Below are 72,089 nucleotides of genomic sequence, written 5' to 3' on the forward strand. Positions count from 1 at the left end.
GACTCGGAAGTATTAAACTGTACCAGAGACGTACAGGGCTAAAGATCTGATACTCCTTCGGGGCTTCCCCCAGCCCCATAAACACATCCCACGCCGTCCTCCAATGGTCTGCTGCTCAGCCGGGATCAGTCTGGGTCTTCTGCGCATGCACAGTAGACCTGGACTGACGCAACTGAGCCAGTAACCAGGACTGATCCCGGCTGAACGGCAGACCGCGGGAGGACGGCGTGGGACTCAGACGTGTTTATGCTGCTGGAGGGACGCCGCGGGTGAGTATCAAATCTTTAACCTGTACGCCTCTGGTTTGCTTTAAGCAAATCAGAGAATGCGGAATCGTACCGCGGTTAACAATCGGAAGTGCGGATTACAGATAATAGCGTACATCTGCAAAAAATAGCGGATTCTGCAAAAAAAAAAAAAAAAAAAACATTGCGCAGAAATCAGAAAGTAAGAAATTGGAAATTCAGATTCCCGCCAAATTCCGTGGAGATCGAAAAGAGGACGGAATGCAGAATTCAGTAGGAATCATTAATTGGCATTTCTGATCAGCCGTATTAGGCATTGGTGTGGGAACGCTGTAAAAACAGCCAGGAGATTTGGGCGCAGCTGGCGCTACCATAGGCCATAATAGAAATTACAACTATAGCGGCGCTCTGTGTGTAATTTGGGCGCCGTCAAAAGACAGAGCACAAATTACTACAAAAACACTGTAATTCGACCCTGTCACAATAACAGCCACATTACAAACCATGACCAGGGCCGTTTCTTGGGCAGGGTGACCGCCAGGGGCGTAGCAATAGGGGTTGCAGAGGTAGCGACCGCATCGGGGCCCTTGGGCCAGAGGGGCCCTGAAGGGCCCTCTCTCAACTACAGTAGTAGCTCTCTATTGGTCCTGTGCTCATAAAAATCACTTCTAAAGATACTTTGAATAGTGGTAATCATTAACAAACTGTTCCCCACCCCCTTCTTGCACCTCTGACACTGTAGTTGCCATTGGCAGGTTTTGGTGCGCCTTATTAATTGTTCTGTATAGAGTGCTTGGGGGGCCCCATTGTAAAACTTGCATCAGGGCCCACAGCTCCTTAGCTACGCCCATGGTGACCGCCCTGGGCGCAGACCAGCAAGTAGAAGAGGGGCGCAGGTAGAAGGACATAACCGCTAGGGAGCTGGTGACGCGCAGTGCAGCCCAATGGAAGAAGAGGGTTACACAAACACACACAGAACATGTATAGTGCTCTTTTCTCCTGGCGGACTCAAAGCACCAGAGCTGCAGCCACTGGGACGTGCTCTATAGGCAGTAGCAGCCTGTTAGAGAGACTTGCCTAAGGTCTCCTACTGAATAGGTGCTGGCTTACTGAACAGGAGGAGCCGACATTCAAACCCAGGTCTCCTGTATCAGAGGCAGAGCCCGTAAGCAGTACACTATGCAGCCACTACCAGCTTGATCACCTTACTTGACTCCTCCTGGGCTGCCTGCATCCAACGTCAAGTCATCACGTCACCACCGTGTGATGACACCCGATGTCCTGTAGTGGTACTGCAGGCTGTGCCTTTGGAGGAGTCGGCTTTCCGGGCTCTCTTTGCCTGTGTGTTTTCCTGGTCCCTGGCTGCTTCCTCCTGGATGAGCGGCTGGTCACTAGTAAGTAGGCAAATCTACTTGTGACCTGTGCTGTGTGACTGTCCCTAAAGAGTAAGGTTTCCTGAGTCCATGGTGGTGGGAGTGGGGGAGAAGGGGGCGCAATTTGTAGACCCTCACCATGGGTGCAATTGAGCCTAGAAACTGCCCTGCCCATGACAGACTTGTGTAGCCCTCCGCAGAGGCACTATTAAAGACCTACTGAGTTTGGCTGTAAGTGTCTTCAGTGGATGCCCCCCCCCTCCCCCCCCATCTCCTCTGCTATCAGAGTCCAGGGCCATCCATGTGACCAGCATTGCGCGGTCACGGCTGCTGAAAAAACATTGACTTGCATAATCTGGACTTCCGTTACATATAAGCAGTTTAGCCCAGGAACTGTCCAGCAGCTTATCAGCGATGTCTGGAAATTCCGTGCTCAGAATGTCTGACTTTCCTAATTCCAGACAATTCTCAAACTTTTTCTTCAGCTGCTTGAAGAGGAGGGCGTGCCCACAGCGCAGGCCATAGGAGGAAGCCTGGAGGATTACTGCATTACGTAGATGAGTCATAGAATGGAAACCAGCATTTCTAGAGGGATTGGGAAACCTAAGACATGGGGAGACACAGAGAGAGAAAAAGGTGTGTGGGAGGGGGGGTAGGTGGCTGAGTACAGTGGCATAGCTAAGGAGCTGTGGGCCCCAATGCAAGTTTTTCATTGGTCCCCCCAAGCAATCTATACATAACAATTGATACAGCACACTAAAACCAATCAAGGACAACCACAGTGTCAGTGGTGCAAGAAGGGGATGGGGAACAGCTTGTTAATGATTACTACCATTCAAAGCATCTATAGAAGTGATTATTACCAGCAGGGCCGCCATCAGAAATTTTGGGGCCCCTCACAAATCATCAGTCCGGGCCCCCCCCCCCCCCCCAAACTGAGAAATGTGCGTAGCCATTACATGTTGGCAGAGCTAGTTGGAGGCTTGCTGTCCACAAATTAATCACGAATAACCACGGTGGATACTCGTGATTCAAGTTAGCTCCAATTGCCACAGCTGAGCGGCTAGATGCGGCGGGGTTAATTACCCAGAACGCCACTCTCCGCCCAGCGTTTCAACGAGGTGCAAGTGTCCGAATGGACGCGTTGCAAGCCTCGATATCGAGCACTTCCTCCTTCAAGCCGGAAGGAGGAAGTGCTCCATCATTTTTTTAGAACCTCCCAGTTTTCTTTTCTGTTTAAAAAAGCTAAAAAAAAGTAGGTTTAATGCTATTGTCTCATATGGTAATGATTCAGCTTTTCCCATAGTCTCGCAGTTAGCAATCATGTGACCCCCAACAAGACAAATTCAGCAATCATGAGGCCCCCAACAAACCATGAGGCCCCCAACAAGACAAATTCAGCAATCATGAGGCCCCCAACAAGACAAATTCAGCAATCATGAGGCCCCCAACAAATCATGAGGCCTCCAACAAGACAAATTCAGTAATCTTGAGGCTCCCAACAAATCATGAGGCCCCCAACAAGTAAAAATTCAATCATTAGGCCCCCAGCAAGACAAATTCAGCAGTCATGAGGCACATAAATAGACAGCATTTCACATAAATAGGCAGAATGACCCCTTATGGTAGACACCTCTCACCTGGATTCTGACAGGGACCCCCAGGTTAGGTAGTGAGTGACATGGAGCCCTTTAGGCAGTGAGTGACAGGGAGCCCTTTTAGGTAGTGAGTGAGTGACAGGGAGCCCCTTTAGGTAGTGAGTGAGTGCCAGGGAGCCCCTTTAGGTAGTGAGTGAGTGCCAGGGAGCCCCTTTAGGTAGTGAGTGAGTGCCAGGGAGCCCCTTTAGGTAGTGAGTGAGTGCCAGGGAGCCCCTTTAGGTAGTGAGTGAGTGCCAGGGAGCCCCTTTAGGTAGTGAGTGAGTGCCAGGGAGCCCCTTTAGGTAGTGAGTGAGTGCCAGGGAGCCCCTTTAGGTAGTGAGTGAGTGCCAGGGAGCCCCTTTAGGTAGTGAGTGAGTGCCAGGGAGCCCCTTTAGGTAGTGAGTGAGTGCCAGGGAGCCCCTTTAGGTAGTGAGTGAGTGCCAGGGAGCCCCTTTAGGTAGTGAGTGAGTGCCAGGGAGCCCCTTTAGGTAGTGAGTGAGTGCCAGGGAGGCCCTTTAGGTAGTGAGTGAGTGCCAGGGAGCCCCTTTAGCAAGTGAGTGATGACAGGGAGCCCCTTTAGCAAGTGAGTGATGACAGGGAGCCCCTTTAGCAAGTGAGTGAGTGACAGGGAGCCCCTTTAGCAAGTGAGTGAGTGACAGGGAGCCCCTTTAGCAAGTGAGTGAGTGACAGGGAGCCCCTTTAGCAAGTGAGTGATGACAGGGAGCCCCTTTAGCAAGTGAGTGATGACAGGGAGCCCCTTTAGCAAGTGAGTGAGTGACAGGGAGCCCCTTTAGCAAGTGAGTGAGTGACAGGGAGCCCCTTTAGCAAGTGAGTGAGTGACAGGGAGGCCCTTTAGCAAGTGAGTGAGTGACAGGGAGGCCCTTTAGCAAGTGAGTGAGTGACAGGGAGGCCCTTTAGCAAGTGAGTGAGTGACAGGGAGGCCCTTTAGCTAGTGAGTGAGTGACAGGGAGGCCCTTTAGCAAGTGAGTGAGAGGGAGGCCCTTTAGCAAGTGAGTGAGTGACAGGGAGGCCCTTTAGCAAGTGAGTGAGTGACAGGGAGGCCCTTTAGCAAGTGAGTGAGTGACAGGGAGGCCCTTTAGCAAGTGAGTGAGTGACAGGGAGGCCCTTTAGCAAGTGAGTGAGTGACAGGGAGGCCCTTTAGCAAGTGAGTGAGTGACAGGGAGGCCCTTTAGCAAGTGAGTGAGTGACAGGGAGCCCCTTTAGCAAGTGAGTGAGTGACAGGGAGCCCCTTTAGCAAGTGAGTGAGTGACAGGGAGCCCCTTTAGCAAGTGAGTGAGTGACAGGGAGCCCCTTTAGCAAGTGAGTGAGTGACAGGGAGCCCCTTTAGCAAGTGAGTGAGTGACAGGGAGCCCCTTTAGCAAGTGAGTGAGTGACAGGGAGGCCCTTTAGCAAGTGAGTGAGTGACAGGGAGGCCCTTTAGCAAGTGAGTGAGTGACAGGGAGGCCCTTTAGCTAGTGAGTGAGTGACAGGGAGGACCTTTAGCAAGTGAGTGAGTGACAGGGAGGCCCTTTAGCAAGTGAGTGAGTGACAGGGAGGCCCTTTAGCAAGTGAGTGAGTGACAGGGAGGCCCTTTAGCAAGTGAGTGAGTGACAGGGAGGCCCTTTAGCAAGTGAGTGAGTGACAGGGAGGCCCTTTAGCAAGTGAGTGAGTGACAGGGAGCCCCTTTAGCAAGTGAGTGAGTGACAGGGAGCCCCTTTAGCAAGTGAGTGAGTGACAGGGAGCCCCTTTAGCAAGTGAGTGAGTGACAGGGAGCAACCCCCCCTGCCGCCCGCCGCCGCTTCCCCTACCTTGCAGCCAGCAGCCCAGCGTCAGACCTCAAGATCAGCGGCGACCCGACCAGTAAGAGCGGGCACCGGACGCACCCGCTCTATATGCGGAAGTGATGTCACTTCCGCATATCAGTGCGGGCGCTGGGTCCTAGCGCCCGCACTATTGTCGCCGCCTGATCGAGGTCTGACGCGGCGGAGGCGGCGGCGGCGGCTATAGGGATGGAGGGAGGGAGCAGCGGCCAGAGGGGTTGAGCGGCGGCCGGGCGGCACCCGCAGCGCCGCGGCGGGGATGGGGCCCCCCTGCAGGCCCCGGGCCCGTGACGGGAGTCACGGATGTCCCCCCCTGATGGCGGGCCTGATTACCAGCACAGAGCTAATACTGCAGTTGAAGGAGAGCCATTCGGGGCCCCGATGCGGTGGCTACCTCTGCACCCCCTATTGCTACGCCCCTGGTTGAGTAGAGTGATATAGTGAGCGGAGAGAGGGGGGATGGAGTGTGTGTGTGAGAGTGGGACCATGTCCCACCCCCCATTTGTCCAGCCAACTTCTTCAGGGCTCTCCAGGGCTGAAGGCCCGTACCCACACCATGCGATTTTCCTGATGATATTTTTGACGACCAGCAATTTATTTATTTATTTATTTATTTGAGTGACAAGCAGTCATTTCAGTGATCTCGCCTGTCGTGACGTGGGTACAGGTGCACAAACACGCAAGCAACACGTGCTGATAACGACCGTCATGGCAGATTGGATCTTTGAGACCCCAACAACTCCGCACAAAGTACTGCGATGGCTTGACTTCTTGTTTTCGTCCGTCGTGTGCCGTCATGTAACTGCATGGTGTCGCTGCACACTCGTCGTCAAGGGGACGTCGCTGGACCCATCGTGTGGTGAGTACTGAGCTTTAGGGGACCCACTCCTGTCAGCAAATGCAGAGTTAATTGCAGAGCGGTGCCATGGAGTGTTATACATTACCTGCTTCCAGCATCGGGACAGGTCTTTTTCGCTTCACTGTTCACTGTAGCGCCATGCTGTTCAACCAATCACCATGCGGCTACCGTCATGTGACAGACACCTTGAGCTACATGACCAGGGGCGCAGCTAAGGTTTTGGTGGCCCCAAGCAGCCCATGACTTGGGCCCCTCCCCCTCCTGAAGCGAAAAAGTGGGCGTGGATAAGAAGTGCTGTGGGTGGAGCCAAATACCAGCAAAATGCAGGTAGTCCCTGGTTAACACATGAGATAGCGTACAGGTGGTGCCCTCAGTTTAGCCACTTGAGGACCGCAGTGTTAAACCCTCCTAAAGACCAGGCATTTTTTCTTAAAGGAGTTATCAGTGAAAAAAGGAAAAATTAGCTTTACTCACCTGGGGCTTTCTCCAGCCCCTTGCAGCCGACTGTCCCACACCGACCACTCCGCTCCCCGCCGCTGTCGCAGTCTCCGTGCTCGGTATTCGGCCTTACTGCGGCGATCGCCGCTGGGAGACTGCCTATGCAATAGCCAGCTCCAGGACCTAACGCCAATTGGCGTTAGGTAGTCCTGGGGCTGCCGCCACAGTCACGCCCTAGGCGTGACGCAGTCTTGAGGTACAGTAGTTAGGTAGCGAGCTATAGGTGCGGGAGTATAGGTAGCCAGGTACAGGTGCTGCAGTATTTGTAGCCAGGTACATGTGGTGGCCTCAGTATAGGTAGCCAGCCATAGGTGCTGTAGTATAGGTAGCCAGCCATAGGTGCCGTAGTATAGGTAGCCAGCCATAGGTGCCGTAGTATAGGTAGCCAGCCATAGGTGCCGTAGTATAGGTAGCCAGCCATAGGTGCCGTAGTATAGGTAGCCAAGTACAGGTGGTGCCCCAATATGGGTAGCGAGCTATAGGTGGTGCAGACAGTATAGACAGTGAGCAATAGGTGCTGCAGACAGTACAGGTAATGAGCTATAGGTGCTGCTGCAGTATATCCACCCTAGCGTTAGGAATGAGCTCAGCTCGTCCATGAACGCTGGAGTGGATAGCTCCAACTAGGAGCGGTCTTTTTTAACAATTTTAAAAAAAAAAACATGTAGCTAACACTTTGATAGCTACATGCAGGGGCGTAGCAATAGGGGGTGCAGAGGTAGTGACCGCATCGGGGCCCTTGGGCCAGAGGGGCCCCAAAGGTCCCTCCCTCAACCACAGTATTAGCTCTCTATTGGTCCTGTGCTCATAATAATCACTTCTATAGATACATTGAATAGTGGTAATCATTAGGAAACTGTTCCCCATCCCCCTCTTGCTCCTCTGACACTGTAGTTGCCATTGGCAGGTTTTGGTGCGCAGTATCAATTGTTATGTATAGAGTGCTTGGGGGGCCCCAATGTAAAACTTGCATCGGGGCCCACAGCTCCTTAGCTACGCCACTGGCTACATGTCGTGTCCGATCGCCGCCACTCCCGGCTGATCCGCCGCTAACTACCGCGAATGCCCCCCCCCCCCCCCACCGAGACTCGTGGCGCAGCCTGGCCAATCACCGTTAGGCTGCGCTATGGGGTGGATCGGAAACTCCTCACGACGTCGATGACGTCATGCTGTCATGTCCGATCATCGCCATGGCGATGACAGAAGTCCAAACCGGAAATCACGTTCATCGCTGGATCACGGACGCATAAGTATCGCCGGAAAAAAAAAGTAGACAGTGGAGCCAAGCCAATGGGGGAAGTCATGTAGCTAGCACTAGGCTAGCTACATGACAGAAAAAAAAAATGTTGAAAACAAACCCGCCCACGGCTTCACGGCCGCGGGAATTAGAACACCAAGGTGGATAAAGGTAACCAGGTACAGGTGGTGCCTCAGTATAGGTAGTGAGCTATACATGCAGCAGAATATAGGTACCCAAGTACAGACTGCGCCGTCAGTATAGGTAGTGAGCTATAGGTGCAGCAGGATATAGGTAGCCAGGTACAGATGGTGCTGTCAGTATAGGTAGTGAGCTATAGGTGCAGCAGGATATAGGTAGCCAGGTACAGATGGTGCTGTCAGTATAGGTAGTGAGCTATAGGGGCAGCAGTATATAGGTTGCCAGGTACAGATGGTGCTGTCAGTATAGGTAGTGAGCTATAGGGGCAGCAGTATATAGGTTGCCAGGTACAGATGGTGCTGTCAGTATAGGTAGTGAGCTATAGGGGCAGCAGTATATAGGTTGCCAGGTACAGATGGGGCCTTCAGTATAGGTAGTGAGTGATAGGGGCAGCAGTATATAGGTAGCCAGGTACAGATGGGGCCTTCAGTATAAGTAGTGAGCGATAGGGGCAGCAATATATAAGTAGCCAGGTACAGATGGGGCCTTCAGTATAGGTAGTGAGTGATAGGGGCAGCAGTATATAGGTAGCTAGGTACAGATGGGGCCTTCAGTATAGGTAGTGAGATATATGGGCAGCAGTATATAGGTAGCCAGGTATAGATGTGCCCTTCAGTATAGGTAGTGAGCTATAGGGGCAGCAGTTAGTATATAGGTAGCCAGGTACAGATAGTGCCTTCAGTACAGGTAGTGAGCTATAGGGGCAGCAGGATATAGGTTGCCAGGTACAGATGGGGCCGTCAGTATAGGTAGTGAGCTATAGTGGCAGCAGTATATAGGTTGTCAGGTACAGATATAGGGTCTTCAGTATAGGTAGCAAGCTATAGGGGCAGCAGTTAGTATATAGGTAGCCAGGTACAGATGGTGCCTTCAGTATAGGTAGTAAACTATAGTGGCAGCAGTATATAGGTAGCCAGGTACAGATGGTGCTGTCAGTATATGTAGTGAGCTATAGGGGCAGCAGTATATAGGTTGCCAGGTACAGATGGGGCCGTCAGTATAGGTAGTGAGCTATAGTGGCAGCAGTATATAGGTAGCCAGGTACAGATGGGGCCTTCAGTATAGGTTGTGAGCTATAGGGGCAGCAGTATATAGGTAGCCAGGTACAGATGGGGCCTTCAGTATAGGTTGTGAGCTATAGGGGCAGCAGTATATAGGTATAGGTAGCCAGATACAGATGAGGCCCTTGAGTAAAGGTAGTGAGCTATAGGGGCAGCAGTATATAGGTAGCCAGGTATAGATGTGCCCTTCAGTATAGGTAGTGAGCTATAGGGGCAGCAGTTAGTATATAGGTAGCCAGGTACAGATGGTGCCTTCAGTACAGGTAGTGAGCTATAGGGGCAGCAGTTAGTATATAGGTAGCCAGGTACAGATGGTGCCTTCAGTACAGGTAGTGAGCTATAGGGGCAGCAGGATATAGGTTGCCAGGTACAGATGGGGCCTTCAGTATAGGTAGTAAGCTATAGTGGCAGCAGTATATAGGTAGCCAGGTACAGATGGTGCTGTCAGTATAGGTAGTGAGCTATAGGGGCAGCAGTATATAGGTTGCCAGGTACAGATGGGGCCGTCAGTATAGGTAGTGAGCTATAGTGGCAGCAGTATATAGGTAGCCAGGTACAGATGGTGCCTTCAGTACAGGTAGTTAGCTATAGGGGCAGCAGTATATAGGTAGCCAGGTACAGATGGTGCCTTCAGTACAGGTAGTAAGCTATAGTGGCAGCAGTATATAGGTAGCCAGGTACAGATGGTGCTGTCAGTATAGGTAGTGAGCTATAGGGGCAGCAGCATAAAGGTTGCCAGGTACAGATGGGGCCGTCAGTATAGGTAGTGAGCTATAGGGGCAGCAGTATATAGGTAGCCAGGTACAGATGGTGCCGTCAGTATAGGTAGTGACCTATAGGGGCAGCAGTATATAGGTTGCCAGGTACAGGTGGGGCCTTCAATATAGATAGTGGGCTATAGGGGCAGCAGGATATAGGTAGCCAGGTACCGGTGGGGCCTCCAGTATAGGTAGTGAGCTATAGGGGCAGCAGTATATAGGTAGCCAGGTACAGATGGTGCCATCAGTATAGGTAGTGAGTGATAGGGGCAGCAGTATATAGGTAGCCAGGTACAGATGGGGCCTTCAGTATAGGTAGTGAGCGATAGGGGCAGCAGTATATAGGTAGCCAGGTACAGATGGGGAGATGGGACCTTCAGTATAAGTAGTGAGCTATAGGGGCAGTAGTATATAGGTAGCCAGGTACAGATGGGGCCTTCAGTATAGGTAGTGAGCGATAGAGGCAGCAGTATATAGGTAGCCAGGTACAGATGGGGCCTTCAGTATAGGTTGTGAGCTATAGGGGCAGCAGTATATAGGTAGCCAGGTACAGATGGGGCCTTCAGTATAGGTAGTGAGCGATAGGGGCAGCAGTATATAGGTAGCCAGGTACAGATGGGGCCTTCAGTATAGGTTGTGAGCTATAGGGGCAGCAGTATATAGGTAGCCAGGTACAGATGGGGCCTTCAGTATAGGTTGTGAGCTATAGGGGCAGCAGTATATAGGTATAGGTAGCCAGATACAGATGAGGCCCTTCAGTAAAGGTAGTGAGATATAGGGGCAGCAGTATATAGGTAGCCAGGTACAGATGCTTCAGTATAGCTAGTGAGCTATAGGGGCAGCAGTATATAGGTAGCCAGGTACAGATGAGGCCTTCAGTATAGGTTTTGAGCTATAGGGGCAGCAGTTAGTATATAGGTAGCCAGGTACAGATGCTTCAGTATAGGTAGTGAGCTATAGGGGCAGCAGTATATAGGTAGCCAGGTACAGATGGGGCCCTTCGGTATAGGTAGTGAGCTATAGGGGCAGCAGTTAGTATATAGGTAGCCAGGTACAGATGCTTCAGTATAGGTAGTGAGATATAGGTGCATCAGTATATAGGTAGCCAGGTACAGATGGGGCCTTCAGTATAGGTTGTTAGCTATAGGGGCAGCAGTATATAGGTATAGGTAGCCAGATACAGATGGGGCCCTTCAGTAAAGGTAGAGAGCTATAGGGGCAGCAGTATATAGGTAGCCAGGTATAGATGTGCCCTTCAGTATAGGTAGCAAGCTATAGGGGCAGAAGTTAGTATAGGTAGCCAGGTACAGATGGTGCTTTCAGTATAGGTAGTGAGCTATAGGGGAGCAGTATATAGGTAGCCAGATACAGATGGTGCTGTCAGTATAGGTAGTGAGCTATAGGGGCAGCAGTATATATGTAGCCAAGTACAGATGGGGCCTTCAGTATAGGTAGTGATTTATGGGGGCAGCAGTATATAGGTTGCCAGGTACAGATATAGGGTCTTCAGTATAGGTAGTGAGCTATAGGGGCAGCAGTTTAGCTAGCCAGATAGGTGGTGGTGGGTGCCCAGCAGGCTTACCTCTTCCACGCATGCGTAAAACTGTCTGCGTCTGGCAGAAGCACCTCAAACAATGCCTGCCAAGCTGAGCTGGGAAGATTCCCACTACTGCTTGAGATACAGAAGAGAGTGCTGTCCTACTGGGCCCACCGACAAAACAGCAGCCCTGACTCCCCCCACTACCGAGATACAGAAGAGAGTGCTGTCCTACTGGGCCCACCGACAAAACAGCAGCCCTGACTCCCCCCACTACCGAGATACAGAAGAGAGTGCTGTCCTACTGGGCCTACCCACAGTTTGGCTAAATTAGCTTTCCATGACAGAAATCGTTATGCAATTATTGGAATTCTGGGAAATACCACATTACCAAGACTCAGAAGTATTGGGCCAATCAGAGAATCAGTACTGTACCATGGAAATCGGAAATTTTAGGCGGCCAATCACAAGACTTTGAAGGCTTCCCTTATCCTCTTCCATCAGCTCAATCCAGCGATGAGATTCCCAAAGTGCGGACGCAGTACACCTGCGCCGCAGCATGGACCCGCTCAGACTCCGTTGGAGAAAGCAGAGCCTGAATGGATCCATGCTACTGCGTAGGCAGAGAATGCTCGCATGTGTACAGTAGCGTGAACCCGATCAGGCTTAGCTGTTACCAAAGAAATCTGAGCGGGTTCGTGCTGCGGCGCATGCGCCAGCTGCCTACAAGTGTACCTGGAGAGAAGTGATTCCTTAACAGAACCTTTAATTCCGATAAAGAGACATTTCTCGCTTGATTTTTATCATTGATTCAGTATTATCGTTCCACCAGCTTGTATGATGTGTGGCCATATTATAGGAGCTGCTGTTTTGTATAGAGATTGTTGTTTTGCTGGAAAATCCTTTGCTTTCTGTCTGTATTTGTTTTTTAGTGACTCATGTATCTCCTAACAACTCCACAGGCCTCATGCTGACCAAAGTTCCATGTGTCAGTATGTATTCAGTGTTGCCATGGCAACTTCTCAAACTGAGAGCTGGGGCTCCATCTAGTGGTCAGAAAGCACATCTACAAAACTCAAACTAAACTCACTAATATAAATGGGAAAGTTTGGATGTTTGGATATTTGTTACTCAATCACGCAACAATGGCTGAACGGATTTGAATGAAATTTGGCACACTCATAGTACACTACCTGGAATAACATATAGGAGACTTTATATCCCCATAGCCAAAAAGTGGGCAGAGACAAATACAAATTTCACTGGTAAAATGTAAACTGCAGCCATTTGTTACACTGTTAATGTCAGGGTTCTCAAACTGCACAGTTGGTCACTGGTTGACTAGGATTAATATTCAAAAAAGTGGGTGGAGTCTACAAAAGCCAATCAAAATTCACCTATTGATTTTCAAGGGGAATATTTCATTGCTGCCATTCTTGCATTGTTAATGGCACAGGCCTCAAACTTGGTACAGTTGGTCATTGGGTGACTGGGGTTCAAATTCAGTAAAGGGGCGAAGCCACAAACAGCCAATCAGATTTGTTTCATTTCAATGCAAATTATTGATGCCAAAGACCGCAAAGCTCACAAACTTGGTCATTGAGTGTTTGTGTGTTAGGGTTAGAAAAAGTGGGCGCTGCCAACACTAGCCAAATACATACCCAGGCAATGCTGGGTCATCAGTGGGAGGAGACAAATACAAATTTCACTGGGAAAATGTAAACTGCAGCCATTTTTACACTGTTTATGGTAGGGTTCTCAAACTTTGCACAGTTGGTCATTGGGTGACTGTGATTAATATTCAGAAAAGTGTGTGGAGTCTACAAAAGCCAATCATAATTAACCTATTGATTTTCAAGGGGAATATTTGCTTCCATTCTTGCACTGTTAATGGCAGACGCCTCAAACCTGGTACAGACGGTCATTGGGTGACTGGGGTTCAAATTCAGAAAAGGGGCGGGCCACAAATAGCCAATCAGATTTGTTTCATTTTCAATGCAAATTATTGATGTTAAAGACCGCAAAGCTTACAAACTTGGTCATTGAGTAATTGTGTGTTAGGATTAGAAAAAGCGGGCAGAGCCAACACCAGCCAAATACATACCTGGGCAATTCCGGGCCATCGGCTAAATATTTGACGTGTTTTCTCACAAGTGTTTCATGTGTACATAATATTAACCATTCCATCACCACCTCTCAGCACCAGCCTGTTTGTCTGCTACTTTCTCACATCATAAATCTTAACATGAACCTGAAGTGAAGATAAACTTATGAGATAATGAATTGATATGTCTTCGCCCTGACAGATAACAGGCTTTTAGCTCCTCTTTACTTTTCAGGAAACCCAACTGAATTTACAAGCTGTTCCACAAGCTCTTTTGCTTGGATAGCAATTCATAGGCATCGCATAGCAACGCAAATTTTCGCCTTATTTGCACAAAAATTTGCATTAGATCCATGGTTACAGGAAGTTGTCAAGTCATGACAAAGGTGTTACTAGGCAAATTTGCATAAAAACTTGTAAAAATGTACATGCAAATTTTCACCAAGCAGAAAAATCGTACATGATTTTTTGCAGGCAAAAATGTCACGCTACAGTGGAAATGTAGCCTTATAGTAATTGTGATTGTAAATAACCTGTTATTGTATAAAAAAAAAACAACAACACAGCAATGGTGGCCACTAATGATCCAATCTTTTTCATCCAATCTTACCATTTCTATGTAATATAAGGGAACTGCTTAAAATATCCATTCAGTATATTCACTCAATTTACCCCTATACTACATAGATTAGAAATTACATGCGCAGTGTAAATTGTTGATGCAGAATTCACCACCCTGCCTCTTCATACAGCAGAGTAGGCTATGGGATGGGGTGAGCACATTGAACTGAGAACTGACCTATTTTTTTGACCGCAAATGCTCTTAACCTCCCTGGCAGTATCCCCGAGTCAGGCTGGGGGTGGAAAACCGCAGCTCAGAGCGGTAACCCCGAGCCTGACTCAGGGTAGCCGCCTTATGCGCAGCGGGCATTTTCACTCACCTCCCCCAGCATCCAGGTGCCGGCAGCCATTCTCCTTCCTGTCCTTGGCCACTCTGCATCCCTCGGGTGAGATTGTCTTTTATCGTCATGACGACAGATGGCAATCTCCCTACAGGGTTACAGTGCCACCTGGAGGACAGAGGGTGAACTGCAGCGCTGGATCTAGGGGAGGTGAGTAAGTTCTGGACTGCTACAGATCTCTCTGCGGTGTGATTTTTTCATGGTTTTGGGGTCTGAAAGGGTGCAAAAAATAGTACCGCTTTTAGACCCTAAACTCCAGAAATAATAATACCACTGGGGAGGTTAAAGGGCGCATTCAAAGTATACATGTTTTTGGGAGTGTTTGCGAATGTGTGTGTTTGATAAATCGTATAAACAAGTAGGGATGGTCAATGAGGCAGAGCCGGGACAAGGTCCTCCAGCACCCAAGGCTGAGACACCAAAGTGAGCCCTTCCATCCCTCCCACCCCAGCCGTCACACACTGCTGTTAGACTAAGAGGCTCCCAAACCCCCCCACCCCACCACCTCTAGTTATCTAGCTTGCAGTTACTGCCAATAGGGGAATGACAGCTGAGTGAGTTGTGCGCCCCCTCCTACGCTGCGCCCTGAGGCTGGAGCCTCTCTCACCTCTGCCTTGGCCCTGTGTGTGCCCCTCCTACACTGCGCCCTGAGGCTGGAGCCTCTCTCACCTCTGCCTCTGGCCGGTCCTGCAATGAGGTGCAAACAATCTATTAGTACTACAGCAAGACCCACGGTGTCCGGCAGAGATGGGAGTTGCCTGATGCCGGATACATGTACTTGCTGGTTGCTTAAACCGGCATAAAAGCACTACTACCCCCACCCCTAACCAGCAGGAACTACTCACCAATCGCATAGCTCCCAACGGTCCCTCTTTGGGAGCCCTGTCCCGCTGTCCCTCTTTCCTCCTCATTTGTCCCCCTTTCAGGACTTTGTCCCTCTTTTTATGTAAATATATATATTTCTCTACTAAAAACCGTGATTGATTGACTCTAATATTTATTCCCATCCTTTAAATTGATATATTACTAATTTTAAAATGTTAATATGAAGGAAAACGAATCAGGATAGAAAGGACCAGTGTGGTTTGAATTATAAAATAACATATTTTTCTTATGAAATGACTAGGGGTGTGGTGGGGGCGTGATCAGGGGTTTGGCAAGGGCGTGGCTTAAGTGACCCTCTTTCTCATCTCAAAAAGTTGTGAGGTATGCAATTGTTCGACACACACAAGCAATAGAACACAGCAGTACATGCATCCAGCTACATTTAAATGATCAGCAGGCGCTCGTCAGCCAATCAGGATGCACTGTCATACACCCTTTACCTGCCATACCACATCTAGCAGCCATTAGCATTCAGGTGGGAGGCTTCTGCTCTAGGACACGGCGGACAGGTGAGCGGTTAGGGAGGGGTGCCTGCATGGGGCGGTCCTGCTAGCGACGCAATCTTGCGATTGTGTCCAACTGAAGCCTCCCACCTGAATGCTAATGGCTGCTAGATGTGGTATGGCAGGTAAAGGGTGTATGACAGTGCATCCTGATTGGCTGACGAGCTTCTGCTGATCATTTAAATGTAGCTGGATGCATGTACTGCTGTGTTCTATTGCTGGTGTGTGTTGAATTTAGCATTCAGTATGGAGGCAGTGTTGGTGGGTTTTCTGGATGTGAGAGGTCCAGAGCCTGGGTGTGAGAGGTCCAGGCCCACCTGCACTCCCCTCCAGGTATCGCATGTTGGCCTTGGGGCCCCGGCCAGTGAGAGAGGTCCGGGGCCCCTGGCCATCATGAGAACCAATCGTGTGTTTTTAGGTATGCAATTGTCCAGGCGCTGGCATTTAAGCTCCCAGGGGCTTTCCGGCATCCTCAGTGTCTGTCTCCCCGTGTGTCACCTGACCGACGTCGGGTCGCACGTGACATGCCGGGAGCTGTCCTTGGAGATGCCAGAAAGCCGATCGGAGGTGCAGGATGCGTAGAAGACGATGCCTGGATGATCTGTTGGTAGTCCCTGCTCTCAGCTCTGAACTTTTCCACCAGACCCCCAAAAGCACAGTCCCCATTATCCCTCAGGCATGCCGGTTAGTTAAGACCACAGGTTGCCTGAGTACCGAATAACGGGGACTTTGCTGTATTTACTATACCACCTCGGTGAGATCCGACTGGTCCATTTTCAGGCCGCATACGTTTTTATACAGAAGCAATGAGACAGTCCATGTTTTTTTATACCCTGTTTCAATGCAGTGGCAATTTTTAGCTAAAGAGGTTTCCTGTAATTTCATTTGCTAGTGAACCGGGAAATCCCTGGCTTGGGGGGGCTGCTAAAAAGCTTGGCGTCCAAATCAATTACCTTTCTTGCCACTGTGGAAGCACCGGCCTATAGTGTTCCACAGGCTCGGCTTTACCTAAGAGGAGCCTATAGGCAAAGATGTCCTGGCTCCTTAGACTTCACCCTCCATGAACCTACAAACCGCCACCAAACCGCACCACAAATGTGCTGGCTGGACCAGCTGTCACTTCTCCCTTACTTCCCTTGCCGGTCATAGGTAGCTACAGGTGTCCCTTAGTATTAGGTAGCCAAAAATACCCTGAATAATAAGTAGCTAGAGGTGTCCCCAAGTATTAGGTAGCCAGAGTAACCTCAGTATTAAGTAGCTAAAGGTGCTCCTGATGGAAGGGAGATCTCTGCTGAGAGCAGGGTGAGTAACCTCTCATTTACACTCTCATCAGGACCCTGCATAGGGAAGTAGGGAGAGAGGCATTCGGGGAGGGAAGTGAGCCACCTTTGCATCATCAGGCGCCTGTAGGCAGGTGCCTACAGTGCCTTATGTTAAATCCATCCCTGGTGTCCCCACTTCCCCAGTGTGAAAGTGGCTTATGTCAATATTAGAAACTCTGCTTTTAGTGCTGCAGTTGGCCACATGGTGGAAGCACAAGCTTGACTATACAGTAGTAAAGTTCATTTGAAAATCCACGTCCCCATCTAGTGGCCATTTTTGAAAGGGAGAGCTATACTGTACTATTTACTGTATTGTATCTCTTTGCAGCAGTGATGGACAAAATGTTTCCAGCTGTATTTAAGGCAGTGGCACAGAGGTGGCTATTCAGCACTCTTGCCCAGAAACTATCACAGTATAAGCCTCTGATTAGGAGAGTGAGATTGTGATATTCGCAAGACGGACAAAAGTTACACCTCATCACCTGCAGAGGCGTAGCTAGGCTTTTCAGTGCCCGGGGACAAAGACAATTTTTTTGCCCCCCCCTGGACAAATTGGGCATGGCCAGGCATTAGAATGTGGATGTGGTCATGGGTAGAGCCAAATGTACACATGCCATTTAGATAGCCAGATGTGTCTCCCTATAAGCCAGATGTGCCAGCCTTGTTCTGCTGCTAACACTTTTACAATCCTCTGCAAATGGAGGGAGAGGAGCAGGGGCAATTCGGGCAACCAGCGGGCTGCCTCTCACTCACTTGGGGGTGCAGTGGCCATGCTCTGCGCCCCCTTACAGTTTAATGGGCGCCCAACAGGAAAAAAGGGCGTCAGAGAAAAATAACGTTTTACAAGTGGCGCCCAGAGACTTTTAATGTTTTATAACTGCTTCTCATGATTACACATTATTTAATGATTTATAATCTTTTTAAACATTATTTTTAAATGAAAAACAGTACAATATTTTTTTTTAACATTATTTTTAAACGAAAAACAGAACAATATTTTTTTACAACGTAATTAATGCTTATCACAGGGGGGTCTTAGGTTTAGGCACCACCAGGAGGGTCTTAGGTTTAGGCACCACCAGGGGGGTCTTAGGTTTAGGCACCACCAGGGGGGGTCTTAGGTTTAGGCACCACCAGGGGGGTCTCGGGTTTAGGCACCACCAGGGGGGTCTTAGGTTTAGGCACCACAAGGGGGGTCTTAGGTTTAGGCACCTCCAGGGGAGTGGTTAGGGTTAGGCACCACCAGGGGGGTCTTTGGTTTAGGCACCACCAGGGGGGTCTTAGGTTTAGGCACCACTAGGGGGGTCTTAGGTTTAGGCACCTCCAGGGGAGTGGTTAGGGTTAGGCACCACCAGGGGGGTCTTAGGTTTAGGCACCACCAGGGGGGGTCTTAGGTTTAGGCACCACCAGGGGGGTCTTAGGTTTAGGCACCACCACGGGGGTCTTAGGTTTAGGCACCACCAGGGGGGTCTTAGGTTTAGGCACCACCAGGGGGGGGTCTTAGGTTTAGGCACCACCAGGGGGGGGGGGGGGGGGTCTTAGGTTTAGGCACCACCAGGGGGGTCTTAGATTTAGGCACCACCAGGGGGGTCTTAGGTTTAGGCATCACCAGGGGGTCTTAGGTTTAGTCACCACCGGGGGGCAGGCCCGGATTTATCTCACAGGAGCCTATAGGCACAGATGTCCTGGCACCCCAGACTTCACCCTCCATGAACCTACAAACCCCAGCCGAGCACATGTGTGCTGACTGTCCCAGCTGTCACTTCTCCCTTACTTTCCCTGCCTGGCATAGGAAGCTACTCATGCCCCTTTATTCTGAGGGTACTTCTGGCTGCCTAATATTAAGTAGCTAGAGGTGCCCCCGACTGAAGGCAGAGCTCGTCAGTGGAATGCTGAGAGCAGGGTGAGTAACCTCATATTTACATTCTGCTTGGGACACTGCATAGGGAAGGAGGGAGGCAGGCTCTTGGGAAGGGGAATGAGCCGCCTTTACATCATTAGGCGTCTGTAGGCTCGTGCCTATAGTGCCTTATTGTATATCCGGGCCTGCATGGGAATATATGATTGATACGGAGGAGGTGATCAATTTGCTGGACTTTTTTTCTTTTCTGTTTTAATTTTCAGTTAAAGGGGCACTTTGGTGAAAAGGATGTTGTTCCATTATACCCACAATCATTTGAGTAATAGAGACAACATACATTTCTCCATAGGGCTGCGTTTCTGAAGGCTTCCCACATATAACTGTAAAGCAGATAAATTAAGAGGCAGCTGACTTAGAACCGGTGACATTCTAGTCTGAAGGCAGAAGCATTACCTCTGTACCATTGTACATCGAGTGTAAGTTCAATTGTCAAAACTTACTGGACTTTGAAAACTGCACTTCTGTCTCCTTTCTACATTTGGAGGGCAGAACGCCTGCTTCAGAGGTAGAAGACTGAAGTGCAGTTCTCAAAGTCTAATAAAAAAATTCGCAAGCAAGCTCACAGTAGTAGCATTGGAACAGAGGTAATGCTTCTGCTATTAGACCAGAATGTCATGGTTTCTAATACAGTTTACTCCATGTTATACAGCTGTATCTTAATTTTTCAGCTTAATTGCTATATGTGAGACGCCTGCAGAAACATGGCTCTGAAGTGTGTAAGCTGAGTTAAAAATCAGCCATGGGCAGGGAGAGAAGGAAGGACAATATCAAATAATAGGAGTAGCTTGAGGACTGTAGGACTGGCTGGCTTAAGAACTGCAGTGAAATTGAGATGATAAATAAAATTGCTTATTGTTTACAATATTAATTTATAGATTATTTGGTCAGTGTTTGCCCATTATAAAATCTTTCCTATCCCTGATTTACATTCTGAAATGTATCACTGGTGGTGACATCTTGAAACTGAAAGTTTTTATGCACAGAGGGAGATGCTGCTTGCTTGGCAGTTGGAAAAAGCTGTTATTTCCCACAATGCAATGAAGTTCACAGACAGCAAACTATCAGGACCTTGGTCATGACATCACACTGTGGGAGGGGTTTCACCGCAATATCAGCCACACAGACCGCCCCTGATGATCTAGTCAAGAAAAGGTGACACTTTCTAGTGGAAAAGGGACATCAGCTACTGATTTGGATGAAGTTCAATCTGATTGTGGGGATAATGAAACAGCATGATTTTCACCATAGTGCCCTTTTAACGTGATGTAAAATAGGATGGAGGCAGAGTGATGGCTTGGGCGTGCATGGCTGCCAGTGGCACTGGGACACTAGTGTTTATTGATGATGTGACACAGGACATGTGTATGATGAGCCTGTAGCTCATACATTATACATTAAACCAACATGCAGACAGCCTGTTTCGTACTTTCTGGTCTTCATCAGTGCATGGCAGGCTCTATGGGATAGGGCTTGGACCAGTACTAAGGAATACCCAGATAGCTCATGATGACCCAGAACCACTAGCAGAGCATAAGGGGTTAAAAGAGAAGCCCTCCTACTAAAAAGCAACACTCAATGTAATTTGCCATCTTAAAGCGGATCTGAACTCAGAACTTCCTCTCTGCTCTAAAAGATAAGCAACAGCATAACATTTAAAGCAGCACTACAGCGGAAAAACTGTAAATGTAGAATAGGTGCAAACATATACAAATAAAAAGTACATTTTTTCCAGAGTAAAATGAGCCATAAATTACTTTTCTCCTATGTTGCTGTCACTTACAGTAGGTAGTAGAAATCTGACAGAACCGACAGGTTTTGGACTAGTCCATCTCTTTACAGGGGATTCTCAGGGATATATTTATTTTCAAAAGCACTTAGTGAATGGCAGTTGGTCTGTCCAACTGCCAAAAAAACTGTGTAGAGAGCAGGGAAGCTGTCCAGCATCATTGTTTAAATCCTTTTTAGGGAATATGTTTATACAGAATAAAAGCCTTGCTGAGAATCCCCTATGAAGAGATGGACTAGTCCAAAACCTGTCGCCTCTATCAGATTTCTACTGCCTACTGTAAGTGACAGCATTATAGGAGAAAAGTAATTTATAGCTCATTTTACTCAGGAATAAACGTACTTCTTATTTGTTTATGTTTGCACATATTTTACATTTTACAGTTTTTCGCTGTAGTGCCCCTTTAAATAGAACCCGAGGCGGGGTTCTTACATCGCAATCCTTATACAGAGGCTGGGTCTGTCTATAGAGTCCAGCCTCTGTTGCTAGTTAGTTTCCTTCAAAGCCCCCCCTGCGCGCTGTCAGACCCCATAAAACACAGCCACGCTGGTGACACGCAGCGTGTCGCAGCCGGGTGTGTTTATCTCACTAATGTTAGTCTCACCGCTCCCCCGCCTCCTGAATTGCTCCGGTCCCCGCCCATGTCCCTTCCCTCACTGCTGATTGGAGGGAAGGGACGCGGGCGGGGACCGGAGCGATTCAGGAGGCGGGGGGGAGCAGCCAAGACTGACAGTAGTGAGGTAAACACAGCCGCACAGTGCAGATGTGTTTTATGGGGTCTGACAGCGCGCAGGGGGGACTTTGGAGGAAACTAACTAGCAACAGAGGCTGGGCTCTATAGGCAGACCTAGCCTCTGTATAAGGATTGCGATGTAAGAACCCCGCCTCGGGTTCTCTTTTTTGCCATCTATTCTATATCATCCTGCCGCCACCTGTAGCCCCTCCTCCCCCCCCCCCAAGTGTAAGGAGTCCCGCCCCCTCCCCCAGTAATAGTGTCACCTCACCTGTACCACTTGACTCAGCTCATCAAAGCATATGCCAGTGTCATGTGGAACAGACCCTCACGGAGGATGCCAAGAGTCACACTGGTGGCGAGGGAAGACTTTAAAGGGAACTTGAAGTGAGAGGGATATGGGGCTGCCATATTTACTACCTTTTAGGCAATACCAGTTGCCTGGCAGTCCTGCTGATCCTCTGCCTCTAATGCTACGTACACACATGTGACACACGATCGTTCGTTGAGAACGACGAACGAACTTTGAATTGACGAAAGAACGACCTAAGTAAACTTAGTTTTAAAATGTGTGTAAAGATCTGATCGTTAGAACGAACGTTACATCATGTAAAGCAACTATTGCGCTTGCGCATAAAAATGAGAAATTTCATGGAGAAATAGCGAAATGCGCATGTCAAGTCTAGTACGAACGATCGTTTCCAATGATGTACTACTTTTGCAAACGATCGTCGTTGGTAAAAATCCGCCAAGCTAGATCGTTCGTTTTTAAACGATCTAGCCCGTCCGTCGTTAGACTTAATGAACGTTGGTTGCTTTTTTTTAAACGATCGTCGTTTGAAAAGGATCGGGGAACGATCGTTTCAAACGACTATAGTCGCATGTGTGTACGCACCTTAATGCTTTCACCTATAGATCCTGAACAAGCATGCAGCAGATCAGGTGTTTCTTGTTAGAGAATTAATTACATTATTACCTTAAACTGCAGTATAGTAAAACAGCCACAAGATGTCACTGTGTGTCAAATGTGAAGATGATCTTTAAAGCCAATGGGTACCGGTTTTAAAAATAAAAAGTCAGATACTCACCTAAGGAGAGGGAAGGCTCGGTCCTAATGAGCCTTCCCTCTCCTCTCCCGGTGCCCTCGGTGCTGCGCTGGCTCCCCCGTTCGCGTCCGCCGCCGCAGGGACTTCGGAGGTCTTCGGGAGCACTCGGGCTTCCGAAGACGGGCCGCTCCATACTACGTACGCGCGAGCGTGTCATAGAGGGCGCTCGCGCATGCGTAGTAAGGAGCGGCCGCGTCATTGGGAGCCCAAGTGCTCCCGAAGGCTTCCGAAAGCTCCCTTCGGCTGCGGAAGTGGCAGTATTTGACCGAACTGGTCGAATACTGCCACGGGGGATCCTGCGCGGGACCGGGCACCGGGAGAGGAGAGGGAAAGCTCATTAGGACCGAGCCTTCCCGCTCCTTAGGTGAGTATCTGACTTTTTCTTTTTAAAACAGGTAAACATTTACTTTAAGGAATTGTTATTTCCTCTATTCTCTGTGTTCCTTTCTGTTCAAAAGTAAGCTGCATTACCTGATGGTGCTGTATGATTTATCTCTGCATATGTTTTCTTCAGTAAAGAGCTCTGACTTGTTATTCTGGGTGCCTATATGTGTGTATAGAAGAACACTCTGCTCCATCATTTCTGACATTATTGTCACATCTGACAAGATTAGCTGCATGCTTGCTTCTGGTGTGATGCTGATAATACTGCAGCCAAATAGATCAGCAGGGCTGCCAGGCAACTGGTATTGTTTAAGAGGAAATAAATATGTCAGCCTCCATATTCTTCTCAATACAGTTGTCCTTTAACGCTGAGCAGCACAGGCATGGTGGGAGGCACTTTACACTTGGGGGGGGGGGGGGGGGGGACACCGGCCGGGGGTCCATTGGCCATTGCAGCATTGAACACCGCGCACCCATGGCCGGACTTCAGGAAAGGCCGCAAAGGCCATGGCCTAGGGCACCAGGAAAGCAAGGGGCGGGGTGTGGGCAGCAGGGTGGCAGTAGCAGTTAACCTGACGAACATTCGCCCCGCTACACAGAGTTTGCACATAGCGGTGGGCGACTTCAACAGCCGGATCTGGCACTCAGTGGATGACGGGGCAGTGAATGGCCACTCACCGTGATCTCTGAGCCGCCTGTCACTTACCAAATGTGCTGCTTGCCAAGGAGCTTTCAATCTAATCCCTGCCATCGTGTCACAAACTGTCCTCAGAGGAGCCTGCAATCTACTCCCTGCCATGTTGGGGGGGGGGGTGAGAAGTTTAGGATGCTGACGGTCGGGGGGCAGCTGGTGAGAGTGGGCCTCGGGCGGTAAAAAGTACAAATCCGGCCCTGCGCGCACCTGATCAAGCTCTTGCGAGTAGGGATGAGCAGTGAGATGCAAATAATTTTGAGTTGATTCAGCATTATGCAAATGTATGCAGCTTGAACTTGAACCAATCAAATCCCGCTGAGGTAAAATCCGATTGGTCCATTCTCAAACTGCATAGATTTGCATACAAAATTTGCATAATTATGCATCAACTCAAAAAATGTTGTATCTTTTTGACCATCCCTACTTGCGACCAAGATTTTTCCGCCATTCAAGATCTACTCATTCAACCAACTCCAAAGGATTGATTGGGCGGCCATGTTGTGACACTCAAATCTGAAGGTCGATCAGGACGCAGTATCGAGTAATGTATCCCATGGATTAGATAGGTAGGTAGGTAAATAGATAAATAGATAGGTAGGTAGGTAGGTAGATAGATAGATAGATAGATAGATAGATAGATAGATAGATAGATAGATCCTGCCATGCAGGATGGGAGATATTCCTTTTCAACCAAACACACAGTCTTTATTTAGGACAAATTGAACAGTAAGTCTACTTTATTTGCTTCATAGTCATCCAGTGCATTACCAAGCCAATAAAGTACGGTCAGATCAGTAAGAGGAAGCCCGACCGGGGTTTCCAGTGTTAACTTACAATGCATTGTTCTTAGTGTAACATTTCCCAGATTGCATAGAAAATGTAAGTAACATTCCAAGCTGTAAACAAAGACTTGCAGTGTCCTTCTTCTTCTATTTCCCAAACTTCTTCATTCTTCTCTGGTCACCGCTTCAAAACTTTTCTCCAGCCACTCTCATCTGCTGGGGTGCCATTCCCCATGCTCCCAGGCACTGACTCACCCACCCACCCACCCACCAAACCTGCTAAGGTGCTTTCCAACCCCTCTTTTCCGAAAGGAGACTAAACCTAATTAATTGCATGACCCATCAATTACATCCTTGTCCATATCGTCTTTAGCCTCCCTGTAATTACCTACAATGTCATCACAGGTAAATCTCCCTTACTTCTTCCATTGGCAGTTTTGTCATTTAAAGTGTCAGTTCTTTGTCATGGGTGGTTCTCAGAACTAGAGTTTCAAGCATTTGTTATTTATAGTGTTATATCTGCAGTTTCTGTATGTCCACATTTTGTTGGACATTGGTTGTTGGCGATTGTTAAGCCAGTTATAATAGTTCTCTGCTGCATATTTGCTGTTGTAGGTCATCATACGCACTCATCGTGGTGACTGTAACAGTTGTATAAATAGTGACAGATGCTGTAGAGCCCAAAGATGATGCATGCAAGAACCAACAGGATGGATAAAGACCCAAGGAGGTAGAGGGACATCCTCTTCTCGGCGGGGAACCGGACCAGGCATGTGAAGGGCCCAGGGCACACGTAAGTGGAGCACTCAATGGGATCATTGGGTACCAGCGGTAGATGCCACCAAAACAGGATGTACAGGAAAAACATCTCTCCCACCAGCCGCATAAAGATACAGAACAGGTAGAGGACAAGTAACGTCCTCTGACGGTGGAAATCAAGTACCAAATCCTTGTGGGCCAAGTCCGATGTCCATGTCCCGATAAGAGGACCATCAGTGTGGTCGCCTTTCTTCTTCACTGCGGCCTTGGTCAGGCTGTGTCGAAGCTGAGAGGTGAAGAGCTCCATGAGGAGGACAGAAGCTACGAAGAACACATAGGCGCTGTTCCACAGAGATACCACAGGCACATTAAAGTGGTTGGTGAAGCAGGACTTACGACAGAACTCTGAGGTTTCATTACCACGGCAGTCAAAGTCCAGATCCAGTTTACCCCAGGGGAGTTCAGATACATAAAGGGCGATGAGACGGACCACAGCGAACCCAAACCACATAGTCCTCCCGGTGTAGTCAGTGGTGGCCTCCACGGCAGTTCGGAGGATGGGGATAAGGCCAGTGACCATCGCCATCTGTAGGAAAACAATTCAGTTCATTAAAGAGAATCTGTACTCTCAAATTCTTACAATAAAAAGCATACCATTCTATTCATTATGTTCTCCTTGGCCCCTCTTTGCCGTTTCCGCAGCTCCCCGCCGCCGTGATCCTGGCTGTGATGATTTAGGCAGTGTTTACAAACAAAAAACATGGCCGCTAACCAGTAGGTGATGTTTTTATATATATCATGTTACAGTATACTACAAGTTTTTATTACAAAGAGAATTATCTGCACTCCAGTCTGGGTTTCTCACAGTTCGCAGCATGAGACAGGCAGCTTCCTTCCCGCTCAGAGAGCTCTGTCTGTGAAGAGTAAACAAACCACAGAGAGCGTGGAGGGGGCGTGCATAACTTCTCCCTATCACAGCAGAGGCAGTGCATTCCTTTCTGGCTCCACAAAGCTTGACAAAGAAAAGAAGATTAGATATATTACTGAGTGTGTATCCAGACCACATTAGAACAGGTATAGGAACTTATAGGATACAATAAATAAGGCTGAAAATGTTGTTACATAATCTCTTTAACCACTTGCCGACCGCACACTCATAACGTGCGTCGGCAAAGTGGCAGCTGCAGGACCAGCGACGCAGTACTGCGTCGCCAGCTGCAGCCTAATTAATCAGGAAGCAGCCGCTCGTACGAGCGGCTGCTTCCTGTCAATTCACGGCGGGGGGCTCCGTGAATAGCCTGCGGGCCGCCGATGGCGGCTCGCAGGCTAGATGTAAACACAAGCGGAAATAATCCGCTTTGTTTACATTTGTACGGCGCTGCTGCGCAGCAGCGCCGTAAGGCAGATCGGCGATCCCCGGCCAATCAGCGGCCGGGGATCGCCTCCATGTGACAGGGGACGTCCTGTCACTGGCTGCACAGGACGGATAGCGTCCTGTGCAGCCCAGATCTCCCGGGGGAGCAGGTAGGAGAGGGAGGGGGAGGATTTCGCCGCGGAGGGGGGCTTTGAGGTGCCCCCCCCCGCAAAATGCCAGCCAGGAGGAGCGATCAGACCCCCCCTGCACATCATCCCCCTAGTGGGGAAAAAAGGGGGGCGATCTGATCGCTCTGAGTGCCCTTTGATCTGTGCTGGGGGCTGCACAGCCCACCCAGCACAGATCACCTAAAACAGCGCTGGTCCTTAAGGGGGGGTAAAGGGTGGGTCCTCAAGTGGTTAAAGGGGAACTTCAGCCTAAACAAACATACTGTCATCAAGTTACATTAGTTATGTTAATTAGAATAGATAGGTATTATAATCTCTTACCCACCCTGTTTTAAAAGAACAGGCAAATGTTTGTGATTCATGGGGGCTGCCATCTTTGTCATGTGGGCAGCCATCTTTTTGGTTGAAAGGAGGTGACAAGGAGCAGGAGACACAGTTCCACCTGTCCTGTGTCCTGATTATCCCTCCCAGCTGAACATGCTAGGCTTCAAATGTCAAATTCAAAATGTAAAAAAAAAAAAAATTGCACCAAAACAGCAGAACGAGAACAACAAAATCAAAAATCCCATCATGCTTTGCACAGCATCAGGGGAAAAAAGCCCGGGCAGTTTTCTTCTGTGCAGCTAAAATGAGGCTTGTATAAGAGAAACAAAGTTCTAATGCTGTGAAACTGTTAGGCTGGTTTCACAGTGGGACGTTACAGGCGCACGTTAGAGCAGCCTGTAACGCAGCCCACCGCACAGTACTGAAAAATCAATGGGGCTGTTCACAGTGCGGACGTTGCGTTACATTGTAACGCTGTGTCACAAGACAACGTACTGCATGCAGTACTTTGGACGCGGCTGAGCCGCGTTAGACTGCTTGCACATGCTCAGTAATGTTAGGGAGGAGCGGAGAGCGGCCAGGCACATGGCTAATTAATATGCACTGCACGTTATGACGTGCAGTGTTTACTTCCTGGAGCAGCCGCTCTGTGCGGCGATTGGCCGGCGGGACCACGTCATGCCGCATGCGCACAAGAGTGCGCATCACGGCATCACTGACGTCAGAGTGAGCTGCACAACGCGGCTCACTCTGACGTCCAGATCCAGCACCACCAGGCGTTGAGTTAGGGGGACGTTATGCGACCTTAACGTCCCCTCTAACGCAACGTCCTGGTGTGAAATTAGCCTAAAAGAAACACCAAGCCTTTTCAGTGCTGCTGAGTCGATTTTTAGTCCGGAGGTTCACTTTAAAGAGTGTGTGACTTGCATCCTTCAGAGGCTAAGTTCATAGTTACATAGTTTGGTCAAAAAAAGATATCTGTCTATAAAGTTGAACCAGAAAAAAACGGCTATGCCGCGCAGGAGGATTTCTCAGGCCCTGCTGGGCCGATTTGCTCACTTTTTTTTTGCAACACGCAGCTAGCACTTTGCTAGCTGCGTGTGCATTCCGATCACTGCCGCTCCGTGGTCGATCGCCGCAGATCGCCTCTCCGTGCCGCCCTTCCCCCCCCCCAGACCCCGTACGCTGCCTGGCCAATCAGTGCCAGGCAGCGCTGAGGGGTGGATCGGGACTCCCTTAGACGTCACGACGTCCATGACGTCGGTGATGTCATCCCGCCCTGTCGCCATGGCGACATGGGAAGCCCTTCAGGAAATCCCATTCTTTGAACGGGATTTCCTGATCAAAGATCGCCGGAGGCGATCGAAGCAGGCGGGGGGATGCCGCTGTACAGCGGCTATCATGTAGCGAGCCCTGGGCTCGCTACATGATTTTAAAAAAATAATAATTTAAAAAATAGTGCTGCGCTGCCCCCTGGCAGTTTCTAATAGACCGACAGGAGGGTTAAAAGGGAAAAATTCCTTCCCGACTCCAGATGGCAGTCAGATAAATCCCTGGATCAACTATTTCAGGAATTACTTCATAATTATAGCCGTGGATGCCCTTCAGTGCAAAGAAAGCCCCAAGCCAATTCAGGTATAGAGTTTGCCATAACTACTTCCTGAGGTAAGATATTCCAGATTTGAACCACTCTCACCGTGAAGCACCCTTTTCTAAATAGATGGCAAAAACGCTTTTCCTCCATATGCAGATCACGTCCCTTTGTTCGTTGTACAACCCTAAGGTAAAAAAAAACATCTACCAAGCTTTTGTGTTGCCCTCCGATGTACAGGGCAGTTTCTAGGCTAAAGTGCACCCAGGGCGAGGGTGTAAAAATTGCCCCCCGTGGAGCCAGGTATAGGTGTCAGCAGTATAGCTTAGCCAGGTCTAGTTGCACCCACTATAGGTAGCCAGTTATAGGTCCTACCAGTATAGGTAACCAAGCATAGGTAGCCAGTATAATTGCCTCAGTATAGGTTAGGCAGGTAGGTGCCTCCAGTATCTTAGCCAGTATAGTTGCTCTCAGTCCAGGTTAAATAGGTAGGTGCCCCCCGGTATAGGTTAGATAGATAGGTGCCCCCAGAATAGGTTAGCTAGGTAGGTGCCTCCAATATAGGTAGTGAGTATAGTTGCCACCAGTATAGGTTAAATAGTTAGGCACCCCCAGTATAGGTTAGCTAGGTAGGTGCTTGCAGTATAGGTTAGATAGGTAGGAGCTCCCTGTATAGGTTAGATAGGTAGGTGCCCACAGTATAGAATAGATAGGTAGGAGCCCCCAGTATAGGTTAGATAGGTAGGTGTCCATTCCATGTGCAGCCAGGCTGCCCATAGATGTTTATGGTGAACAGCTCGCCTATGAGGCCAACATCACTAACAATGAGTAGAGTGTACTGCATCGCATGTAATATATTGCATTAAGCTCTACTCATCGTGCGATAAGACTTTACACACATACTGTAATTATTGCACACACCCCATTGTTCAGGATGCCACTATCACTGTAATGGAAGGGAGACAGATGTACGAAAGGGCTGAGGGAGGTGGAGGAAGAAAGCTCCAGCTTGTTACTTTCTGTATTTACAGGAAACAGATTGTTACATTATATGGTGATGTGGAATGTGAGTTATGCTGCAGCTTGTAGTGACCTGACATAGGGAGCTGTGATATATACTACGCCTATATGGGATAAATATCAGACACACACTGAAGTAACCTGACATAGGGAGCTGTGATATAAGCTATGACTATATGGGGTAAATATCTGTGACAGAGATAACCTGCAGGGGGCGCTATTCACAGACACACTGAAGTAACCTGACATAGGGAGCTGTGATATATGCTATGCCTATATGGGGTAAATATCTGTGACAGAGATAGGCTGCAGGGGGCGCTGTGCACAGACACACACTGAAGTAACCTGACATAGGAAGCTGTGATATATGGTATGACTATATGGGGTAAATATCTGTGACAGAGATAACCTGCAGGGGGCGCTATTCACAGACACACTGAAGTAACCTGACATAGGGAGCTGTGTTATATGCTATGACTATATGGGTTAAGTATCTGTGACAGAGATAACCTGCAGGGGGCGCTATTCACAGACACACTGAAGTAACCTGACATAGGGAGCTGTGTTATATGCTATGCCTATATGGGGTAAATATCTGTGACAGAGATAACCTGCAGGGGGCGCTATTCACAGACACACTGAAGTAACCTGACATAGGGAACTGTGATATATGCTATGCCTATATGGGGTAAATATCTGTGACAGAGATAAGCTGCAGGGGGCGCTGTGCACAGACACACACTGAAGTAACCTGACATAGGAAGCTGTGATATATGCTATGACTATATGGGGTAAATATCTGTGACAGAGATAAGCTGCAGGGGGCGCTGTGCACAGACACACACTGAAGTAACCTGACATAGGGAGCTGTGATATATGCTATGACTATATGGGGTAAATATCTGTGACAGAGATAAGCTGTAGGGTGCGCTATTCACAGACGCACACTGAGGCCCCCTGTACAGAGTATTTCCATACACTGTTGGTGTGTTTTCACCAAATAAGAGTCTTCATTGGCAGTGGTGTAGCTAAGGAGCTGTGGGCCCCAATGCAAGTTTTACATTGGGCCCCCCAAGCACTCTATACATAACAAATGATACGGCGCACAAAAACCTGCCAATGGCAACTACAGTGTGAGAAGTGCAAGAAGGGGATGGGGAACAGTTTTTTAATGATTACCACTATTCAAAGTATCTATAGAAGTGATTATTATGAGTACAGGACCAATAGAGCGCTAATACTGCAAGGGCCCCGATGCGGTCGCAAGCTCTGCAACCCCTATTGCTACGCCCCTGTTCATTGGTCAGAGGACACCTATAGAGCTATGCCTGCATCATTGCTGTCTATTGTTCCTCTGTTCCCACCACACATCATCATTTACTAACCCATACAATACAGTGTGCCTTCAGGGCCAGGCCGAGGCAGAGGCGAGAGAGGCTCCAGCCTCAGGGCGCAGTGTAAGAGGGGCGCACAACTCACTCAGCTATCATTCCCCTATTGTGTTTGAAGCAGAGAGAAATAAGAAAAGGGGATACATGGCAGTGACTGCAAGCCAGATAACTAGAGATTAAGGTGTTAGGGGGCCCCGGGGAGCCTCTTAGTCTAATAGCAATCAGTGTGTGACGGCTGGGGTATGAGGGATGTAGGAGCGCACTTTGGTGTCTCAGCCTTGGGTGTTGGAGGACTTTGTCCCGCCTCTGTGTGCCTTCCTTGTAATACCTCACACACCTTAAAGGGCAACTGAAGAGAAAGGAATATGGAGGCTACAATATTAGCCCTGCTAATCCTCTTACTCCAATACTTTTAGTAATAGACCCTGAACAAGCATGCAGCAGATCAGGTGTTTATGACATCATTGTCAGATCTGACAAGATTAGTTGTATACTTGTTTCAAGTGTTATTCAGACACTGCTAAAGCCAAAAAGATCAGAAGGCCTGCCAGGCAACTGGTATTGTTTAAAAAGAAATAAATATGGCAGCCTCCATATCCCTCTGACTTCAGTTGCCCTTTAATCCACGCCTTCATTTTACATGTGGCATGAGTTCCCTGGTGCCTAGTGCTTCCCCTTCCCTCTCTAGGATATCTTCCCTGGAGTTTTTAGCACCTGCCTCCCTAATACAGCTTACTTGGCTTTGATTATTGGACCCCCTCTCTAATATAGCTTCTCTGGTGGTGTTAGTGGCCCCCCAACCTGTGCTCCCCAAACCCAGGTAAATAAATTTCAGAGTATAGCGTAGCTGGAAGCCATGCTTCTCTCACCTGCTCCACCAGACACCTCTGCAATCACTCACACCACTGCAATCACTTCCTTCACCATCCCTAGTGCCACTTTCTTTACTTCCTGCAGCATCCCCAGTGCCACTTCCTTCACTTCCTGCAACATACCCAGTGCCACTTCCTCAGAGGCGTCTGAGCCATTAGGCAGCTATAAATTCTTGCCTAGAGCGACAGGAGGAGGGAAGGGCGCTAATGCACTGAGTAGTGAGAGAAGAAATGCCTCTCAGCTCACTCAGGTATCAATTTACAAAGCAGCAGCAGCAGCGCATGACTCGACTCATAACTGATTTACTGACTGATTCATTCATTTCCTTCAGCTCAATGATTCAAAGAACCACAGTAATGAGAGTCAGTGAGAGAAGGCACTCATCCTAGTCAGGGATCCGAGTACAGCATCAGCTCCTGGGTCCTGAGATTCATTCAGTCCCTCTCTCTCTCTCTGCTACTGGTAACTAGAGATGGGCCGAACAGTTCGCCGGCGAACGGTTCCAGGCCAACTTCGAACTTTCCCGGAAGTTCGATTCGCCCCATAATGCTCTATGAGGGTCAACTTTGACCCTCTGCATCACAGTCAGCAGGCGCATTGTAGCCAATCCGGCTATACTAAGCCCTGGAGCCCCCCCCCCCTTTTATAAGGCAGGCTCCGGGGGCCTCACTCGTGAGCCTGCTAGAGACAGAATAGGGACAGCTGCTGCAGACTTGTTCTCCTAGGGACAGATTAGTCAGGCTCTTGCCTTCTTAGCTTGCTTAGCTGAATCTTATTGCTATAATAGCGCCCCAGAACAGCTCTTTTCAGAGCTCATCCTGCTCGTGTGATCATTTTTTTTTCCTGTGTTTGAAACTGACACTTGTGTTGTTTAGACAGCATTGCTAATTCATACTGTGTGTCTCACTGGCAGCAGCAGCAGCACATTCAGTGACTACTACCTGTGTGTGTGAGACACTTGTGTTGCTTAGACAGCATTGCTAATTCATAATGTGTGTGTCCCACTGTCAGCAGCCCACCAGCATTCAGCAACACATTCAGTGACACCTGTGTGTGTGACAGGGATCTGCACATTGTACTACCCACCCAGTACTGCATTTACCTACTACTAGTACCTGTTGTGTTTAGTTAACCCACCTCATCACTGCATACACCTACGTTTGTGTTGGGTGAACCCACCTCGCTGCACATAACTACCTTTTGTGTTGAGTGAACTTGCCTCACTGCATATAACTACCTTTTAAGTTGAGTGAACTCACCTCACTGCATATCTACCTTTTCTGTTGAGTGAACTCACCTCACTGCACCTTTGTGTTGAGTGAACTCAGCTGACTGCATCTAACTACCTGTTGTGTTCAGGCCATCACCTCACTGCATATACAGTATAACTACCTTTGGGTTGAGTGAACTCACCTCACTGCACATAGCTACCTTTTGTGTTCAGTGAACTCACCTCACTGCATATATAACTACCTTTGTGTTGAGTGAACTCAGCTAACTGCATTTAACTACCTTTTGTGTTCAGTGAAGTCACCTCACTGCATATATAACTACCTTTGGGTTGAGTGAACTCACCTCACTGCACATAGCTACCTGTTGTGTTCAGTGAACTCACTTCACTGCATATATAACTACCTTTTGGTTGAGTGAACTCACCTCACTGCATATGCCTGTGTAGTGGTAGCCGTTGCTCAGGCTCCACACTGGATTCCATCCCTCATTCCCCGGCCATTACCCGGGGTCACAAATGGCAGACTTGCCCGCCTTCATATGATTCTCGTGAAAGGAATGTGGTGTCATCTTTGCCCGCCATAACTGGTTCTCGTTAAAGGATTTAAAGTACATTCATTTCAAATACAGCAAGCCCTCGATAGTCCTCCTGTATTGTTATTTTTGGTCACTACCTCGGGGCGGGCGGGCGTGCACGCCTGCCTGCTGCCCTCCTTGGATGTGTAGTGGTAGCCGTTGCTCAGGCTCCACACCGGATTCCATCCCTCATTCCCCGGCCATTACCCGGGGTCACAATGCCAGACTTGTCCGCCTCCATAGGATTCTCATTGTAGCGGTACTGAACAAGTACACAGCAAGTAGAAAATGTAATTTAAAAACAAAACGTAAGCTTTTTAACAATGCCATGGAAAGTTGAGAAGGAAGTCACACATTACCTGACATCACTGAGTGAGGAAGAGCAATCTCGCCATGTTGCGCAGTAGTCCAGCATGGCCGTCACTACACAAACAGCTGTTTGCGGTGCGTTACACAGTGAGTTTGGTGTGTCAGTGTGAAGCAGTACTCTAATTACACTCCCTGATTGATGTATACACATGCAAGATGTTTTAAAGCACGTTAGGCCTGCAATTTAGCATTCAATGTCATCTCTGCCCTTAAAACGCTGTTTTGCATCACATCCAGATTTTTCTCTGGGACTTTGGGCATGTATCCCACTCCACCATGCCCCCCTCCAGGTGTTAGACCCCTTGAAACATCTTTTCCATCACTTTTGGGGCCAGCATAATTTTTTCTATTTTTCAAAGTTCGCATCCCCATTGAAGTCTATTGCGGTTCGCGAACTTTTCCGCGAACCGAACCTTCCGCGGAAGTTCGCAAACCTGGTTTGCGAACCTAAAATCGGAGGTTCGGCCCATCACTACTGGTAACTGCGTGGATGTAGAGACTGTGTAGCAGCCAGACATTGACTGCCCCCCAGGCCGCCTTTCATTCAGTGATTAATGGCCCATACTCACGGGCTACAATTGTCGCCGAACCGTCGCTCGTCGCTGCTGTCGCCAGGCGATTGGTGCGGTCAATTGCCTAGCGACAGTTGCCGCCGCAACTCCGCCGCAACTGTCGCTAGTCCGCGTGAGTATGCTGGGGGAAATCGATTCAAAATCAGTGTAGGCAGCCAATAGATCCCTCTTTGATCAGATCCGATCACAGAGGGATCTATCTGCTGGACGATCTGGTGGCAATCGACCAGTGTATGGCTGCCTTTAGGAAGATGTTGGCGCTATAAGAATCAATAATAATTCCACATTATTGTAGTCATCTTCTTAAACTCCTGTAACTTTAGTAAAGTAGGTGTTTAAAGCAAAGGGTAGACATAGACAGAAGTAAGGAGTGGAATGGATCAAACCAACAATTAGCCCAAAATACTTCAAAACAGCAGATGAATTAAACAATTCAAAAGTCCAATTGAAAAAAAAAACAAAAAAACAACAACACGGACTAAAGGGAAACTTAAAGAGAATCTGTATTGTTAAAATCGCACAAAAGTAAACATACCAGTGCGTTAGGGGACATCTCCTATTACCCTCTGTCACAATTTCGCCGCTCCTCGCCGCATTAAAAGTGGTTAAAAACAGTTTTATAAAGTTTGTTTATAAACAAACAAAATGGCCACCAAAACAGGAAGTAGGTTGATGTACAGTATGTCCACACATAGAAAATACATCCATACACAAGCAGGCTGTATACACCCTTCCTTTTGAATCTCAAGAGATCATTTGTGTGTTTCTTTCCCCCTTCTGCTCTCATGCACTGAAGTTTCAGGCTGCTCTTTTCTTCCTGCAAACAGCTTTGCCCTTGTCTGTAATTACTCAGTATGTGAAAGCCCAGCCAGCTCAGAGGACGATTTATCCAGCTTGTAAAAGATAAGAGAGAAGAGAGAAGCTGCTCTAATCTAAATAACACACAGGCAGTGTGCAGAGAGGGGCCTGGAAGTCCCCCTTCATAGCAGAACCACAACACTTAAGAACTTGGCAGCCTTCCAGACACAGGCCGACAAGTCTGACAGGGGAAAGATACATTGATTTATTACAGAGACTGTGATAGCAGAAAGAGCTGCAGTAAGGCAGAACACATTAGAATAGCTTTTGGAACTTGTAGGATGATAAAAAACAGGATGCAATTTTTGTTACGGAGTCTCTTTAAGTGAGAGGGCTATGGAGGCTTCCATATGTATTTACTTTTAAACAATACCAGTTGCCTGGCAGTTCTGTTGATCTCTTTGGCTGTAGTACTGTCTGAATCACACACCTGGCACACGAGCGCTGTAAAAACAGCGCAGGATATTTGGGCACAGCTGGCGCCACCATAGGCCATAATAGGAATTGCAGCTATATACAGTTCAATGAGTAATTTGGTCGCCGTCAAAAGACGGAGCACAAATTGCTACAAAAACCCAGCAATAGCTGGAAGCCGAATTACATAATTCCCCCACTATCCACGGCGGCCTGGAGGGGGAATAGCAATTAACGCAGGGTAAACCGTTTATCGGCTTCAAGCCCCCTGAACACCGATTTGCGATTCCGATTTTCCTTGGGTGCTATAAAAAAATACAGAAAAAAATGCAGCATTCAAAATCGCAAATTGGAATCACATGTAAAATCGTGTCAAAATCGCAAATCGGAATCGCAGGTAGTGTACAAGAGGCCTTACCCTGCGCCCAAATCTCTTAGCGGCTGATTGAAAGGCATGCCCTGAAACAAGCATACAGCTAAACTAGTGAGACTTCAGTCAGAGCACTTGATCTACATGCTTGTTTAGGGTCTATGGCTAAAAGTATTATAGATACAGGATCAGCAGGACAGGTAGGTAATCTGCATTGTTTAAAAGAAAATAAATATGTCAGCCTCCATATGTCTTTCACTTCACCCGCTTCAGGTTCCCATTTAAAGTTGTTAGAAGGTTACCTTGACGTGTGTTTAGGATGCAGGGACAGAGAGGAAGACAGGGTCTCTTGATCCAGATGTGGAGAAAGAACGCTCTGATCCAGTGGCAGCAAATTTCACAATAAGAAAATTAGATTGTCAGCTTTTCAGCTTTAGATGCAGGACTGTCAGTTGTAAACCTTAGAATATTATCGCTCCTTTTACAAATGAATTAGATGGTTGCTTTTTGCAACAGATTGCCAGCTCTTCAGGTTAGGATCCCGGCCGTTCACTGTTAAACCTGGGATTTCGATTAAAGTTTTCCTCTTTTTGTGACTTGAAACTCACGACAAAAACACACCTTTAAAAAAAAAGAAAAAGGAAACCTGAGATGTAAACAGCAGCTATCTATGATGAAAAGCTCCAAAACTCAGCAGTGCTGTGCCAAAGTCCATTGCTTCAAGGCACTCAAGATGAAAGTGTCAGCTCTTCAGATCAGTCTGTGCCAACCAAGGGCAGCTTTGACAGGCTTAGAGAGGTTCAGCAGCACCGCTGTCGGATAGAGCGGCAGCTCTGCAGAACACAGACTCTCCAGGCAGGTGCGCCGCCGACAAAATAACCTACCCGTCGAATCTTCCTACATTCACTGTCAAATGTATAGGCAGGAGGGATAGGATTAGGGTTAGGGAGGGGGAGGCTCTGGATGTCGGTGCGTGTCATTTTTCCACTCTAGGCTTTTATGGTGACGAGGGTGGGGGGGGGGGGGTGTCCTCCCTTCCTCAAATATCATAAAGAGAAAATGCTGCCCTTCCAGTTTTTGCATTAACCCTCCGCATGCCTCTGATAGAAGCTGAAGCCGCTTGAGGGAAGTTACAGACAATTTGGATAAAAGGTCATTGTGAGCCTGTTTGTCTGCCGTACTTCTCATGAGTTTCCTCTTTTTAGTAATTCTCAGAAAAACTGGGGAATTGCACCTCCATGGGATGCGAAGATAAGAGGGGAGGGAGGGGGCAGGATTTGTGCGTCTATCGGAAAAAGCTGCATGGAAATTTAGGCACCCAGTTATCCCGATAGAAAAATATAGATATTTAATGCCAATATTTTACAATAGCTAAGCCTACTCTCACCCAGATTGCCTAACCCTAACTGTCTCCCACCCACAAACTTCCTACTTGATACCTAACCCCAACCCTAGCCCTCCACACCCCCCCTCCCCCAACTTCCTACCTGATGCTTAACCTTAATCGCTCCTTCGCACCTAACCTTAAAGCGGACCCAAACCAAACATTTTTTTTAATTACAAATATTTAGTTGCACCACTCTGACACATACAAAGATAAATAAACACTCCTTCAAGCCTATGAGCATTTCAGTGCATGCTTTTCACCCTTCTCTTTTCATAACTAGGATTATACTGGGGTAGCCATTAGCAATTCCTCCATTGCCAGACATCACCTACTTCACCAGTTTGCCGGATTTTGTCCCGGCAATTTGAAAGGAAAGGGAGGGGTTCCTCCAATAAATGTAAAATATTTTATATTTATCATCATGCAGCTGAAAAAAGGCTGCTATTTATTATCATAATTTAAAAAATAGATTTTATTTCTGAAATCTTGTATTTTTAATTTGGGTCCACTTTAACCCCCCTGCCGCTAATCGCCGCCAACCCTACCGCAAACATGGGCACCCTATTGAAATATTGCAACTTGCGGCAGGGTTGGTGGTAATTGGCGGCAAGTCTAAATGGCAATGGTGGTATTGTAAAGTGTGAAAAAAGTGAGAAAATGATTATTAATATGCACTGACATCTGCCGCAATGTAAAGTGTTATCAGCAATCATCCCTAAATATTAGAAAGGGGAGGTAATAATGTAATGCCCCCCCCCCCCCCCCCCCCCCCCACTGCCTGACCCACCTTTCTAAAGGGGGAATTGTGGTCTGCCAGCCTGTGTATAGAGTCATACGTGGTTGTATTTGGCGTACTCTCCTCTACCCCTGATGGAGATGGTGCATGCTGGGGGGGGGGAGGGCTTTGGCACTGTACAGAGTTTATTGTCCTGTCACTTGTCCCTCAGAGGGGCTCACAATCTAGTCCCTACCAATTCTACTTACTCTAATGTTAGAATAAGGTGTCAAAATGGAATTAATGCTTGGGGGGGGGGGGGGGGGGGATAGGGGCAGGGAAACTGATGTGGAACAAATGACCATAAAGCTTCTGTAAGCAGCATCCACCATAACCTACCCTTCATAATACCCAACACTTATTCCGGCACCCAAACACCCACTATTTGTAGCCAATGGTCTACAAAAAGATGATCGGCTGAAACAATTACTCCCAACTGGCTACTATCCACATTTGGCACCCAACTCACCACCTGGGTGTCCAGTTACCAATAATTTACATTGGCGTCTGTAATGCTGAGTACACACGATGCAATTTACTGTCCGATTAAAGGGAATCGTACTATTAAATCCGTCTTGACCGATCTGCTCCAGTCATGTCCGATCTGCTCCTGTGATAACTTCAGAAAATCTATCCAGTTTTTGATCAGGAGCAGTTTAGACATGTACACTTTATGCAACTTCCTGTCAGATTACCCGTCAATCGGACGGGAACTTACAGCGTTTGTTCTCGGCATTGGACGCCTGCTGATCCTAGTGTCCAAATGACCTGATACGCCCATGCACACTCTCTGTGACACGCAATCCCAGGGCCGGGCCGAGGCAGAGGCGAGAGAGGCTCCAGCCTCAGGGCGCAGTGTAGGAGGGGCCAGGCCAAGGCGAGAGAGGCTCCAGCCTCAGGGCGCAGTGTAGGAGGGGGCGCACAACTCACTCAGCTATCATACCACTATTGTGTTGAAAGAAATAAGAAAAGGGGATACATGGCAGTGACTGCAAGCCAGATAACTAGAGATTAAGGTGTTGGAGGGGATTGGGGGCCCTGGGGCGCCTCTTTGTCTAATAGCAATCAGTGTGTGACAGATGGGGTGGGAGGGATGGAGGGGCGCACTTTGGTGTCTCAGCCTTGGGTGCTGGAGGACCTTGTCCCAGCTCTGCTCAATCCTGTGTATCTGTATTCCCCTACAATAGTGGGTCCGGTCTGACCTGTCCCTTGAGCAGGAGCTGCATACCTGGGCCTGGTGTCACCGGAGTCCGGTCTGTCCGGATACAGATGTGTGGGCCGTGTAGCAGCTGACTCAGAGAGGTAACTGCTAGTGTTGTTGGGACAGGCTGATGATGGGTGTCGTATGTCACACCTGACATTCCTTCCATCCAGGGGAGCCGGCAGCATCTTGTATGGGAGCGTAGGGGGCTCTCTCAGGTTGCAGGTCACATGGGTGACTCTGGAGGGTGTGACGGTGGCGGCAGCTCATGTTACCCGTATCGGTGGCTCTTTTATCACCTAGAGATAGGTTTCTTTAACCCTCTCCATACCAGCAGTCTCTGGCCCCTTAAAAGAACAACTATCATAGAAACTGTTTTTCTGGAAACCCCGCATACCTATAGAGCTTTTAGCCAGCAACACTAGAAAGCTTTTCAGAGGTCTCTCAGCTCAGCTGGCGGCTGCCGGAGAGATACGTAAAGAGCGCACTTCTCTTGCGCAGACTGGCAACGACTGGCAGAACTTACGGGACCCGGTATCGTGGGAGCGATCCGTGCGCATGGGGCTGAAGGAAGCCCCAGGTATGCATAAATCTTTCATCTTTGATCAGCTCTGGTTTCCTTTAAAGAGGAACTGCAGTGAAATTACCATTATGAATAAAATTGCTTGTTTACAATATTCATTATAGATTATTTAGTCAGTGTTTGCCCATTGTAAAAATTTTCTTCACCCTGATCTACATTCTAAAATGTTGGAAAAATATTTTATTGGCACAGTAACCATACACATATTACAACATCTGAAATGTATTACTGGTGGTGACATCCTGTCCTGTCAGGTGATCTGTACGGAATGTTTATTACGGAGAGTTCTAAGCACAGAGGGGGATACTGCTGGCAATTGGTAAAAGCCCACAATGCAACAAGGTTCACAGACAGCAAACTGTCAGGACCTTGGTCATGACATCACACTGTAGGAGGGGTTTCACCACAATATCAGCCACATAGACCCCCGTGATGATCTATTAGAGAAAAGGTAGATATTTCTCCTGGGAAAGGGGTATCAGCTACTGATTGGGATGAAGTCTAATCCTGGGATAAAGTTCCTCTTTAAACAAGCCTGTGAGGTCCAGAAGGGAAAAAGTTAAATACTTACCTCAGTAGAAGGAAGGCTCTGGATCCTCCAGAAGCTCCTCCCTCCTGAGCACCGGTCCAGCACACCGGGACCCTCTGAAGCCGGGCCAGGTTCCCGTACATGAATGAGCGCGGTCGCACTGTGCAGGTGTGCGCCGTGTACACAGTGTGGCCATGCTCCATCAATAAGCCCTTGTCAGTGAGCTTCAGGGGGTCTTAGCACTGCAATGGCGAGGTGAAGGGGCGGAGCCTCTGTATGTTCCAGTTGGGTGTCATTTTGGTACAGGGACGAGCCGATAGGCTGCTTTCTGTGTTAATCTCATGGGATATATGAAAAATATTCTCAGTCAGTCTGAATGGAATATTTAGGTCGATCGGCTGCTGGCAGCAGATTGATGGTCCATAGAGTTGCATAGGATCGAATGGTGCAATCATGCATTGAGATTTTCAATAGATTCTATTCTGAAATCTATTGGAAATCTGTTGCTAGTGTGCGGCACCCATCAGATAGATTCCTGTCAGATTCGACCTGACAGGCATCTGACAGCAAACTATCTGATGGTCGAATCTGCTGCAGATCTATAAGTGTATGGTCACCTGAAGTTGTCAGTTTCTCAGGACAGGGCCCCCCTGCGGCTGCATCCCTTGCAGGGTCTATTGTTATGCCCCTGCTTTCATAGTCTATGATATCTGCAAATCTCATACCAGGGGCGTTGCTAGGATCCTAAAGGTAGCCATACACTGGTCGATTTGCCATCAGATTCGACCAACAGACAGATCCCTATCTGATCAAATCGGATCAGAGAGGGATCGTATGGCTGCCTTTACTGCAAACAGATTGTGAACCGATTTCAGCCTGAAACCGTTCACCATCTGTTGTGGTGGTGCTGCCGCCGCTCCCCCCGCCCGCATACATTACCTGCTCCGCTGGTGCGACTGCCCCCGGTCAGAGACGGATTAAGGCCAAATGGGGCCCTAAGCAAAATGGCAGATCTGGGCCCCCCTTCTCTCAAGCTACCTTATGTTACCCCTGTGCCACCTTTTGTCCCCGTGTCCACTCTGTTCCCCCTATGCATCCCCTAGTGCCCCTCTGTTTCACCTGTGCTACTCTGTTCCCCCTGTGTCCATCCACACTGTAGTCCCTGTGCCACCTCGTAGCCCCCATGTCCCCTTTATTCACCTCATCACTCTCCCTCACAAAACACACAGACACTGCCTGACAAACCACAACACACAGACACACCACAACACACAGACACTGCCTGACATACCACAACACACAGACACACCACAACACACAGACACTGCCTGACACAGCACAACACACAGAAACTGCCTGACACAGCACAACACACAGACGCTGCCTGACACAGCACAACACAAAGACACAGCACAACACACAGACACTGCTTGACACAGCACAACACACAGACACAGCACAACACACAGACACTGCTTGACACAGCACAACACACAGACACTGCCTGACACACCACAACACACAGACACACCGCAACACACAGACACACCACAACACATAGACACTGCCTGACACAGCACAACGCACAGACACTGCCTGACACAGCACAACACACAGACACTGCCTGACACAGCACAACACACAGACACTGCCTGACACAGCACAATACACAGACACAGCCTGACACAGCACAACACAGAGCCACACCACAACACACAGACACTGCCCGACACACCACAACACACAGACACTGCCCGACACACCACAACACACAGACACTGCCCGACACAGCACAACACACAGACACTGCCCGACACAGCACAACACACAGACACTGCCTGACACAGCACAACACACAGACACTGCCTGACACAGCACAACGCACAGACACTGCCTGACACAGCACAACACACAGACACAGCCTGACACAGCACAACACACAGACACTGCCTGACACAGCACAATACACAGACACAGCCTGACACAGCACAACACAGAGCCACACCACAACACACAGACACTGCCTGACACACCACAACACACAGACACTGCCCGACACACCACAACACACAGACACTGCCCGACACACCACAACACACAGACACTGCCCGACACAGCACAACACACAGACACTGCCCGACACACCACAACACACAGACACTGCCTGACACAGCACAACACACAGACACTGCCTGACACAGCACAACACACAGACACTGCCCGACACAGCACAACACACAGACACTGCCTGACACAGCACAACACACAGACACTGCCTGACACAGCACAACACACAGACACTGCCTGACACACCACAACAAAAAGACACAGCACAACACACAGACACTGCTTGACACAGCACAACACACAGACACTGCCTGACACACCACAACACACAGACACACCGCAACACACAGACACACCACAACACATAGACACTGCCTGAAACACAGCACAATACACAGACACTGCCTGACACAGCACAACGCACAGACACTGCCTAACACAGCACAACACACAGACACTGCCTGACACAGCACAATACACAGACACAGCCTGACACAGCACAACACAGAGCCACACCACAACACACAGACACTGCCTGACACAGCGCAACACACAGACACTGCCCGACACACCACAACACACAGACACTGCCTGACACAGTACAACACACAGACACTGCCTGACACACCACAACACACAGACACTGCCTGACACAGCACAACACACAGACACTGCCTGACACAGCACAACGCACAGACACTGCCTGACACAGCACAACACACAGACACTGCCCGACACACCACAACACACAGACACTGCCTGACACACCACAACACACAGACACTGCCTGACACACCACAACACACAGACACTGCCTGACACAGCACAACACACAGACACTGCCTGACACAGCACAACGCACAGACACTGCCTGACACAGCACAACGCACAGACACTGCCCGACACACCACAACACACAGACACTGCCTGACACAGTACAACACACAGACACTGCCCGACACACCACAACACACAGACACTGCCTGACACAGCACAACACACAGACACTGCCTGACACAGCACAATGCACAGACACTGCCTGACACAGCACAACACACAGACACTGCCTGACACAGCCTGACACAGCACAACACACAAGACACTGCCTGACACACCACAACACACAGACACTGCCCGACACACCACAACACACAGACACTGCCCGACACACCACAACACACAGACACTGCCCGACACACCACAACACACAGACACTGCCCGACACACCACAACGCACAGACACTGCCCGACACAGCACAACGCACAGACACTGCCCGACACAGCACAACGCACAGACACTGCCCGACACAGCACAACGCACAGACACTGCCCGACACACCACAACGCACAGACACTGCCCGACACAGCACAACGCACAGACACTGCCCGACACAGCACAACGCACAGACACTGCCCGACACAGCACAACGCACAGACACTGCCCGACACACCACAACGCACAGACACTGCCCGACACAGCACAACGCACAGACACTGCCCGACACAGCACAACGCACAGACACTGCCCGACACAGCACAACACACAGACACTGCCCGACACAGCACAACACACAGACACTGCCCGACACAGCACAACACACAGACACTGCCCGACACAGCACAACACACAGACACTGCCCGACACAGCACAACACACAGACACTGCCCGACACAGCACAACACACAGACACTGCCCGACACAGCACAACGCACAGACACTGCCCGACACAGCACAACGCACAGACACTGCCCGACACCACAACACACAGACACTGCCTGACACAGCACAACACACAGACACTGCCTGACACAGCACAACGCACAGACACTGCCTGACACAGCACAACGCACAGACACTGCCTGACACAGCACAACGCACAGACACTGCCTGACACAGCACAACGCACAGACACTGCCCGACACACCACAACACACAGACACTGCCTGACACAGTACAACACACAGACACTGCCCGACACACCACAACACACAGACACTGCCTGACACAGCACAACGCACAGACACTGCCTGACACAGCACAACACACAGACACTGCCTGACACAGCCTGACACAGCACAACACACAAGACACTGCCTGACACACCACAACACACAGACACTGCCCGACACACCACAACACACAGACACTGCCCGACACACCACAACACACAGACACTGCCCGACACACCACAACACACAGACACTGCCCGACACACCACAACACACAGACACTGCCCGACACACCACAACACACAGACACTGCCCGACACAGCACAACACACAGACACTGCCCGACACAGCACAACACACAGACACTGCCCGACACACCACAACACACAGACACTGCCCGACACACCACAACACACAGACACTGCCCGACACAGCACAACACACAGACACTGCCCGACACAGCACAACACACAGACACTGCCCGACACAGCACAACACACAGACACTGCCCGACACACCACAACACACAGACACTGCCCGACACCACAACACACAGACACTGCCCGACACACCACAACACACAGCCTTTCACAACACAACACACAGAGTGAGTCAAGAGAAAAGCTTTGTGAAATAATCAAACCATATTAAAAGTCATGACTTAGATTTCTCTACCCCTTTGCAGATGATGACTGGGAGATCCCTGCCAGCTAGCTGCCTGGGACTGGAGAGGAGGCTCATGCAGGGAGGAGTAACATGAGACAGTTTCAGAGATGGCCCTCTGAAGAGACGCTGGAGTTGATAGAAAGCCTGCTGCCTGCTCTCCTCTCCTGATTCATGCTGAAGCTCATGTACCTGTAATGGGAGGAGAGGGAACATAGTTCGGGGGAAACAGCCAGAGCAGACACAGGCAATGCAATCTTGCAGGAAGCCAAGCCAGGGCTGCTTCCGTTAGAGCAGAACCCGGCTTCCTGCTGTTGCCTGGCAACACACAGCAACAGCTCAGCGGCATCTAAGGGCTAAACCAATAACTGAAGGGGGGAGCACAACTTTAGAAGTTAAAAAAACAAGCAGCTCCGTTATCCATTGCCCTTCCCACCACCAGCAGCAGGACCACAGGAGCCTTGCTGGTATTAGTAGCCAGCAGCTAGTGTACCAGGTAGGGATTACATGCTGATGGGGCCCCTTAGACTCTGACAGGGCCCCAATCAGGTTCTTGGAATGATTAGTAGGATAATCCGGTCCTGCCCCCGGTCACCGCTCTTCTTCTCCGTCTCCGCTCTGGTCTGCTCTGGTCTCCGGCATGCTTCCCTTCTTCCTGTCTGGGGGGAGTTTAAACAGTAGAGCGCCCTCTACTGTTTAAACTTCCTGCCGGGACAGGAAGAAGGGAAGCATGCCGGAGACCAGAGCAGACCAGAGCGGAGACTGAGAAGAAGAGCGGAGACCCGGGAGTCGCGCCGGCGGAGCAGGTAATGTATGCAGCTCTATTGCGTCGGTCGTCGGGCACTCGAACGCCGCTAGCGATGCGCTCTTTACCCGCGGGCGATCGACGGTTATTTTCCGCACACCGCAATTGACGGGATCGGACGGAATGGATCGAAATTCGGCGTGTAGCGTGAACGATTGGCAGCAGATTCGATCCCAGTGATCGAATCTGCTGTCGAAACGGCGGCAAATCGGGCCAGTGTATGGCCAGCTTAAGAGATCCAGGACAGTTTGGGCACTCTAGACGAAAAATGGGTGTGGCCACTCACCATAATGTGGGTGTGGTCATGGGTGGAGCCAAATTTACATGAACTTAACAGCGGTCTAAGTAGGACTGCCCAGCAAAATGTTGGATGAAGCCCCCTTTTAACTAATATAAAAAAACAAAAACAAAATGCAGCATATCGCATAAATAGGCAGTGTCACTTACACAGAACTAGGCAGAGTTACCTGGCTTCTGTGCTGGCTTTCTGCTGGGTGGGCTGGCCAGCCTCCAGGTTATCTGGCAGTTCCCCCATAGCATTCCCTGACCTTCTAGTGGACCCCCTCCCATGCTCCCATTGAGGCACCCCAACTCCCAGCATGCCCCCATAGAAGAACCACAGCTCCCAGCATGTCCCCACAGCTCCCTGCTTGCCCCCATAAAGGCATCACACCACCTAGCATCGCACCACAGTGCCCAGTATGCCCACATAGAGGCACCACAGAGCCCAGCATACCCCGATTGATGCACCACTGCTCCCAGCATGCGCGCCTTTGAGGCACCACAGCTGAGTTTGCTTTGGGGACATTAGGGGCACCCCAGAATAGGCACGTGCCACTGATCTTTGGGGCTAGCAAGGGCTGGGCCGAGGCAGAGGCAAGAGAGACTCCAGCCTCAGGGCGCAGTGTAGGAGAGGGGCGCACAGGTCACTCAGCTATCATTCCCCTATTGTGTTTGAATCAGCGACGAATAAGAAAAGGGAATTCATGGCAGTGACTGCAAGCCAGATAACTAGAGATTAGGGTGTTGGAGGGGTTGGGAGCCCTGGGGCGCCTCTTAGACTAATATTAATCAGTGTGCAACCACTTTGGTGGGAGGGATTTGGGGGCGCACTTTGGTGTGTCAGCCTTGGGTGCTGGAGGACCTTGTTCCAGCTCTGCTAGCAACATCCCTGTCTCATACACACCTTGTTTAAAGAGACACTGAAGCGAAAAAAATATATGATATAATGAATTGGTTGTGTACTATGAATAATTACGAGAAGATTAGCAGCAAAGAAAATATTCTCATATTTTTATTTTCAGGTATATAGTGTTTTTTCTAACATTGCATCATTCTCTAATATGTGCAGATTACACAACACTCTGCATTCAAAATGATTCTTTCAGAGCAGTCTGTGAACTAATGACCTCTCCTCTGGCAGAGAAAAATAAAATAGTTAACTAACACTTGAGATAATAAAAGTCAGAAAACAGCCCTCTCCACGACTTTGAAAGTCGTAGAGCTTAATGACTTTTTTGTATAGAGATAACAACTGGAGTTTCTTAACTCTTCCTGTACTGGAAACAATTAGACTGATGTATCTGATCTTAATGTTTTATTTCTTAGCTGTACTACACATACAAATCATAATATCATCATTTTTTTTTAGCTTCAGTGTCTCTTTAAGGTCTGCAGTTCAGATCCACCAGGATGAATTTGAGATTGTGAGATCAATATTTTTGGTCTGCATCTTTTGAGGTCTTTGTGAACTTTTTTTTTACAAAGATTATCTGCAGATTTGATCTTTCAGTTTTCAAAGATTTACCTTGTGTGTACCCAACTTCAGTATTCACAATCTATTGGCCCTCATAGTACATGGCAGTGGTAAAATTTACCAGTCATCTGAAGATATAATTGTACGAGTTTATGTATCTTTAGTGTCTGGATTTGGGCGTGGCCTCACAACTCGCTGTATGTGGATGTGTGATGTCAGTGCAGGGCGGCGTGCTTTCAGTAAGTCGTCCTCTGAGCACCGTGAGGCCCTCTATAGTTCCTGGCCTGAGGCTATTGGCGTTGTGGCAGTGGGATCCTCTCCCTGTGACTCATCTCACGGATCCACAATAGATGACATCACAAGGCTCAGCCGCCCCACCGCAGGTCCTCCCAGCACACTGACAGATGCGGTTCTTCCAGTTCTCATCGCTGAGAGGTTGTCACGCTTCAACGTGTGACATTATTTATCCTGGACATTTGTGACAACTGACAAGTGTGACATTTATTGTTCCTGGAAAGTGTTACTGCATGCATGCTGCTTAAAGGGATCCTGAGCAGTGGGTTAAATTTAAAATTGGTACTTACCTGTGTCTTCCTCCAGCCCACCATAGGCGGCGCCGGCAAGCTCCCTCGGCATCCTCCTGGCTCCGTTCTGGGTCCCGCTGGCGGCTCCGTTACCGGCGACACTCTGGGTGAGTGTCGGCCCAACACTTCCTGAACCGAGATGCTCCGCATCATCATGGTGGCCGGCGTGACAGTCCTGCGCATGCACGGTTTTCTAACTATGAACCGCACATGCGTAGGACTTTCACGCCATCCGCCGTGATGATGCGGAGCCAATCGGAGAATGTGGAAATTTCCTCCTAAATCCCCTTTCTTTGATTGGTTTATTCATTCTGATTGGCTTAAAAATAACCCGCATCTCGGATAATGCAGATTTTCTGCATTTTACATTACAGTCAAAAGCTGACGAATTTAGCGGTTAATAGCAAAGCCCCCCCAAGGGTCCTAGACACACCAAATTTATCAGGGTTTATTAAACAGAAGACTGTAAACAAGATGAGGAAAAAAGTTTTCAAAAAGACCTTATAGTTTTTGAGAAAATCGATGTCAAAGTCGGCGAAAATTTCTGCAATTTCCGCGCCTACCGCACTTGTATTACCGATTTCCGCATTCCGATGCGGAAATTGCATTTCCGAGGAATACGAATGAGCATCCCTAACAGGCAGTTGATCGGCAGTGAAATGCCTCTCAAACTCTCACAACTGCTCACTGCTGCCTGGTAATTCCTCACTGCTGCCTGATAACTGCTCACTGCTTCTGCCTGGTAACTGCTTGCTGAGCACACAGTTCAACAGTCTATGGAAAAGAGGCCCTAACAGCTATGACATTCTCTCAGTTCTCTCTGTTCCTTTCAGGCTATGGCTGTGTTGAAGTGCCACGGGTGACAACTTGGATCACAACATTTATAAGGTGTCCATCTGTTCACACGTGTCTGTTGTGGCTCTTTCTGCAGATTCGAGGGGTACTGTTTTGTTTCTGTACAGCAGAACACATTACTATTAGGGCCTATTTGCACGAATTGTGGCTGATTCCCGCACATGATTTTGAATGCGGAATTGCAGCCTATTAAAATAGAGCAGCTATAGTTTCATTTTTCATTTCCTTTCCATTTTCCTCTCCTCCCCTTTCCTGTTTTCTACTTTCCTCTTCCACTCCTCTCCTTTATTTTTTTCCTCTTCTCTGCTTTTTCCACTCCTTCCCTTTCCTGTTTCCACTCCTCCCCTTTCCTGTTTCCACTCCTCCCCTTTCCTGTTTCCACTCCACCCCTTATCTATTTTCACTCTTAACTTTTCTCTCCTTTTCTTTGCCTTACCTTTCCTGTTTCCCCTCCTCCTTTTTCCTGTTTCTTCTTCTCCACTTTTCTCATTTTCCACTCCTCCTCTCCTTTCTTTTTTTCCTATTCTCTGCTTTTTCCACTCCTCCCTTTTCCTGTTTCAATTCCTCTCCTTTCCTGTTTCCTCCCCTTTCCCTTTCTCTGCTTTTCCACTCCTCCCCTTTCCTGTTTCCACTCCCCCCCCCCCTTCCTGTTTCCACTTCTCCCCTTTCCTGTTTCCACTCCTCCCCTTTCCTGGTTTTACTCTTCCCTTTTCTCTCCTTTTCTTTTCCTTACCTTTCCTGTTTCCACTCCTCCTTTTTCCTGTTTCCTTTTCTCCACATTTCTCTCCTTTTCCACTCCTCCTCCCCTTTCTTTTTTTCCTCTTCTCTGCTTTTTCCACTCTTCCCCTTTCCTGTTTCCTCTTCTCCCCTTTCCTTTTCTCTGCTTTTCCACTCCTCCCTTTTCCATTTCTCTGCTTTTCCACTCCTCTTTCATGTTTCCTCTCCCCCCTTTCCTGTTTCCACTCCTCCACTTTCCTGATTCCTCTCCTCCCCTTTTTATTCCTCTCCTTTTCCATTTCTTCCCTTTCCTGTTTCCACTCCTCCCCTTTCCTGTTTTCACGCTTTCCCTTTGTCTCCTTTTCCTTTCCTTCCCTTTCCTGTTTCCACTGCTCTCCTTTCCTATTTCCTCTCCTCCCCTTTCCTTTTCTCTGCTTTTCCACTCCTCCCCTTTCATGTTTCCTCCCCATTTCCTGTTTCCACTACTCTCCTTTCTATTTCCATCCATTTCCACTCCCCCTTTTCCTGTTTCCACTCATCCCCTTTCCTGTTTTCACTCTTCCCTTGTCCCTCCTTTTCTTTTTCTTACCTTTCCTGTTTCCACTCCCCCCTTTCCTATTTCCACTCCTCCCTTTTCCTGTTTTCTCTCCTCCCCTTTTCTCTCATTTTCCACTCCTCCTCCCCTTTTCTTTTTTCCTCTTCTCTGCTTTTCCACTCCTCCCCATTCCTGTTTCCACTTCTCTCCTTTCCTTTTTTCTCTCCTCCCCTTTCCTCTGCTTTTCCACTCCTCCCCTTTCATGTTTCCTCTCCCCCTTTCCTGTTTCCACCCCTCCCCTTTCCTGTTTCCTCTCCTCCCCTTTCCATTTCTCTCCCTTTCCATTTCTCCCCTTTCCTGTTTCCACTCCTCCCCTTTCCTGTTTTCACTTTTCCCTTTTCTCTCCTTTTCCTTTCCTTCCCTTACCTGTTTCCTCCCCTTTCCAGTTTCCACCCCTCCCTTTTCCTGTTTCTGGGAAGGAAGCCTTGCTGTTAGCGCCATCTGCTGGAGGAGGAACATATGAGTATCGGCACGTTTACCCTCCAAACTCTGCAGTGGAGATTATTGGAGACATTTCTTCTGAGGGAACTCAATGTGTGTCCCTTTATTATAACCAGATCATTATTTGGACTGCTGTGTCTATCTGTGGCCACTCTAAGCCATGAGTCTCATAAAGGGAAGTTTACTCGCTCCGGGCGTTGTGTGAGGAAATAAAACCACAAGTCTGCTTCACCAGCTTCTCTCTGCCAACAGCTGTGCCTTCTTGAAGGAGAAGTGTGGGGACTATGCAGACTGTGCTATCAGCAAATAATAGAGAACCTGTATATAGTTATAGGGGCTTGCCTTATGAGTGAGGGTATAGGCTGTGCTTGATCGTATCTTCACAGGTGGCATCAATGCAAAACGTTACGCTGTGGAATCCAGAGCATTCTTCTCAGGTGAGTATCTAACTTTTTTTTTAGGTGGGTACAGGTGCCCTTTAAAGCGGAGCTGAACTCAGAACGTGCTCTAGAAGATAAGCAACAGCATAATAACCTTTAAAGAAAAACATTTTTGTTACAGTTGATACAAATCCTGCAATAAGGCCTGGTGCACACCAAAAAACGCTAGCAGATCCGCAAAATGCTAGCAGATTTTGAAACGCTTTTTCTTCTTTTTCTGTAGCGTTTCAGCTAGCATGATGCGGTTTTGTGTAGCGGTTTTGGTGTAGTAGATTTCATGTATTGTTACAGTAAAGCTGTTACTGAACAGCTACTGTAACAAAAACGCCTGGCAAACCGCTCTGAAGTGCCGTTTTTCAGAGCGGTTTGCGTTTTTCCTATACTTAAAGAGACACTGAAGCGAGACTAAATCTCGCTTCAGGTCTTATATATAGTAGGGGCACGTGTGCCCCTGCTAAAACGACGCTATCCCGCGGCTTAACGGGGGTCCCTTCACCCCCAACCCACCCCCCCGCAAATGTTGGTCGGAAAATGGTCGCTGGAGATATCCTTCCTGGAGGCAGGGCTAACGGCTGCAGCCCTGCCTCCCAGCGCGTCTATCAGACGCGCATCGCCGCCTCTCCTCCGCCCCTCTCAGTGAAGGAAGACTGAGAGGGGCGGGGGAGAGGCGGAGATACGCGTCTGACAGACGCGCATGGGGCAGGGCTGCGGCGGTTAGCCCTGCCCCAACCAGGAAGCGCTCCCCCGCTGCACGGAGGGGGTTTGGGGGGACAGGGACCCCCGTTAAGCCGCGCTATAGCGGCGTTTTAGCAGGGGCACGCATGCCCCTGCTAGCTATGAGGTCTGAAGCGAGATCTATTCTCGCTTCAGACTCTCTTTAACATTGAGGCAGAAACGCCTCCGCAATCCAAAATCTGCAGCAGCCCGGGAGTATGCGTTCCTGCAAAACGCCTCCCGCTCTGGTGTGCACCAGCCCATTGAAATACATTACCCTAGCGGATCCGCACCCGCAAGCGGATCGCAAAACGCAGCCGAACCGCTCTGGTGTGCACTAAGCCTAAATCTGCAGTGTGTCTACTTCCTATACTATATAAATTGAATTAAAAAAAAGTAAAATTTTATAGAAAAAAACAAATATTTACAAAAAAAATAAACATTGGGGGAGCGATCAGACCCCACCAACAGAGAGCTCTGTTGGTGGGGAGAAAAGGGGGGGGGGGGAATCACTTGTATGCTGAGTTGTGCGGCCCTGCAGCGAGCCCTTGAAGCTGCAGTGGCCCAATTTAAAATAAATGGCCTGGTCCACAGTCCTCAAGTGGTTAATAGGCCAGAGCCATGCCATCCTAAGTGAGTTAAAGGACAACTGTAACGAGAGGGATAGAGAAGCTGCCATATTTATTTCCCTTTAAGCAATACCAGTTGCCTGGCTGTCCTGCTGATCCTCTGCCTCTAATACTATTAGCCATAGACCCTGAACAAGCATGCAGCAGATTAGGTGTTTCTGACATTATTGTCAGATCTGACAAGATTAGCTGCATGCTTGTTTCTGGTGTTATTCAGACACTACTGCAGCCAAACAGATCAGCAGGACTACCAGGCAACTGGTATTGTTTAAAAGGAAATAGATATGACAGGCTTCATATTCTTCTCATTTTAAACATGCATCCCATCTATCTGATACAACAGTGGAATTCTGCCACCTGTTGACCGTTGGGTGCTCTGCAATGCAGTCAGGTTATAATTCCACACCTGTCTGACCTACACAACACCTTGCTAAAGCCATGGCTCCCAACAGTCCCTTTTTCGGAGGGACAGTCCATCTTTGGGGTTGGGAACCCTGTCCCTCTGTCCCTTTTTCTTCCTTATCTGTCCCTCTTTTAAGACTGATGTACAGATCTGTGTAATCAGGGGCGTAACTAGAAATCACTGGGCTCCCCTGCGCATATTTGGATGCCCCCCCCCCCCCCATAGGTGCCAAACAATCGTAATGGGGCAGCGTTTCACTGTAAATTAATTGTAAAGTGGGCAGCATTTCACCAGACAATCGTAATGTGGGCCAGAAAATCGTAATGTGGGCAGAGTTCACCAGAAAATCGTAATGTGGGCCAGAAAATCATAATGTGGGCAGAGTTCACCAGAAAATCGTAATGTGGGCAGCAGTCACCAGAAAATCGTAATGTGGGCAGCAGTTACCAGAAAATTGTAACGTGGGCAGCAGTCACCAGAAAATTGTAACGTAGGCAGCAGTCACCAAGAAATTGTAACGTGGGCAGCAGTCACCAAGAAATTGTAACGTGGGCAGCAGTCACCAAAAAATTGTAACGTGGGCAGCAGTCACCAGAAAATTGTAACGTGGGCAGCAGTCACCAGAAAATTGTAACGTGGGCAGCAGTCACCAAGAAATTGTAACGTGGGCAGCAGTCACCAAGAAATTGTAACGTGGGCAGCAGTCACCAAGAAATTGTAACGTGGGCAGCAGTCACCAGAAAATTGTAACGTGGGCAGCAGTCACCAGGAAATTGTAACGTGGACAGCATTCACCAGACAATCGTAATGTGGGCAGCGTTCACCAGAATATCGTAATGTGGGCTAGAAAATCGTAATGTGGGCAGAGTTCACCAGAAAATCGCAATGTGGGCAGCAGACACCAGAAAATCGTAATGTGGGCAGCAGGCACTAGAAAATCGGAATGTGGGCAGCAGTCACCAGAAAATCGCAATGTGGGCAACAGACACCAGAAAATCGCAATGTGGGCAGCAGACACCAGAAAATCGTAATGTGGGCAGCAGTGACCAGAAAATCGTAATGTGGGCAGCAGTCACCAGAAAATCGTAATGTGGGCAGCAGGCACTAGAAAATTGTAATGTGGGCAGCAGGCACCAGAATATCGTAATGTGGGCAGCAGACACCTGAAAATCGCAATGTGGGCAGCAGACACCTGAAAATCGTAATGTGGGCAGCAGACACCAGAAAATCGCAATGTGGGCAGCAGACACCAGAAAATCGCAATGTGGGCAGCAGACACCAGAAAATCGTAATGTGGGCAGCAGTGACCAGAAAATCGTAATGTGGGCAGCAGTCACCAGAAAATCGTAATGTGGGCAGCAGGCACTAGAAAATTGTAATGTGGGCAGCAGGCACCAGAATATCGTAATGTGGGCAGCAGGCACCAGAATATCGTAATGTGGGCAGCAGTTACCAGGAAAAAAAAATGCCCCTGTAAAAAGAAAAACAATTCACTTACCTGTCAGGAGTCTCTCCCGGCCTCTGGTGCGCAGCTCCCCGATGATCCTCCTGTGCACTGCAGCACATCTCCCATGCTGACAGGCAGAGTGCAGGGCTACGGCAACATGGCTGCTGAAGCCCTGTACTGGAGACACAAATAGTCTCCAGTGCAGGGCTTCTTCGGCAGCCATCTTGCCGTAGCCCTGCTCTGCCTGCCGGAGGAATATGCAGGCTGCTGGAGCGGGGCTGCGTGGAATGAATTGGCGCAGCGTCATAGATGCTGCGGCCAGTTGAGCACCTTGGGCTCTATTCATAAACCGTTACCGCAAGTTTTCCGCTCAAAACAGCGGACTTTCCCGACCATTTAGCAAAGTGGGCATTCATAAAAGCTGTTCCCGCATGAAAATCTACAATCCCCCAGCAGAGCGAGAAATTTCCGCCTTCTGCTGTGTTTTTCTAGATTTATCTAGAAAAAAGTAACAAAATGGCCATTCATAAATATTAGAGGAAGCGGTATGTGGACGGGAAATACCGCTTCCTCGAAGTTTGCGGATTACATACAAGTGAATGGGACAGACCTCCCAGAGAGAGCAGTGCACGGAGGGACTCTGCCCGCGTAAGTGTTTCTGCATGCCTTCCGACAGCTTACCGCCAGCCTTCAGCGGGAGATCTCCGCACTTGCATCGCAGCTGCCAACATTTTTTTTGAATGACCACCCAGAAGTCTAATATACCGCTGCGGTATTTTCCCTCCAGGAGTTTTTTCGCCACAAAATTTTTATGAATAAAGCCCCTTGTGTGGGGTCCAGAATCGGGCGGGCGGCGACGGCGCTCCCCCGCGCACAGTGAGCGGGCCCTAGAGCGGCCCCGGGCCCCCCTGCGGCTGATGGGGTCGCATCCCCGGTAGGTACGCCGGTGTGTGTAATATATGTATACATAGCTCCCTCTGTCCCTCTTTCTTCCTTATTTGTCCCTCTTTTAAGACTGATGTACAGATCTGTGTATCTTTTTCTCCTGAAAAATGTTTCAAATTGAGGCCTGGAACACATCATATCGCAAATTGCTGGCGCAATCGCTAACGTTTTTAAGTAGCGTTTTGCAAGAGATTTCATGAGCGTTCTCTGCCGATGTTGGTAGCAATTTTAAAAAGTGTAAGCTTTTTGCCAGCGATTATGTAGTGATTTGCGATTAGCGATTTTAACCAGTTAATGACAATGTAGTGTATTAAAACGTCATGTTTGAGCCGGTTAACAGCAACAGGACCTTTTAATACATTGCTCGTTCCCGCCGCTGTTCCGCACATGTGCGCGCCGCTCCCGCCGCCGTTTCCGGCAGCATTCCGTGTTCAGCGATTGGGGAAGAGGACTGAATGGTCCTCTACCCAATCGCAATGCCTGGAATGAATGGATGTGACCACCAGGGCCGGGACAAGGTTCCCCAGCAACAGAGGCTGAGCTTCCATAGTGCCCCCCCCCACCCCCAAAGCAGGTAATTTGAGTGCCACTATAGGTGCCCCCATGTCAAAATTCTAAAATTATTACCCATAGCCTGTAATTTGGGCACTGGGGCGGCGGAATAGCTCTGTAGCAGCGGTAACAGTGGAAAAGCCCTGGTGTAGTATAGCAGGTACCTGTAGCTGCTGAAATAGACTTGTTAGTGGTGTTTGCTAATGGCTGTGTTATAGTTAGGTGTAGGTAGGGGCTAGGTTAGTGTCAGCGACCTGAGGATTTTTCCAGCCCCCTGTAGGCCGATCTGCTGTGCTCTTGAAGTTTATGATACAGCTGGGTTGTCAACTACTGTACATGCGCTGTTTCTGGGATGTGGACCTCCTCCATCACAGTGCCGTAACTTGGAGCAGTCTGCGTAAGCATAGTTACAGTCTTACCGAACATGTGCAGAACTCATCCAGCTATGGGAGCACGATCGGGGGATGGGCACAGCCATGACTGCACAATAGTCTGCGACTCAGCTGAGTCACAGACTTTACAGGGCTGACAGGGACACATTTTGGGGTCCGGGAGGATGGCGAAGGAGGTAATTGACTATTGCAGGATAGAAGAAGCTCTGTGTAGCTATAAATCATTCTGCCTTTATCATGTCAGGTATGCTTTAAATGTAGTATGACCCCCACCCCCCTCAGAAACACACAAATCACATCAACATGGCTAGATGTCTTCTCAGTACTGCAGTGTCCTCAGTCTAATGCAGGATCCACACAATACAATTTTTTGGCAGATTTACCTGCCCAATCGATTATTTCCAGCATGTCCGATCTGAAGATCGATTTTTTGAGCGATTTTCTGACCGATTCCCATTCGTCTCTATGGAAATCTCTATGCCAAAAAATTGTATTGTGTGGACCCAGCATAACTCCACCGGTACTTCACATAGGATGTATGTGAGGGGGAGTTAGACTGAGGACACTGCAGTACTGAAAACACACATCTGGTCACTCACAGGGACAGCTATATATGTGTGACTGTCAGATGATTGTCAGCCCCTTTCAAACCTCCCTTCCCCCCTCCATACCAGTGTGATTTCAGACATCCATACAACAACAGCTGGTTCCCTGTCCCATCCTCCAGTCATCTATAGGCACGGTGTTCACAGTGAAAGGTCACTGCTTCTTGAATGAGAACAAGGGGGGATTCCCTCCCCTGTCCAGTCCAGCCACAGGCATAGCTGCAGGAAGCCACTTCCGTTCTAGCAGAAGCCGGCTTCCTGCTGTTGCCTAGCAACGCAATGCCATAGCCGTGCCTGTCATCTCTCTGATGACAGCGCGGCTGTTTGAGTCACAGGGCAGACAGTGCCCTGTGATTAGGATGCCGGCGTAACTAGGGAGATTGCATAATGCAGCCAGTGATAGCGCTGATGAATGCTGCAGGCAGTCGGCCAGGGAGATCACAGAGGACTACGGCAGGTGGGGATAGCACAGAGGAATGCGCCCCCTGGTGGCTGCGCTCAGAAGCTCCAGCCTTCCCAGCCTATGCCTCGCCCGGCCCTGGTGACCGTGATCTGCGGCCACGTCCATTCATAAAACAGGAAGCCGTCATCGTTAGTTAAATGTAAAAAAACAAGAAAAAGGGAACACTTCCTATAAGGAAGAGTGTTCACTAGTGCCATCTTGTGGCCAAAAAGTAAAATTACACATATAGGCACGTACATACATACACAATATTAATAAAATTAATAACTTACACCCCCCCCCCCCCCCCCCCAAAAAAAAAAAAAACACTTGTATAAAAACAGTACATAAATACTCAGTTTTTATAATCTATATTTTATGAGGGAAAATTACTTTTCCTTCACTACATAAGGGCTTGTAATTATGGACCGGACAAAAAACAAACAAAACAGAAAAATAACACCTATATTTCATAATAATATATTGTCGCCATACATTGTGATAGGGACATAATTTAAATGGTTTAATAATCGGGACAACTGGGCAAATAAAATGTTTCAGTTTTATCCACAGGAGAACGTTTATTTTTAAAACTATAAAGGCCCATTCACACTTGCGTTAGCAAAACGCCGGCGATTTTTGCGGGGGAAAAATCACTGAACACTGTGGCGATTTTTCCGCGATCGCGTTTAGCGCTTCTATAGCACTGAAACGCGATCGCCGGGAAATCGCCTGAAAATGGTGCAGGCGACACGTTTGAATTTTGCGTTTTTGGGCGATTTGCGGCGATTATCGCAAATCGCCCAAATAAGAACTGGCCCATAGGGTTTTATTACACTAGCGCTTTCAAAAGCGCTAGAGTTTGATCATTTTGCCGAAATCACCGGCAAAACGCTCAAGTGTGAATGGGCCCTAATGGCTGAAAACTGAGAAATAATGAATTTTTTCCATTTTTTTTTTTATTTTTCCCATTAAAATGGCATTTAGAATAAAAAAATCTTAGCAAAATGTACTACCCACAGAAAGCCTAATTGGTGGCAAGGTATAAGAACGAGGTATAGATCGTTTTCTTGTGAGAAGTAGTAATAAAGTTATTAGGGAATAAAAGGGAGGAGCACTGACAGGTGAAAATTGCTCTGGTTCCGTTAGGGTAAAAACCCTTGGGGGTGAACTTGTTAATTCTGATTGGTCCTTTCAATGTATCATAATTTTCTTTACAGTTTGCAGTAATTTAAAATCGCACTCAAATCACTAGGGCCTCGATTCATAAAGCATTCCCGCATTCGGAAATGCAAAAAAACGCTCACTTTACCGACCACACACCAAAATATGCATTCATAAAGGCTTTTTCCGCATGAAAAGCCGACATTTGCGAGCAGAGTGATCAATCACCGCCTTGCGCGGTGATTATCACAGCAACAGTAACAAATGTCAATTCATAAAGATTAGAGGTAGCGGTATGCGGACGGGTATTACCGCTACCTCTGATGTGGCGAGAAGCGTGCGGAATCCGTTGCAGTGAATGGGACAGACCTCCCAAGCAGCTGCAGAGAGAACACCGCACGGAGGGATTCCGCCTGCTTCCCCTGTTTCCGCACGTCTCCCGACAGCCTAACGCCTGCCTACAGCGGAATATCTCCGCACGTATATCACAAGTAGCTAAATTTTTATGAATTACCACCCTGAAGGCGGAAATACCGACAGCGGTGTTTCCCCGCTCGACTTTCCCCGCTCGCAGGCAGTTTTATGAATCGAGGCCTATGTGTAGCAATTCATGAGCGATTTGCCAGCGTTTCAATACTTTACATTGAAGAGCAAATGCTCCCAAAATGCTGCATGTCCTGCAATTGCGATTTTGCTAATCCCAATCGCTACTGTGGAATTCGTTATTCACATTGGCAGAGCATTTAGGGAAAACGCTAGCGATGTAAAGCACTCCCTAAACGCTCAAAGTGCCCTAGTGAGTTCCAAGCCTGACTCCAAACTTTATTCCCATCCTTTAAAGTAATATTTTTCTTACTTTTAAATGTTTTTATGAAATAAAATGAAAGTTGATAAACAGAACAGGGCGGTTTGAATGATAAAATGAAATATTTTGCTTATGAATACTTTCTGATAGGCGTGACTAGGGGTGTTATCGATTGGGGCAAGAGGTGTGACGGGGCGTGTTTTAACCCTTTAGCGGCCAATTTATTTAGAGGTTTGAAAGTGCTCCAGGCCAATTTATTTGAGCACTTTTTTAATTTCTTCTTTATTACATTTCCTTGCTTCTAATTAGAACTGCTGTAATGTGTATTTATGGCCACTTGTCACTAGGGGGCAGTGTGAGACAACAGATGACTTCTGCATTTAGTTTCTATATTTTCTGCTGGCAGAGAGACATCAAAGCATTCCAAGAATTTACAGCACAATGGCCTCAATTCACTAAGATCATGCTAGAGATAATAAGGCAAGAGAAAACTTACCTCCACACGTGAGAGAGTTATCTTACCTCTTAATTCCTTAAGTTACCTCTCCTGTAGTTAATTTACCTCCTCTGTAGTTAATTTACCTCCTCTGTAGTTATTTTCACATGCAGCTAATTAACAGCCTGTTTTTAACTCTGGAGTTATTTTAAGGCAGTGTTTCCCAACCTTTTCCGGCCCGGGGAACACTGTCTGACCAAATTTTTCCCCGGGGAACGGCGCGCGCGCGCGGTGGGGGCGATGCGGCCCCCGGTTGTTTGCGCGACCTAGTGGACAGTGCCGCTATGGGGGGGGGGCTGGGGTGCGGCTGCATAGCTGGCATAGTTGCCCCAGTGTAGGGAGTTTAGTTGCCTCAGTATAGTGTCCCAGTATAGCCAGTATAGTGCCCCAGTATAGCCAGTATAGTACCCCAGTATAGCCCCCCAGTATAGCCAGTATTGTGCCCCAGTATAGCTAGTATAGTGCCCCAGAATAGTGCCCCAGTATAGCCAGTTTAGTGCCCCAGTATAGTGCCCCAGTATAGCCAGTATAGTGCCCCAGTATAGCCCCCCAGTATAGCCAGTATAGTGCCCCAGTATAGCCAGTATAGTGCCCCAGTATAGCCCCCCAGTATAGCCAGTATTGTGCCCCAGTATAGCTAGTATAGTGCCCCAGTATAGCTAGTATAGTGCCCCAGAATAGTGCCCCAGTATAGCCAGTTTAGTGCCCCAGTATAGTGCCCCAGTATAGCCAGTATAGTGCCCCAGTATAGCCCCCCAGTATAGCTAGTATAGTGCCCCAGTATAGCCAGTATAGTGCCCCAGTATAGTACCCCAGTATAGCCAGTATTGTGCCCCAGTATAGCTAGTATAGTGCCCCAGTATAGCCAGTTTAGTGCCCCAGTATAGTGCCCCAGTATAGCCAGTATAGTGCCCCAGTATAGCCAGTATAGTACCCCAGTATAGCCCCCCAGTATAGCCAGTATTGTGCCCCAGTATAGCTAGTATAGTGCCCCAGAATAGTGCCCCAGTATAGCCAGTTTAGTGCCCCAGTATAGTGCCCCAGTATAGCCAGTATAGTGCCCCAGTATAGCCCCCCAGTATAGCTAGTATAGTGCCCCAGTATAGCCAGTATAGTGCCCCAGTATAGCCAGTATAGTGCCCCAGTATAGCCCCCCAGTATAGCCAGTATTGTGCCCCAGTATAGCTAGTATAGTGCCCCAGTATAGCTAGTATAGTGCCCCAGAATAGTGCCCCAGTATAGCCAGTTTAGTGCCCCAGTATAGTGCCCCAGTATAGCCAGTATAGTGCCCCAGTATAGCCCCCCAGTATAGCTAGTATAGTGCCCCAGTATAGCCAGTATAGTGCCCCAGTATAGTACCCCAGTATAGCCAGTATTGTGCCCCAGTATAGCTAGTATAGTGCCCCAGAATAGTGCCCCAGTATAGCCAGTTTAGTGCCCCAGTATAGTGCCCCAGTATAGCCAGTATAGTGCCCCAGTATAGCCAGTATAGTACCCCAGTATAGCCCCCCCAGTATAGCCAGTATTGTGCCCCAGTATAGCTAGTATAGTGCCCCAGAATAGTGCCCCAGTATAGCCAGTTTAGTGCCCCAGTATAGCCAGAATAGTGCCCCAGTATAGCTAGAATAGTGCCCCAGTATAGCCAGTTTAGTGCCCCAGGATAGCCAGTATAGTACCCCAGAATAGTGCCCCAGTATAGCCAGTTGAGTGCCCTCCCGCCCGTCCCCGCGGCCGCCGCTGTTATTACCTTGTTAACAGCGGCCGCTCTCCCCTCTCCGGCGCGTGTATATTCAAGCAGCGTATCTCCGGCTGCTCTGTGTGATGCACTGATGCGGAAGAAAGGAGGGCAGCGGCTTCCTGTAACGGCGATATGTATCGCCGTTACTATGGTAACCGAGCCCTGCCTCCTTCCGCATCAGTGCATCACACAGAGCAGCCGGAGATACGCTGCTAGCATATACATGGTCTGGAGAGGGGAGAGCGGCCGCTGCTAAGGTAATAACAGCGGCGGCCGCAGGGACGGGCGGGAGGGGGGATAAGACCACGGCACACCAGGCAACGTTCCGCGGCACACTAGTGTGCCGCGGAACAGCGGTTGGGAAACACTGTTTTAAGGATTGGAGAGTTAATTTAAAGACAGAAGAGTTAACTTTAGGCTTGCCTGAGGTAAAATGTTTCCTGAATACTACATGCCTTATCACCATGGTAACAACTCTAGAAGAGTTATTAAATACAGGAGATAAGTTTAGTGAATTGAGGCCAACTTCTACTGACTGAGGTCAAAAGCAGAGCACTTATGTCTAAACGAGATAACTCTATTGAAGCTGCTAATGGATTAAAGTGTCTTTTTTTCATCAAACTTTATTGCTCAAAAGTCAGATACATATAAACATAAACTTTGTATCATAAGCAACGTGGTTGCTGAATATGCATACATGGATTTATCATACTTATACCATAGCACAGTTATACATACATTTTTTTTTAATTTTTTTTTGTTCTTCCATAGAGTACTCAGGGACATTAAATTTATGTCCCCCCATCCAGGAGCAACAACCTATCTCTTATTGGACAGTTGGTCCTAGGGACCTCAATAAGCTACTAGTGGTCACTTGTATAACGTGTATTGAGCATATATATTAGGGGTGGAATAATTTCCAACATCATTCAGCATAAAGATAAAGCATAGGCCATGAAGTCGTGTCTTTTTTTCTTAAAGGGAACCTGAACTGAGTAAAATTATTTAAAATAAACACATGATGTAGCTGCAAATGAATATTACATACTAACCTCACTGTCAGTTACTCTCAGACGATCACCATTTTCTTATTACAGTGATCCCTTCCAGTTCTGACAATATTTTGTCAAAACTGAAATACACCAGTTGCTGTCAGTTATATATCAGCAGCTGTCAATTACAACTGAACGTGCAAAGTAATGTCCATATTTCCCTATGGGCTATGGCTCAAGTGGGCAATATTACAATTTAACCACTTAAGGACCGGGGCTGTTCTCTCTGATCTGTGCTGCGTGGGCTCTCCAGCCCGCAGCACAGATTGTGTGCATGGCAGGGCGATCAGACTTCCCCCCCTTTTTTCCCCACTAGGGGGATGACCTGCTGGGCGGGTCTGATCACCGCCGCTCCGTGTGGCCGAGCGGGGGGCTCCTCAAAGCCCCCCTGTGCAGCGCGATTCCTCCCTCCCTCTCCTTCCCTCCCTACCTCTCCTTCGCTGGGCGGCACAGGACGACGATGCGTCCTGCGCCGCCTCTGATAGGCTTCAGCCTATCACACGGCGGTGTTCCCCGGCCAATCAGAGGCCGGGGATCGCCGATCTCCTTTACGGCACTGCTTCCCCGCGTGTTTACAATTAGCCTGCGAGCCGCGATCGGAGGCTCGCAGGCTATTCACGGAGACACTCTCCGTGAACTGACATGGAGCGGCCGTTTCCATGTAAAATCACAAACGACCAGCCGCCGCCTATCGGTGTTAGCTGGTCGTTAAGTGGTTAACAGTGTGCTGACCAGGAAGCTGTTAGGGGGTAATGGCCATTTTCAAAATGGAGGACGGAGAATTCCATTGATCACAGTGGACAAACAGGACGCAGGAGAGGAGAAAGAGATTGAGGAGTAGACTACACAGGAGGTAAGTATGACCAGTGTATGGTTACTTTGACTTCTCATTGTCAGTTCAGGTTCTCTTTAAATCAAAAAGTTTGGAGGTATGCTAAAGCCTTGTTATTGACCACTTTACGCTTCATATAATTAGTCATAGCCTAGGCCGGGTGCACACGTAGCAGAAACGCTAGCATTGCGAAAAATGCTGCGTTTTTACCGCTAATGGATGTCTATGGGCAGCAGGAAAAAAATACGCATATAAAAATGCATATGCATTTTCTATGCGTTTTCAAACCTGCGCTTTAAAAAACGCTGGTTTTGTTGCATATTATTCATGACCACATCAAAACCGTACAGAATGAAAGTCAATGGGAACGCAATGGTATGCGTTTTTCATGCGTTTTCCATGCGTTTTTTCCCAAAAATAATTTTTGGGGATGTATTTCCGCTTCCTGTTGTCTTCCAAGTGATTTGCATTAATGGAAATATAAAAACGCATGGAAAACGCACACAAAACGCATGAACACACTAGGCAGAATTGCATGAGTTTTCCCCATAGCATATAGTGGAAAACGCATATGCGATTCTGCCCAGTGTGTTCCTACCCATAATTGGCTAAAGTCCAATATTTGTCAAATTTGCATTATATGTGCATGCAAGACAGACATATTACCACCAGTGATGAGCAAATCCGATCCGGGAGATACACAGATATTAGCTATCCGGATATCTCCCAGTAAAGCTGTGCGGGGGAGGGGGAGGTCAATCTTACCTGTCTGACGACTTCTTAGCTCCGTCCTCAGCGCCTCCCACGATGCGCTCCACGCGACTCCAAACACTTCCTCCTTCCGGGTGGACTGCATCGTGGGAGGCGCCGAGGACGGAGCTAAGAAGTCGTCAGACAGGTAAGATTGACTCCCCCCCCCAGGTAACTGGGAGATATCCGGATAGCTACTATCCGGGTATCTGCTGGATCGGATTTGCTCATCACTAATTACCACCAGGGTTGCCAAACCATCCTTTTAAGGGCCCATTGACACTAGAAGCGCTTTTCTGAGCACTTTGTGATTGATCCGCGTTTTTTTTAAGTCGCTCCCATTCACTTTCATTAAAATTGCTGTAAAAATTGCTGCGATTTTCGCTTTCGTGATCGCTAAAATTTCTGCAATTTTTGCTTACCTGATTGCGAAAATCGTAATGGTTTTTATGCATTTTTACCGTGATTTTAATGAAAGTGAATGGGAGCGATTTTTAAAAAGCGCTAATCAATCACAAAGCGCTCAAAGGGCTTGATTCACAAAGCGGTGCTAACCTACTTAGCACGTCTAAAGTCTTTAGACACGCTAACCAGGGTGCTAAGTAGGTTAGCACCGGATTTCTCAATCAGATCGCGCGCTAACTTTGCGCACGCAAAGTTTTACGCGCGCAAAGTTTTATGCGCGCTAAGTCCCATAGGCCTTAATGGGCACTTCGCACGGAGTGCCCTGCACTCGTAAAGTTTTACGCGCGTAAAGTTTTATGCGCATAAAGTTTTATGCGCGAAAAGCTTGTTTAGACGTGCTAAGGGGATTTTCACAGGCGTGCTAACAGTTAGCACCGCTTTGTGAATCAAGCCCAAAAAGCGCTTTTTTTTTGTAACACTGTTTTTTATTGCTTCATTCAACAAAAGAGTTACATGGCAATATAAACATATAAAAGTGAACAAAGAAACAGGTACTGATATATGCATATCAATTTTGTTTTTGATTTTCCTTTCCCTTAGAAACCGTCAGAAATGAACTTTTATAAGTTTATCTTCTGGCCGACGTGGGTCACCCCCCAAATTGGTAAAAGTATCTTGGGGAAAGTGTAGTCAGCGTCACCAAGCTGTAGGGATAAGATTCGTGGTCAGGGTGAAACCTTCATAGGGAGAAGGAGTTGAAGTTCCAATCATAGGGCGTGGCCACATATATCAGATGATTATTTCAGTGAGTAAAAAACATACAGAATAGAAAACATATATTCATAATAAGGGGGGGTTGGTGGTGAGTCACGATGTTCAGGTAGTTTGTTTATACTTATTTCAGTTAAGGTGTAGTGGAAGTAAGAGGGTCTCATACCATCTTATATCCTACTTATTGGGGTCATCAGGCCGTTGAAGCCATTGTGCCTCCTTACAAATATAGGTTGGTTCAGTTCCTCCGGGTACACTCCATTATTAAGTAGCTTTTGCAAGTCAGGGGGGCAAGTTGTCTGGGGAAAAGTGCTCCCAAGGGTCCCATATTCTGTGGAAGTTAGTTTCTGTGTTCCTTAGGGAGGCAGTTAGCTGCTCCATGGATTTAGTCCAATTTATTTTTAGTTTAATATCTGGGATGGTGGGTGGAGCTATTTTTTTCCAAGCAGATGTAATTGAGAGCCTAGTAGCGGTTAGAATGTGAGTGATTAAACGCATAGTGGATTTGGGAGTATTTGGTATAGTTTTTCCCAGAAGCATATGGAGTGGATCCAAAGGAACCGAGACCCCTGTAACCTGTGATATCAAGTTCTGTACCCCTATCCACAGGGATGTAATCGAGGGGCAGGACCAAAGGATGTGTTCCAAAGAACCCTTATAACCACACCCCCTCCAACAGCAATCTGGAGTGTTGGGGTATATTCGAGATAAAACCTCTGGGGTTAGATACCAGTGGAATAAGATCTTATAAATATTTTCTTTTATTTGGGTACACATAGAGGTGTGCCGGGCATTTTCCCATATATCAGTCCAGTCTTCAGTATCTATATTCCTAGAGAGAGCTGTCTCCCATTTTTCCATGTATAAGTGAGATGGAGAGATAGTTCCTGATTTGGTCTGGAGGAGGTTATATATTTGTGAGATGAGGCCTCTCTGGTATCCTATGTGAAGGCAAATACGTTCAAATGGGGTGGAGGAGGAAAGTGAAGGGGCTCTTTTAGTGTACTGTTGTAGGAAATGAGCTATTTGATTATAATCCATAATAGTCTGAGGGGTGAGGGTTTTTTTTTCTTCTATTTTGGACCTAGAGATCAATTTCCCGCTCACATAATCAGTCCAATTGTTCAGGTTGAAGTATCCGTAGTTAAACCATCTGGCCATAAAGGGTTTTGAGAGTCCCGGGGGGAAGGAAGGGTTGCCTAATATAGGGAACAGTGGGGATGGCGAGGATCTCAGGTTGGCTAGAGACATGACCGATTTCCATAATCGGATGGTGAATGATATAGTTGGCAGAAGATTGGCCTGGGGAACTTTCGGGGGGGTATCTGACCATATGAAGGAGGCTAGGGATAGTGGTAGAACACTAGTAGCTTCTATAAGGCCCCATTTAGAAAATACCCTAAAAGAGGACCACTCTGTCAACTGTCTGAGGTGAGAAGCCTGATAGTATGCTTTTAAATTTGGGAGACCTAGGCCTCCTTGTTCTCTCAGAGAGATGAGGACAGTTTTAGAGACTCTGGGCTTTTTGTGATTCCATACAAATTTTGAAAATTCAGACTGTAGCCTAGATAATTGAGATGAGGGAACCTGAACTGGGAGGGTCTCGAAAAGGTACAGCAAGCGGGGTAATACATTCATTTTTAATGCGTATATCCTTCCAATCCAAGATATCTTATATGCGGTCCATTTGTGAAGATCTTGAAGGATTTTTTGAATGAGTGATGGGAAATTATGTTTGTAAATTGTGGAGTAGGATGGGGTAAGGTTGATTCCTAAGTATTTTAGAGTATGGGTCTTCCATTTGTAGGGAAAGGCTGATTTTAAGGATTCAAGGAGGTGGAGCGGGAAATTAATTGGGAGTGCTTCTGTTTTGTCTTTGTTAAGTTTAAAACCGGAGAGAAGTTCATATTCGTTTAATGTGTCATGGAGAGCAGGGAGTGAGAGAAGAGGATTCGTAATGGAGAGCAATATGTCATCTGCAAAGAGTGATATTTTGTATTCAGACTTACCTAGGGATATTCCTTTGATGTCTGCATTACATCTTATAGCTGATGCTAAGGGTTCTATGCTAATGGCAAACAGGAGGGGAGATAAGGGGCACCCTTGCCTGGTACCATTTTGTATCTTGAATGGTTGAGGAAAGTTTGAGGGGAGTTTTACCGTCGAGGAAGGGGAGGAGTATAAAAATTGGAGCATTGTGATGAATGGGCCTTCAAAGCCTTGGTTTTGAGGATCTGAAATAAGAATGGCCAGGATAATCTATCAAAGGCCTTCTCTGCATCCAAACTAAGGAGCAGAGAAGGCCTCTGGTTTTTGTTCATAATGGAGATGAGATCTATTGCTCTCCTAGTATTATCACCAGCTTGTCTTCCTAATATGAACCCTACTTGATCGTTATTGATCAATTGTGGTAAGATGGGATTTAGGCGGTTGGAGAGGGTTTTCGTGATAATTTTAAGGTCTGAGTTTAGGAGGGAGATAGGTCTGTAACTCTGGGGGAGTTGGGGGTCTTTGCCCTCCTTAGGGATTACTGTGAGGAGGGAGTTTAGCATAGAGGTGGGAGGAGTCTCTCCTTCCATGATTTTATTAGCTAAGGTACATAGATGGGGTAGTAGGATATTTTTAAATGTTTTGTAGTACGAGTATGGGAGCCCATCTGGTCCAGGAGATTTAGAGGATGGTAGTTTTTTAAGAACTTCTGCAAGTTCTGCTATGGTGATAGGGGAATTAAGTAATGTACGATGAGCTTCTGTGAGTTTTGGTAGATTTAGGGGTGATAGGAAGGCTTCTACTTTATCCGAGTATGCAGGATTGTTAGATTGGTCAGGGAGATTGTATAATTCTTCATAAAAAGTGGTAAAGATTTTGGATATTTTTTGTGGGTCATAGTGCGTGGTGCCGTCCCTATCTTTCATCGAGTAAATTATTCGTTGGGAGCTTTTAGGGTTAAGTTTCCGGGCTAAGATGGTGTGGGGTTTGTTGCCCCTTTCAAAAAAGAGCTGCCTAGTCCATCTGAGACTTTTTTCAAGGTGGATATTCTGAAGAGAGCGTATGTCTTGCTTAAGCTGTTGCATATTATGGTAGTGTTCTTGTGAGGGGTTACTTTTATATTTTGCTTGAGCTTGAGATAAGGCTGCTTGAAGGGATAGCAATTTCTGGGATGAGGACTTTTTACGCCTAGAGTCTTCAGCTATGAACTGTCCCCTGATGAAAGCTTTATGAGCTTCCCATAGGATACCATATGATGAGACCGAACCTTGATTTTGCTGAAAAAATGATCGCAACTCCTCAGTAATCCCAGGTAGTAGATTTTTGTCTCTTAGTAATGTTTCGTTTAGTCTCCAGTTCATGGGTTTATGTGGTGTGTGCAACCAGTTTAGATTTAGAGTGACGTTCTGATGGTCAGACCAAGCTGTTGGTGTAATCTCTGAATTCAGAAGAGAGGGGAGTAAATTAGAGTTAGAGAAAAAATAGTCTAGACGGGAATGTGAGGCGTGTGGTGGAGAAAAAAACGTGTATTCTTTCTGTGTGGGGTTACAGACCCTCCAGAGATCTATTAACCTGTATTTTCTCATCAGTGCCCTGAAGTTACGGGAGTTGCGGTCATGAGTGGAATTTATAGTAGCGTTTTTGGAGACACTCCTATCCATAGTGGAGGAGAAAGCTAAGTTAAAGTCTCCTCCAATAAGGAGGGTACCTATTAATGCTTTGTGCAGTTTGGTAAAAAAGGAGGACAAAAAGGTTATTTGTTGCGTATTGGGTACATATACATTTGCCAAAGTGATGGGTTTTCCCGCTAAAGTTCCTATTAGTATAATATAATGACCTTTAGGATCATAGATTGTTTTTTGTACCTGGAAGGGGAGATTGCTTTTGCACAGGATAGCCACTCCCGCTCGTTTGGTAGTACTTGAGGCTAGATAAACTTCCGAGTAAAGCTTATCTCCTAATCGGATTGTATCAGACGAGCGGAAATGAGTCTCCTGTAGCATGGCAATGTCTATATCCAGCCTTTTAAGGTCCTTCAGCAGGGAAAACCTTTTCTGGGGGGAGTTGAGACCCTTTGTATTTAAAGTAATGAGTTTAACCATAATCCAGCATGTAGAGACTTGTGAGGAATAAGACTAACTCTGAACACCGTGACTTAAGTAGGGGAAAACCATTAAACCTAAACAAAAGAAAGTTAGTTAACAGAAACATAAACATTACCATCCATAACCTTAAACAGCCACTGCAGATCATGTGGCCGCAAGTAGGGACAACCCAAAATGGTTGTCTGGGTGAGGGTACCCCGGAAATACCTGGGACCTCAGGGGACCCGGTAGGTCCGGGAGTGAGCCTCCGAGGGCGGATGCTGGAGCACCGAGACCATTGTCTCGAGTCCCATAGCCCATGTTAAGCATATCAGTCTAGTACCGGTGATAGCGAGAGTATTTCCAGATTAGTGGTAAGCAAGAAGCACCTCAATAGGTGTTCCCCATAGGTGAGCTGAAAGTTAAGTGAGTGTTCCTTTTTTTTTCTTCCGCTTAAGGTTTTGTGTTATAAAGCATAATTTTTGCGAACAGTTTATGTCCCAGGTTATGCCAAAGACATCAGGGAGTTAGCTAGGGTGTGCTTCCATAGAATCCGAGTCCTGTGTGTAGGTGAGGCTGCGGATCGGGGCCTTGGTCCATTCTGATATATGGCGGACCTTCCTAGGGGGAGAGAGCGCCAAAGGAGAGCGGAGACGTTGGGAGGGATCCGGTGGTGGTGGTCTTAGGCCCATCTGCTTGAGGAAGAGAGGGGCATCATCTGGGTCCGTGAGCGAGAAAGTCATACCATTTCTGATAACAATAAGACGGAAGGGAAAACCCCATTTGTAGGGGATGTTAGACTCCCTCAGAAGTTGTGTGATGGGTTTAAGAGCCCTGCGTTTAGCTAGCGTTATAAGTGAGAGATCATTGAAAACTTGTATGTCATCTCCTTTGAAAGAAGTTGAGGGTGATTTGCGTAAAGCCCCCAAGATGATCTCTTTAGCCTCATAGTAATGCAGTCTTATGATAATGTCCTTTGGCCCCCTTGAAGTAGCTTGTTTATCACTTAGGGATCTATGAGCCCTATCCATTCGCCAAAGTTCATCTGGTATGTCTGGAGCTAATGTTTTGAAGAGATCAGTGAGATGAGCTTTAATTTGGTCTGGGGTTACAGATTTAGAAATCCCTTTTATTCTGAGGTTTTGTCTCCTCTCTCTATTTTCCAGATCCTCATGAGCAGTACGCAGGGATTTGCAGTCAGATTGGAAGAGCTGTTGCTCTTCTTCTAAGTCTGCTTGTTTCTGTGCTAAAGCATCATATTTGTCTTCCAGAGTGTTTACTCTATTTCCCAGGCCTAAAATGTCCGCTTTGAGCTCTTTTACTGCTGAGAGCATGAGCTGTTGGAAGGATTCCTGCAGGGAATGATAGTGTCTGTCCAGCGCAGCTTCTAAGGCTGCGTTTGTGACTGGAGCTGTGTCAGGATTTGTGTGGGCCTGTATGCCTGGCGGATCAAAGTGCTCTGCGTGGTCGGCGCCATCTTCATTACCTGGGGGGCGGACAAACCGATCCATCGTGCCCTTCGGTGTTGCCGTTTTGGGTGGCGGTTTTGAGGGCATCTGCCGCAGGAGAGTCTCCGCTATCGATCCCGGTAAGAGCCGCGCTCAGGAAGCTTTGTGTGGCTGTGTGCGGCTAAGCGGACAGTGGTACGGGCTGGAGCTCCGAGATCAAGCGGCTATTCCGGAAGCGCCGCGCATGCGCCCCCCCCCAAAAAGCGCTTTTAGTGTGAATGGGTCCTAAATGCTGACACATCTATAGCCTGGTACACACACGCAATTTTGATTGGGCAATCATAGGCCAAATTTACCATCACCGTGTAGTAGGAAAGCTAACCTGCACAATCTGCTCATGATATTCAATATTCATTGCCCCTCATACTACAGGAAGGTTATACAATCGGTCAGTGATTGGCCAATCATAATTGAATGTGTGTGCCAGGCTTTAGAATTACTGAAAGCCCCCCAGCATCCCGATAATAAGCAATGATGAAGACAGACGACCACATATAAACAATACAAAGTTTATTTTTTTACAAAAATACATATATGTAGAACATCCCACAGACTGGACTATGAAACAGAAGACAGCAATTATGTGCACAGATCAGCAGCCCCACCAACCAATCAGATTTCACTTTATTAGAGTCCATTCTAAGCTGGTTTTTGATTGGCTGCTAAAGTTTTCAGCACTGGGTTGATTAAAATGATGCTCTGCCCAAACACTGGAAGTCAC

The 72,089-nt window shown here is 48.0% G+C and overlaps 1 protein-coding gene across 4 annotated transcripts; it reads right to left on the bottom strand.

Moving 5' to 3' along the window:
- Positions 1-24,345: 24,345 nt before the first annotated feature.
- LOC137524189 (gap junction beta-3 protein-like) lies at positions 24,346-57,496 on the bottom strand. 4 transcript variants are annotated; one of them, XM_068243779.1, is made up of 3 exons: positions 57,399-57,496; positions 36,600-36,918; positions 24,346-25,753 (listed from the first exon to the last, which is right to left on the bottom strand). In XM_068243779.1, the coding sequence occupies exon 3, from the start codon at positions 25,751-25,753 to the stop codon at positions 25,028-25,030; it is 726 nt and encodes a 241-aa protein (XP_068099880.1). In that variant the 5' UTR covers positions 36,600-36,918; positions 57,399-57,496; the 3' UTR covers positions 24,346-25,027. The 4 variants fall into 4 exon arrangements, with proteins under 4 accessions (XP_068099880.1, XP_068099878.1, XP_068099879.1 ...); XM_068243777.1 differs by lacking the exon at positions 57,399-57,496 and adding an exon at positions 45,645-45,751; XM_068243778.1 differs by lacking the exon at positions 57,399-57,496 and adding an exon at positions 45,465-45,636.
- Positions 57,497-72,089: the final 14,593 nt, after the last annotated feature.

The sequence above is a fragment of the Hyperolius riggenbachi genome, chromosome 7 (assembly GCF_040937935.1).
Source record: "Hyperolius riggenbachi isolate aHypRig1 chromosome 7, aHypRig1.pri, whole genome shotgun sequence".
In the NCBI taxonomy this organism is placed as follows: Eukaryota; Metazoa; Chordata; class Amphibia; order Anura; family Hyperoliidae; genus Hyperolius; species Hyperolius riggenbachi.

Bases quoted from the DNA above. Each gene is read 5' to 3' on its own strand.
- LOC137524189 (XM_068243775.1), bottom strand. From the start codon at position 45,668: ATGTTCCCTCTCCTCCCATTACAG. The intron at 25,754-45,644 runs GTACATGAGCTT...GTTTTCCTACAG, and splicing joins TCCCTCTCCTCCCATTACAG to ATGGCGATGGTCACTGGCCT.